The 69,886-nt window shown below is 40.4% G+C and overlaps 7 protein-coding genes across 8 annotated transcripts in view; 4 read left to right on the plus strand and 3 right to left on the minus strand.

Annotated features, from left to right (window-relative positions):
• foxn4 (forkhead box N4) overlaps positions 1-1,217 on the minus strand; it is a 5,792-nt gene extending 4,575 nt beyond the window's left edge. The window contains exon 1 of the mRNA XM_062417775.1: positions 1,123-1,217. Within this exon, the coding sequence (XP_062273759.1) occupies positions 1,123-1,202 (80 nt within the window). The 5' untranslated portion in view covers positions 1,203-1,217. The remainder of the gene's footprint in view (positions 1-1,122) is intronic.
• Positions 1,218-12,556: 11,339 nt separating this feature from the next.
• On the plus strand, positions 12,557-19,963 carry myo1ha (myosin IHa). Its single transcript, XM_062416762.1, has 31 exons — positions 12,557-12,691; positions 12,774-12,889; positions 13,155-13,353; positions 13,455-13,535; positions 13,917-14,096; positions 14,189-14,287; positions 14,374-14,487; positions 14,578-14,649; positions 14,730-14,849; positions 14,943-15,010; positions 15,147-15,252; positions 15,353-15,433; positions 15,527-15,618; positions 16,015-16,109; positions 16,223-16,269; positions 16,673-16,753; positions 16,998-17,103; positions 17,198-17,315; positions 17,428-17,541; positions 17,625-17,701; positions 17,788-17,856; positions 17,955-18,039; positions 18,136-18,298; positions 18,371-18,454; positions 18,549-18,642; positions 18,720-18,775; positions 18,857-18,992; positions 19,075-19,145; positions 19,418-19,515; positions 19,598-19,697; positions 19,818-19,963. The coding sequence occupies exons 1-31, from the start codon at positions 12,569-12,571 to the stop codon at positions 19,842-19,844; spliced, it is 3,072 nt and encodes a 1,023-aa protein (XP_062272746.1). The 5' UTR covers positions 12,557-12,568; the 3' UTR covers positions 19,845-19,963.
• A 317-nt stretch (positions 19,964-20,280) lies between these two features.
• kctd10 (potassium channel tetramerization domain containing 10) lies at positions 20,281-24,901 on the minus strand. Of its 2 annotated transcripts, none has more exons than XM_062417230.1 (7): positions 24,776-24,901; positions 23,064-23,277; positions 22,803-22,972; positions 22,132-22,218; positions 21,982-22,034; positions 21,677-21,872; positions 20,281-21,572 (listed from the first exon to the last, which is right to left on the minus strand). In XM_062417230.1, exons 1-7 carry the CDS (start codon positions 24,776-24,778, stop codon positions 21,354-21,356), a joined length of 942 nt encoding a protein of 313 aa, XP_062273214.1. In that variant the 5' UTR covers positions 24,779-24,901; the 3' UTR covers positions 20,281-21,353. The 2 variants fall into 2 exon arrangements, with proteins under 2 accessions (XP_062273214.1, XP_062273216.1); XM_062417232.1 differs by having other exon boundaries at positions 23,064-23,273; positions 24,776-24,805.
• A 243-nt stretch (positions 24,902-25,144) lies between these two features.
• Positions 25,145-34,044, plus strand: ube3b (ubiquitin protein ligase E3B). The gene is made up of 27 exons (XM_062417229.1): positions 25,145-25,637; positions 25,756-25,924; positions 26,064-26,181; positions 26,324-26,383; positions 26,475-26,579; positions 26,671-26,767; positions 26,881-26,966; positions 27,086-27,168; positions 27,294-27,399; positions 27,501-27,621; positions 27,724-27,901; positions 28,207-28,373; positions 28,506-28,673; positions 28,776-28,947; positions 29,043-29,161; positions 29,268-29,382; positions 29,494-29,593; positions 29,673-29,792; positions 29,902-30,078; positions 30,176-30,286; positions 30,388-30,525; positions 30,623-30,688; positions 30,772-30,830; positions 30,927-31,109; positions 31,255-31,366; positions 31,462-31,554; positions 31,671-34,044. Exons 2-27 carry the CDS (start codon positions 25,764-25,766, stop codon positions 31,860-31,862), a joined length of 3,207 nt encoding a protein of 1,068 aa, XP_062273213.1. The 5' UTR covers positions 25,145-25,637; positions 25,756-25,763; the 3' UTR covers positions 31,863-34,044.
• Positions 34,045-34,588: 544 nt separating this feature from the next.
• Positions 34,589-37,808, plus strand: aldh3b2 (aldehyde dehydrogenase 3 family, member B2). Its single transcript, XM_062417517.1, has 10 exons — positions 34,589-34,641; positions 35,144-35,339; positions 35,483-35,593; positions 35,894-36,014; positions 36,128-36,213; positions 36,489-36,570; positions 36,657-37,046; positions 37,138-37,304; positions 37,406-37,505; positions 37,584-37,808. Exons 1-10 carry the CDS (start codon positions 34,589-34,591, stop codon positions 37,781-37,783), a joined length of 1,506 nt encoding a protein of 501 aa, XP_062273501.1. The 3' UTR covers positions 37,784-37,808.
• A 256-nt stretch (positions 37,809-38,064) lies between these two features.
• Positions 38,065-39,781, minus strand: mmab (metabolism of cobalamin associated B). The gene is made up of 9 exons (XM_062417519.1): positions 39,656-39,781; positions 39,357-39,415; positions 39,152-39,245; positions 39,003-39,060; positions 38,847-38,919; positions 38,665-38,762; positions 38,511-38,575; positions 38,338-38,397; positions 38,065-38,255 (listed from the first exon to the last, which is right to left on the minus strand). Exons 1-9 carry the CDS (start codon positions 39,757-39,759, stop codon positions 38,171-38,173), a joined length of 696 nt encoding a protein of 231 aa, XP_062273503.1. The 5' UTR covers positions 39,760-39,781; the 3' UTR covers positions 38,065-38,170.
• A 273-nt stretch (positions 39,782-40,054) lies between these two features.
• Positions 40,055-49,880, plus strand: mvk (mevalonate kinase). Its single transcript, XM_062417518.1, has 10 exons — positions 40,055-40,389; positions 41,214-41,361; positions 41,665-41,809; positions 44,404-44,559; positions 45,883-45,986; positions 46,138-46,183; positions 46,372-46,462; positions 46,885-47,004; positions 47,214-47,367; positions 48,434-49,880. Exons 1-10 carry the CDS (start codon positions 40,312-40,314, stop codon positions 48,583-48,585), a joined length of 1,194 nt encoding a protein of 397 aa, XP_062273502.1. The 5' UTR covers positions 40,055-40,311; the 3' UTR covers positions 48,586-49,880.
• Positions 49,881-69,886: the final 20,006 nt, after the last annotated feature.

Consider the following 69,886-nt stretch of genomic DNA (forward strand, 5'->3'; position numbering starts at 1 on the left):
TGTAGTTTGAGGTCAGGGCTCTGTGTCTGCCGTCTGAATACATGACATCATTGCAGCCAAGAATCAGCACATATCCTCGAACACCTTGCATGCGCCAGCAAATGATTCAGGGTGATGGTCCTTTTTTAGGCGGACAGGTTGCATTGTTAAGTTGAACACCCTCCACAGTATCACAATATCTCAGCTGGAGCTTTGAAGTTGGTGAACCTTGTTATTGCTGTCTAGCAGCTGTGAGTTTTATTTCACTTTTCACAAGCTGAATAACCTATTTTGAAGCATCTACAAGTGAATGTCAAATGAAAACATTACAAAGGTACAATTGCAGACACTCTTCCTTTTTGTGTTGCATAAAACATTAAAGAATGGTTGATAGTTGATGTAGGTGTTCTTTTATACTTTTTCTTCCCATTTCTACTCAAGGTTGCACTTATCCATCATGAATGCCCAGTACATACTGATAAAAACATAAGAATAGATGACACATGGGGGGGTGTTCCCACCTCCCCTCCTTGTACTACCAGCAGCGTAGAAATTGCTCACTGATGCGAAACATGTTGAGCTGGTGTCTCCATGTATCATCCGAGCCTTCCCAGAGGTTCAACAACACTAAATATTGCACCTCCTCCCTCTGTCCCTTCAATCCCTCCCTCCCATCACTCCCTTCTTTTCTAATTGGGAGCCACTTGTGCATACTGGTGACCCAGAGAGCCCCGTCTCCCCCTGAGCCGGCAGGCCAAGAGGCTCAGGCTCTCCGTGTGCCGACAGCGGGAGTGTAAACAGAGCTGATGGTTTCTGACAGATCCATTCAGTCTGAAAATCATTTATTCTTCTGGATTTTTTTTCCTCTCTTCTTTTTCATGCAATCCCCCCCTCATGCACAAAAAGAGCTGTCCATCTACCTTTAGACGAAACATAGTGGAGTTGGATAATTTGTTCCATGACTCTTTTAAAAAACACGTGAAATGGTTTGATTAATAGAAATATGCACTTTATCTTTTAAGGCATCTCAGAAAGTGTTTTTTGACAATATGCAACAAAAAAAAGATAAATTGTTTAGCCCAAGATGAATCAATAACTGTTGGTCCTAATAAAGCTGAACATGGTTTGAATCAGGAGTCTTACCTGTAGTCTTGTGGAGACGGATGATGCCCAGCATTCTCAATTATTCCCGACATCCTGGATGTAATTCCACCTTCTATCATTTCCTGGGATTTGTGGTACCTCTGCATGGACATCAATAAATTAAACACACTTTAGATGATCTTGAAGCAGAAAAAAACAAGCTATGTAGAAGAACTTATTACAACGTGAATGAAATTACTTCGCCAAACCGTTTCTGAGTTAGTAAAAAAAACAATTGTTTTTTGTATAAAAGGCAAATATTTTAAACACAATTTTGAGGTTTCAGTGATGATTTCAGACGAGGATAAGCAGATGCAAAATTAATTATAATTTGATAATAATAGGCCTATAGATGCCTTTGTTGATGTCTGCAGCCTTTTCAACTATTTGAATGTTTTTTCCCCCTTTCACCCTAATTAAGCAAATTTCTTTTTTTTTCTTTTCTTTTTTTAAATACATGGAATTTTAAAAAAGAGATCATAGCTCATTTATAGACATACATTCAGTTCAAATGTTTACATAACAGTTAGGTCACATTAAGTTAGCCTGTAGGTGTAAATGGCTCATCATAATGTCTCCTGCACACAAAGAAATTAAGGATAAAGGCTTCAATCAATAAAATGTTACTGAGCTCACAAAAACTAACAATCGAAGAAAGACGCTGGAATAGAGAAATAAATAAATAAATAAATCACCTGTTTTTTGGAAGATATTGAAAGATGTACGAGCCGGTCGCAAGCCCCTGTACTGTATTTCACTGTGTTGCACTTGATTCTCCAAACCCCTTTTTTAAATTTCCCTCTCTGGAGCTGTCCAGCGCTCTGTCATGCGCAGTGGAGACCTCAGTAGAGCTCCCAGTCGCCCGGGGCGCAGGAGGAGGAGGAGGAGGAGGAGGAGGAGGAGGAGGATCCCATGAGTTTGACAGCTGCTGTTAATGCAGTGCCTGTTAACAGTCCCGGGGATATCCACACACTTTCCTACTGTAAGTGCAGCACCACAGAAGAAGCAGAGGTTTGAAATGTTTTCTCTAGGATTGTGGCTGCTTTGTGTCACAGCAGTGCGCTCCTCCAGTGGGTCCAAAAGCAGACAAACGCGAAGCTTGTTGGATTAAAAATCACACCATACTCCATCCAGACATTTCAGTCCTCTTATGGGTTTATTATTAAAGAGATGAGCTGTTATATCTGCACGTTTCTTATCTTTTATCTTCCTGTCTGTTAGTCCTATTGCGCTGGTGGCTCCAGGGGCACAGGTGTGTCTTAATAAAACACTAAATACATCAGCACAGGCCTAGGCCTATATTCTGTCCAATGAATTTGACTGGTGTGGCAAAAGAAAAAGTTAAGTATTTTAAAATAGTTAAACCAGGTCGTGCGAAACAGATCAAACAGAAAAAAACACCTAAATTAAACAAAAATGATGAAGAATAATAATGAAATATCCATTTTGCTCCAGTGTGCTCCTGTCAGGTTATTCCAAGTGAGCTCCTTCGTTCAGGTCTAAGACGATGTGAGTCGCTACTTGTGGTGGCATCTGTGTATGTGAGTGTGAACTTTTTTCTTTTCTTTTAGGGAAGTGCTTGTAGATAATTTGCTTCCCGCCGCTGTGGCCGCGTCCTGCTCCTCTCAGCAGTGGGAAAAAGAGCCGGGGAGGCGCGTAGGGAGGGCAGGGGGGCTGCAGCAGGAGGCGGCAAAAGCTCACAGTGGAGAGCAAGTCTACTCCAGGAAAAAAACAGAGAGAGGCGAGAAGACAGTAGGCTGGCAACGAATTTCAATACACTGATCAATTCAGAGAATAAGAAATGACTGTGACACCTCCTCACTCCAGCTTCACTTCATTTCCAACTTCTGGTTTACTTGATGTGCTCCATTCAGTTGCGCAATGATAAATAACCTTATGGGTGACATCTTTTTTTTTGCTTGTGTATATAGAGTCTAACTGGGTTTTTTGTTGTTGTTGTTGTTGTTTTTATATCTGTAGGTCTAAAAAGATTGATGCCCGCTTAAAGTTGTGAGGAAAAGCAGCTCTATGAATTCGAATTTGTTTGATGATTTACTTTTTCCTTAATTTACCTATTTGATTCTTGCATTCCTTGCGTCTTTTTATCCTTGTGGGAACTCATTGGGGGTCAAAGCAAAAGTTACATTTCACAATTATTTAAATGACTAAAAATTAAAGTGATGGTTCTCCAGGTGACATCCATGTCTCACTTTAAATTGTTTTACAATTTGATAAAACATCAGAAATGACAACAATCTTTCTATATAGAGGTCTTTGAAGGAAAACCTTTGTGCTCCAGTGATGAAGTGCTGTATTTCAGGAGTTAACATAAAGAGGTGAAGTCTTTAAGGTAAAACCTGTTGGAGATTAAATTTACAGCCGGATATTAAAGGGGAATTCCTTAAAGTCTGCAGGGAGGCTGCAGTGACAGCACTATCAGTCCCATGGGACCCTACAGATGGTAAATCGGCCTGTCACAATAGACACAATCAATGATTACATGCATGAGCGTAACGGACAAAAACAAGGCCGTCCTCACAGGGCAGATCCTCAAGGTCCTAAAGCCTGCAGGGTTACCAACTGTTGGTGAACATGGTCAAATACTGTTGGTCAGGTGTAGATGATGTTTGACTGACAGATGAATAATCTGCAACTATTTTGATTTGTGATTAATTATGTTTATGTTTTAACATTCCCTCTTACCCCCTTCTGTAGATACTGAATATCATTTAGTGATATCACTTTGGCTTTTAATTGTGATGACCATTTATTCACTCTCTCACACCAAACAATTAGTCGATTAAACAAAAGAAGAATCTGCAGTTTAATATACATTGAAATAATAGTTGCAGATTTACTGACTATTCAATGTAGCATCACTGCAGTAAATACTACATCTGAATTTTTTTAATGCTTTTTGATGTTTTTACTTCTGGTAAGTAATAATAATGTTACATGTCTTTTAATCAGCATTGGAGTCTTTTTGTGATTATTATTTACCTCTCTACATTTTCTTGGTTTAGTCTTCACTCCACACCATGTTCTGCTGTGTTTTCCAGCAGATGCACCAGCAGTTCAGGCAACAACTACCTGTCTGACGTTGTCTTGATTATATAAATGGTGGTTGTCAAACATCTTAAAAAACCACATTTACTTCTATAAGTTTTCAGCTTAATAGGACTTAGTTCACTGCATGAATTGCTGCCACATCAGTCCAGCAATTTTGCTATCTGACCATAGATAAATATCTTGATATTGAAATATTCACTCCAAGTGAAACCAAATTCTGAGTCCTCAATGATGACCTGTGCTTTAATGTTTGGCTGTCCAAGCGGTCCATATCCAGTCAACAAAAATAGCAATAAAACTCTTTACTTATGATTGATGCAGTCAACGTAATGTCCTCTGAAGTGATGGAAACACGTCTGTGTGAGCATGTTTGTGTGGCTCTGTTGAAAGAAGGAACTGATTAATGATAATATAACCATCATGCAGACATTTACTGAGTCATGCACAGCTGTTGTGACAAAATAAGACAAACCTCTCACAATAAAACAACAGAATAAAGACTTATTTGATTACATTTTACATTTTGCTTTTTTAAGCCTTAAATGAGAAAACAGTTCCAGAGGTGCAGTTTAGGCTGCTGGTAAGCAAAAAGTAGTGATAGGTGTCACCTGTCCCTCTATGCCAGTAGTTTTCTTGTGTTTTTCCGTTACTAAATTACATAACTATTGAGTATTGAAAACGCTTCTGCAAAGTGGGATCTGCTCTGTGGTTTTACTGTAGTGTGCATGTGAGCATTGCTTCAGTAAATGTCAGGAACACAGTGATATTATCAAGATATTTCTTCACAGCCAGGGAGTGAAATTATAGGAGTCTGGGGTTAATGGCAGTGACCCGAGGGGCCGCTCTGAGAGCTTGAGCTGGCTGTGTGTGATGCACTCAGAGAGATGGTCAGTGCCACTGATGCATCAGAGCACGAGGACTCCCTGCAATCCAGGAACACAGAGTGACGGCTCTCCTCTCTCATGCTTGTTGTAGAGTAATGGGGAAAAAATGGGATCACCGCCCAGAGTTGGCCTGTGTTTGTAGCCTGTGTTTTTGTCTTGCACCAATTGTTTACTCAAAACACACCAGCCCCTCTGAGAACGAGGTCAGCTCACCACTCTAATCTCCTCTGCAGGCAGAGAGACACAGTGTCCCCCAGAACGGCATGCCACCCAGAGTGACCCTCATGGCCACACAGAGGAAACTGCTGTCAGCCAAGTGTTTAGCCAAGATGCAGCATGAGGGTCCTGTGATAGACTCTGTTTTCCCAGAGACGCTTCAACCTGGACGGAGCAGTGTCCCCAGACTGTCAGGCCTCAGGGTGCCCTGTCAAAGGTCAGTCTGTGAGAGACGACTGACGTGCTTTCTTTGATGTAACTTCAGTTCACATTCACCTGGATAGAAGGAAGATGTGACACAGCAATGATAAAATGGCAACTCTTGTATTAAGCTTCACATATTTAGTGAAAGGTGAACTGAAAAGGTTTACTACGCAAGATTATAGTGTGCTTAACACTGTTGTAATAAACTTGGTGTGTTGCATAAAGACTTTCAGGAATGCAATAGTATTAAATGGTCACTTCATCCTGAACACAAATGAATAAATAAAATTACACTTGAACTTTTTACTATATGATCATTTTTAGGTTTATTTGATGAGATTTTCAGATCCCCACCACTCAGTTTCTTGTCACTAAATGCAATCCAGATTACACAATGCTATTTATGTACAAAGCTGCAGTAGATTCCTTATTCTTTGAGTTTTTTGGTAAGTGTTGGTCAAGCACACATCCAATCATGCCATTTTCCCTCCTGCAGGGCAGACGAGTTCTCTGGATAGACTGCTAGACTTCACAATCCCATTGTCCTGCAGGATCACAGAAAACCCAATCTTCAAGTTTTAGAAAGGTCAATGGGGTTGACCTCTGAGCGACCTGTGTCAACACCAAAGCTTCTGGTCTGAGGCGAGGTCAGTCCTTTTTAGTGCCCTAAAGGGTAACGATGGAGCAAAAGTCCTTAGTTTTCACAGCCGATTGAGTGTAAAAGAGCCTCATATTCCAAAAGAGCTCTCATTTACTTTTTATGTGGCACAGCAGGCACATGGTGGCCTCTAAGGATGGCACCCAGACACCGCTAAGTCAAGTTGTCTGAATTACTGTTCATTTAGTTTCAGCAATGACCTTGCAGAGGTTATCCAAGCTGACAAATATTTTACTCCTGGTGTTTAAATGGGTATTGTATCAAGAAAATTGTCTAATCAAGTGTAAAGCAATTAAAATGAGATATTTAAAGGTGCAGGTCCAAAACATCTGCCTTGCAGAAGAAAACACCAGTTGAAAGGGATATAACAACATCATATATCCTTCTTGTTTCTTAAGCAAGATAGAAATGATGTCTAAGTAAAAAATGTCCAGTGTGAAGTATGAAGTACCCCCATTGACCCAGCACTTCAGGACTAAAATGATGACGGGGCCCAGCCTTCGTTACGCTGCTCTGAAAAATTAGAATAATGGACTATGAAAGAAGGAGAGATCAAAAGAAAGGGACAGGGGAAGAAAGAGGGTCTTTGGGAAAAGAAGAATTAGATAGGAAGAGAGGGAGAAATAAAAGGAGGGAAACAGTGAAATGGAGACAAAATGAGGAGGAGAGAGGAGAGAGCGAGGGGGCAGTAGTGGTGTGATGTGAGTGTTATCATCAGCTCTCATTCTCAGCATGGAATCTATAATGGGAAAATCAACCTCTCTGACTCCTGTGTAATTGGATTTGCCGGGTCTCGTGCTGAATCAGAGCCCAGTGGGTAGCACAAAGCTTGTTAAGATTGGACAAGCATGGGCCGGGGGAGAGGTGGGGCGACGGTAGAGGTAACCTTGACAACTTTTCTGGAGTGGAGAGTGAATAATTATAATATGTTCAACGCTCAACTGGTCACCAATTATAGCAACTGACTGAGAGCTTTCCAATAATTAATCAATCAATTTCACACTTAAGTCACCAGAGCTTAGAAAATGGACACCTGTGTTAATGTGGAGGGTGTGTTTTTTGATGGCGGTTACCAGGTAACAGACGGAAACACATTATTATTACACAGCCTCTCCTCACAAGGTGAAGCTACTTTTAGGAGCGGCCATTTTTGTACACAAAAGAAAACACAATTGATCCTTTTAGGACATTGTGTCAAGAAATTATATTTCCAAATCCAATTACAATTTAATAATGGTATTTTTTTAATTTAAACTTTAATTAATCAGGTAGGCTCATTGAGATTGAGATATCTTTTTCAAGACAGATCTGAAAACAAGAAACAAACAGCATAGAGACAACACAGCTAATGCAGCAAAACCACAATGAACAAATAATGAATAAAAACAATTACAAAAATCATAAAAAAGACATCGGATAATAATATTTTCGATCTCTGAAGTGAATCAAAGGATCTAGTTTGTATGCAGATCAGTCCATTTAAGACATGCATTGTACCTGAAACCAGTTTCTTTGTCTCTGTACTTTCAAGAAATAAATAGGAGAAGAGATGTGAGGTAGTTTGGAAATTAGAGCTTTATTGATGAATATCATTATTTATCATGAATATCATTATTATTTCTGTCTGTAAAGAAGTCCATCCAGTCTTGTGAACCAGAGAGAAATGATGAGTATGAAAGTTGTCATTTAGTTGGTTTAGCTGCTGAAGCGATAATGAAATAAAGATGACTGCACAATAGTTTTAAAGTTTAAAAAAAGATCAAAATTGCGTGATATTGAGGATATGAACAGACTTAAATTTGAGTCCAGACAAATGATTAAGGGTCTAGTTCTAAGTAATAATGTAATTAATAATGTGTGTGTTTAAACGTAAAAGAAAGGTTTGTGCAGTTTTGTTCTTTTGTACCATTAAACTGGCTTTATATTTAACCATGCTATCATTGTGGCTCTGTGTGAAATTTGGTTAGAAACTTTTATTCTCTCCAGCAGATATATCTTACTGACTTTGGTGATAACCTCACTATTGCTTTAGCCACCGGCAGGTTGACATCTTCGACTTTTACTGAAATATCTTCACAACTGTAATCATTGACTGCCATTATATTTTGCACAGACTTTCATGGTGTCCAGACGATGAATCACAACTTTAAATTCAACTTTCAACTTAAACTCAATTGTGCCTGGTTGGAAATTTGTCTTTCAGTCAGGTAAAACATTGCACACAGAGAAAAGCACAGAGAAAAAGGTACTTGTATGTATTTATGTATGTATGTAAACATGTAAAAACAATACAATACAAAAAACATAAATATTTGATGTGAAGTGATGTGTCATCTGATCCTTAACAGTTACATGGGATGCTCATAAAAAGCTGAGTCGTCATGAATATTTAAACAGTCTGATGAGCTAAACACATACTGACTGTACTGTAGTGATCATTCGACTTTTTTCATCTAGTCATCATCAAATTATAAAATGAGTTTTATTTGATAAAAATACTGTAGGTAATGACCAAATATGTGATAAACTATTGACATTCCCATAAACAGTCTCAGCTGTCCTTTGTGTTTAATAGGCCAATTTAAGCCAATTTGCAAATGTTAGCATTATATGAAGCATGAAATTAAGATGTTGAACATGGTAAACGTTATCATATACGCATACATACATCATAACATCACCATGTTTGGTTGCATAGCACTGTTATTACCACATATACAGTACCAGTTTGGACACACTTTCTAATTGAAGTGAATGGAAAGTTGTGTCCCAACTTTTGAATGGTACTGTAGGTTATATATTCACACAATTATATTACATTTTTAATAATAATATTTTTCCCACTCAGCATAACACAATTAAAGTTGAAGCTGAAGGCCAACACTAGACTCTGGCATTTAATGCTGTCATAGGAGCTTGAATTAAGTGTGTTGTTCTCTGATAATTGTTCTCACCCAAGCAAAAAATGAGGTAATTGCATTCGGGCATGAACCCAGTAGCACTTTACACAAGGCCTGAAAATTGGCAGCTCAGGCTGAACAGCTCTGTTATGCTGAGTAATAAAGCAGTTGGGGAATGTGCTGTAATGTATCCATCTATTCAAAGATTAGTAACAAGACCTAGACTGTGTCAGTACGGAGAACAAGACTTTTTGCTGCTGGTGGAGATGTAATGGAGCTTAGAGCAAGAGAAGAAGAGACAGAGGAGAAGAAGCGAGGTAAAGGGGGATGGTTGGATTGGTGTGGTTTGGATCTTGTTTCTGTATCGTTATGTTACACTCAGTAGAGCAGTAGATACCCAGGTAAGAACTGAATAAGATCTCTTCGTCCCTCCACCTCCCACGACATGAATGATTAAGCACCTGGCCCACAGTGTCCTGAGTCTGGGTCAGGATGGTGTGGAGGAGCATATGTGTGCACAGGCCTCCACACAGCATCACCAACACCTGCGCTGCCACAGCACACTGGACTAATGAGCTGATTGACAAACATGGGGAGAGGACATTAAATGTGTTTTTTATTGCTATTACACAGGGTGGACTTTTTCCAACTAACTCTCAAGACTTCAGTGTTTACAGCTTCACTGATTGTCTCCATGCAAGCAGACACAGGTGGACACGCTAGTCCTGTCTAACTTTCCCGGAGAAGGAAACTTTTGCCAGTTTCAACAGACGAATACAACTTCAGAAATGCAGGTTTGAGATTTTCTTTTATTGTCCTGTGGTTCTCTTTGTGAACAGCCTTGTAGTTTTATTACACTTTGAAGCTATTGAAGCGGTTGCAGGTACAGCTTGGGTATTATAGATGTTGTCAAAGGGTTTTAAAGTTGATGGTACAAGCTTAACAATTCAGTGTGAATGTTCTGTTCCGTTTCCCAATTTTACCATTTTAAAGCTATAATGAGTCCTGTTGTAAGTCTACGGGCTAGGATTAGAAACTGTCTTATCCTTAAGATGCTTCGTGGAAATAGGGTTTTGGTCAGTAGAAACTACGCAGAACCATTAGTTTTTTGCACCATATGAAGACCTTTGGAGTCCAGATAATAAACCAGATAATCATGTAGAAACCCCCTATAGAGGGAATAAACTTTCCTGTTACTTGGTTGGTAAATTGCTGTCTCCCCCTCCCTCCCTGCCTCCCTCCTTCACTCCCTCCTTCTTCAACAGGCTACTTCTACTTCTCACACAGATGAGGTCACTGACACTCTAGACCAAGATGAGGGACCATCTCTTAATTAAAATGCAATTGGTTGTGACTCTGAGGTAGCGAGGCAATTCACCTGATCTGACAATGACTGACGTGGATTGATTACATAACCGCCATGCATCAAGTTGGGCTTTCGGGTGTTTAATTATAACTACAGTTACAATCTTGTTGTGTATATAAAGCTACAAGTAAAAGACATGAGGGGGAATTCTTTCTACATTCAGGCGCTTGCTCCAACTCAGACTTTCTTGTCCTTACCCCTTTTAGTGTTCAGCTTTTCTAACAGAGTGTCATTAGGGGGGGAAAAACCCTGCAGGACAACAAAGCAAACAACACTCAAAGCACAGCAACCCTTTAGATTGTGTTCTTGCTCTGGATGAAAACCTGAAACATTAGCATCATTATGACCACTTCAAAACACGAATCCTCCTCTTGACAGGAGCTTATCTGTCCGTGTTATTACTTGTAACACTGTATGGCAGATCCCTAAGTCACGCTGTCCCAGCATATTGTCTGCTTGCGCTGCCCTGAGAGAAGTTTGTTCCCATGAAGAAAGGGGGGTGTCACAGATACCCCACACCAGCACCACTACCATCACATTGCCAGATTGATTCTGACATCCCAAAAAGGGTTCCTTCATTGATATTGTTCACCTGTCTCATTGGCTTAAAGTGGGTGGGGGTGGGTGGGGTGGAGGGCGGCTATGGGAAGGGGGTCGGGTGAGGGTTATTGGTGGGGACACGGGGTGAGTGGTATTGTTGAAGGAAAGGGGTGAGAGCACATTCGGGGGTGTGGGGCTGACAGGTGGAAAAAAACACTCTCATCTGACTAGCCTCCTCTATCCGTCCATGGGGCCCCGTGTGAGCAAAGTAATGAAGTCCAAATTACAGCACAGGATTGCTTAGAACAAGCCTCTATTGTTCGTCCTCGGGGCACACTAAATGAGTGTCACAGCAAGCAGCGGGGCACAGACCGTTACTGCACTATTTAGTCTGTCCCGTTGTCTCAAGACGGCCCCGTTTCAGAGGTTCTCAGATCAGACAAATACTGCTCCCCTCCTCATCCCCCTCCTTCGCCTTCACCCTTCCTCTGTACAGCCAACCCCCCTACCCCCCAACTCCTCACCCCAAAATAGGCCAAATCTCCTCTATTGTGTTTCGACTGCCTAGTGTGAAATTCACTGTGACATTAAATGTTTTCTAATGAATAATTACTGAATGGATATGCAGGGGGAATATGTGTAATGGATTGTAGACTGCATTTTAAAGACGTCTTTTTTGTCTCTGCTCCGTGGTATTTACAGGACAAAAACACTTGGCCTTTCTCAGAAGAAATGAGGGCCATAGGCGGAGTATAGAGGCAGGGGAGGAGGAGGGACGGAGGGCTTTGTGTCAATTAGATCCAATGGATTATCTTTTTTTAATGTTTTTACAGCGAGAATTGAGAATCAAAGGACTTCTGCTTCCAAAGGAGAGGGGAGAAAAAATACAAAACCAACAAAAGCTGTGAAAACCTTTGGTCTAAGTGTTGGTGCTGAGAATGCAAAACAGATCGGTGGAATTTTTCCCACTATGCTTCTTAAATGTGCCGCTGTTTTGGGCTCCCCCAAGTCCATTTGCACAGTGTGTTGTGTTTGGTTGGTGCGTCAGCCTCTAGTGAACTATGGGCTGCCAGCCAAGGTCCCTGTGTGCTGTGTAGCGATCATTAGCTTCTGTCTGTTAGTCTGCACAATCACAGAGCTTTGCTTCAAAGCCACAGAGGACCTCTAGACCTCTTATTTCAATAGAATTAACAGGGACCATGTTTGTGCTTTTTTTGGTGCTTTTTTCAGCTCCTTCCACCCCAATGGAGCCATTTATTCAAACATTCATTCATCCAGCCGCATGTGTTAAAATACATGGCTGAGAAGTTTGAATATCATTGTTATACATGCATCATGTGTTACACTTGTCATTGTTATTTTTGGCAGATTTCGCCTCGTCAAAAGTTGAACTTGAATAAAATGCAATTGTTTTATAATTTCTGTTTTTGACTGCAAAGTACTACTTATTGTGTAATATGATTTCGAAATATAGATATATCTTGATTATGCTGTAGAGCTCCTGGAGTTTGGTATAACTTAACCTTATGGGAGTTTTCCCACTGCTCTTGATACTTTTAAGTATTTCCTTTATTGTGGTTGGTTGGCTTTTGCACAGGGTCAGCTGGACATGGAGGGCGCTCTGACAGCCAGGGACCGGGTTGGAATTCAGGACTTTGTCCTCCTGGATGAAACCACAGAGCCGGCCTTCATCAGCAACCTCAAGAAACGCTTCAGCAAGGATCTCATCTATGTGAGTCTGGCAATTTGAACCCTGCCATTAATGTGTGTGCTCCTTTCCAATGAATGTGATGTGTTTTAACTCACTGTTTTAGACCTACATTGGCACTTTGATAGTGTCTGTCAACCCCTATAAAGAGCTGGATATCTACAATAAGAAACAGATGGATCTATACATGGGTGTCAACTTTTTTGAGCTTCCACCACACATGTGAGTAAATTATCTGCGAGAGCACACACACACACACACACACACACACACACACACACACACACACACACACACACACACACACACACACACACACACACACACACACACACACACACACTAACACACACACACACACTAACACACACACACACACACACACACACACACCTGACTTTGACACTGAAAAAGTCCTGATAGTAACTTTGGGTGAGTCAGTCCAATGTTTTTAGGTTCACCTATGAAATGTTGTGCACCTCTACAGCTACGCCTTGGCAGACAACACCTACCACACCATGCTGTCAGAGTTAAACAATCACTTCATCCTCATCTCTGGTGAGAGCGGAGCAGGGAAGACAGAGGCCTCCAAGAAGATTCTGCAGTATTACGCCGTCAGCTGTCCAAGCACCACTCTACTTAACACTGTCAGGGACAAAATGCTCATGTCAAACCCTGTTCTAGAGGTATGATGGTTACTTAATGTTTTATGATTGTAATGACATAACAAAAACCAGGTCATGCTCAAATGAATTATTCTGTATGATGTGGTTGTGTTTCCCTGAAGGCTTTTGGGAATGCCAAAACACTGAAAAATGACAACTCGAGTCGATTTGGGAAGTATATGGACATTCAATTTAACAGTGAGGTAAGCATTAGGGGCCATATTCATAGACGTGCTCTTAAAATCTTTTAATCTTTAGTTTTTGCTTTAGAAAACAGTAAAGGGAATATATAAAAAAAGTGAAAAAATAATGCATAAAAAGGGCTAAATCTTCCCTGCAACAATTTTAATTCCTCAGTGTTAAAAAATAAGGACACATTTACAAACTTGACATGAAAGAAATAAAGAAAAAATCAAAAGAAATTACAGCAATAAATACCTTCTTTTTTTTTTACGCCTAAAAAATAACTTTCAAGAAGACATATTTTATCCTAAGAAGATTTTTAAATTCTGGCTAGTGGACCATAGGCTATGTTCTTTCTACAAGTTGTAGAGCTGTTGTCTTTAGGATCATGCTGCCCATAGGGGGATGCTGTTGGAGGACATATCCTGAACTACCTGTTGGAGAAATCGAGGGTTGTGCATCAGAATCACGGGGAGAGAAACTTCCACATTTTCTACCAGCTGGTGGAAGGAGGAGAGGAAGATCTGCTGCGTCAGTTGGGCTTGGAGAGAGACAGCCAGCATTACAACTATCTAACGCAAGTCTGTGCAACTCAGTAAGTGTGTTAGGAATTATATTTATTTCTCAACAGCTTTCACTTACAATCTGTCACTTTGTTTACTCTCTCCGACAGGGAGAGTGTGCCATCGTGCCTTACATTAATGACAAAAATGACTGGAAGACTGTCAAAAATGCTCTGCAAGTCATCAACATTGATGAAATCAACACTAATGTAAGTTGGATGTTGTTGCTGATACTTTGATTGAAAGCATTCACTCTCGTCTGCTGCTTTTGCTGACAGATGTTTATTCTGTGCAGCACTTGTTTGGGATCATTGCAAGCGTTCTCCACTTAGGAAATGTCCGGTTTGACTCTGACAGTAAAGGCCATGCCGCCCTGAACAACAATGCAGAGTTGCGCTGGGTCTCAAATGTAAGAAAATAATCTATAGAGTTCTTCAGATATTCAGTATTATTACAGGAAGTCAAAGAACAAACATATTAATGCTATTTTTCCTTGCAGCTGCTAGGGGTTGATGCTCCCAGTCTACAAAAGGGACTAACATACAGAAAGATTGAAGCCAAGAAAGATCAGGTGCAAGCATTTTTAAATGCTCTTAAGTTGTTTTTCTATTCAAACATGCCATGTAACTATCATTTTGTCTCACTGCAAAGGTCCTCACCCCATTCACAATTGATCACGCCATCTATGCCAGAGACGCCCTGGCCAAAGCCATGTATGGTTTCACCTTCACCTGGCTGGTCAAAAGGATCAATGAGTCCATGGAGAACACGGTGAGAAGGAGACTGTGTGACAAAATGACAGATATCAGGCGATAAGAGTGACTGTGTAAGGATTTTAAATTGTCATCTGTTTTTTTCTGCCAGGATCATTCAAGGAAGACTGTGATAGGGCTTTTGGACATTTATGGTTTTGAGGTTTTTTATGTAAACAGGTGGGCAGTCTAATCTTTGCTATTTCTTTCATTGTAGCACTGCTGAAGTTTTCCTTGATACTATTTGGGAAAACTTTTTAATTATTGTTACTGAGCTTCAGTTGTTGTTGTTCCGATCCCCTTTTTCCATCCTTAGTTTTGAGCAGTTCTGTATAAACTACTGCAATGAGAAACTGCAGCAGCTTTTTATCCAGCTGACACTTAAGGCCGAGCAGGAAGAGTATGAAGCGGAGGATATTGAGGTAATCCTCTCAACCTGAAACAAAAAGCTATAGTGCGTTTACACTGATTGGCGTAGAATATAGCCTCATTCACAGTCTGTTTCATCACGTTTTTCTCCAGTGGGAGCCTGTGCAGTTCTTCAACAACAAGATAATCTGTGACCTTGTTGAGGAGAAACACAGAGGAATCATATCAATACTGGTGTGTACTTGCTGAAATACGTATTAAAGTTAGGTAAGAAGTTTATGAAATGAACAACCAAAATATTATCATGTGCTGATGATTATCGTTCAGGATGAGGAGTGTCTTAGGCCAGGAGAAACCACAGATCTAACCTTCCTCGAGAGACTGGAAGACAAGATGGGAAATCACCCTCACTTTGTCACGTGAGCTGTACACACACTTTCAGAATACGTCATAAGTAGGGAGGTGTTGAAGCTCTCTTTAAAAAGATGTTTAGTAGGTTTAGAAGTTAAAAGTCAGGCCAGATATGGCAATGGCAACACTTTCACATCTGCATTTTCCAATAATTTTGAAATGTTAACATCATTAGTGTTTTGGAACAGCACAGGTAATTAACCAGCTGTTTCAATTAAATACAAACTCCATCTCAGTAATATGTTGCAATTCAAAGCTCTGAATATAACTCCATTCACAGACACTTGCTGACTGGAGGCTTTTGGGTGAGCCGACAGTGGGCCAATAGAGATGGAGGATTAGGGTCCGTCCATAAAGCCTCTCACTCTTCATCCCTCTGTCTCTCTCCACCTCTTTGACTGCAGGCACAAACTGGCTGACAAAATGACACGTAAGACTCTGGAGAGGGGAGATTTTCGCCTGCTGCATTACGCTGGGGAGGTCACCTACTGTGTTGTTGGTAAAAGAAACCACAATCTCAGGCTCTGTTACTCGGCCCCTTAAACATCTAAACATGGTCGTTTTTAACTGACAAACAGCTTCCTGATGTTTCTTTGTTTTTTCTCTCGCTAGGTTTTCTGGACAAAAATAATGACCTGATATATAGAAACTTGAAAGATGTAAGTCTACAAATACACACTTTACATTAGAAAGATAAGGAATGGTACTGTATAGAGGACTCTTTCAGTTATTACCATAATTATTTACAACGCCGACTTCCTGTTAATCAGTTTTTCCTCAAACTTGGTTTCCATAAATGTTCTTGATAGCCTTGATAGCATTATCTTCTTTCTTTATTTTATTTTTCTTTTTTTCCACATTTTAACTTGCCATAGCAGAGACAGCACCAATGACACTAATGACACTGATGATAAAAGAAAAAACAACCATTAAAAATGTATTTATGTAGCACAATTCATACAGTGGAAGTAATTCAAAGTGCTTCACATAAAAACAATACAATTAAATAGACACACCACAACGAGGTTAAGCATTAACTTGTTTTATCCCACCCTCTCATAGCTGATGTGTCAGTCTAAAAATGCCATAGTCAGAGAGTGTTTCTCCTTCGTGGATCCTGACAGCAGACGACGACCAGAAACAGTGAGTGTTTCATGTTTATCCTGTTCATATTCTTCAACTGAATCACCAACAAAATCGGATGTTACAAATTATCAGCAGTACTTATTACGGCTCAGAGTTATAAATCATTAGTGTCAGATCCTTCTTTTCTTTGGCCACTGAGATAAAGTCAAGTTTCCTCCTGTTGGTGGCGGTCTCATCATTAAGCCATATGTATCTGACAGGTGAACTATTGGGGATTATGACTCTCAAGTTGTGTCTGTAGGTGGCCACCCAGTTTAAGAGCAGCCTGCTGAAGCTGACAGAGATCCTCATGACTAAAGAGGCCTGGTACATACGCTGTCTTAAATCCAATGAGTCCAAGCAGCCAGGTACTTTAACAAATAGAAGGGTGTTTTGTTAACAGGGTGAAGATGTTTGAATTTCACTAAATGATCTTTCATTGTCTCTCTCGCACACACACAGGGCAATTTGATGAAGCACTGATCAGGCACCAGGTGAAGTACCTGGGCCTGATGGAGCACCTTAGAGTCAGACGTGCTGGTTTTGCCTACAGGCGCAAATATGAGGTCTTTTTAAAGAGGTGTGACGGGCCAAAGAGCTTAAACTTTATGCTTAACCATTTGAATTAAAAATCTCTGTTGAAGGGCTCCTTTTTAAAACATGCTGAGGGAATTGTTTGCTGCATCTTACAGATATAAACCCCTGTGCCCAGCCACCTGGCCACACTGGAGAGGAGGGCCTGCTGATGGAGTTGAAGTCCTGGTTCAACATCTGGGCTACTTTCCAGATGAGTACAAAATGGGACGGTGAGGACAGGTCTTCCTACTTTCAACTGAGCAAATCCACTATAAGCTGGGGGCACCTTTTTACTTTAATTTTTGTTATGTAGCACCAAAATATTCATCCGTCATCCGAGGACACTTTATGCCACAGAAGATGCTTATGAGAAATGTAAACATGAACTGGGTGAGTGCAAATCTACTGTAATCTTTTTTTTTTTTTTAGACATTACTAATTGCACAGTGATTTAACAGTATCTGTTGGAATTTCAGCAACAAGACTCCAGGCCAAATACAAAGGATACAAGGCGAAGGGAGAATTCAGAAAACAGAAAGAAGCTGGTAAATGTTATAATTCATGGTATAATGTAGATCAGTGCTTTTTGGGGGGTAGAAAAAGAAAAATTACACCACTTCTATGATATTTTTGACACCCACAGCCACTAAGATTGAAACCTGCTGGAGAGGAGTGCAGGCTAGGAAGGAGAGAGAAAGGAGAGCCTGGGCTGTGAAAGTAATCAAGAAGTAAGACAGAGGAGGAACATCATATTCGTCATTACTGAGCTTCTCTCAGTGTCACTGTTAACTCTTACTGATATAATATTTTACAACTCATTTCAGATTTATCAAAGGCTATATGACCAGAGGACAAGCAAAAAGTGCAGATAACTCAGAGTATCTGGTCTTTGTGAGACAGAATTACCTGAACAGGCTTAAAGGCAATCTTCCAAAAAGTGTTTTGGACAAAACCACCTGGCAATCTCCACCACATGTGCTGACAGAAGTAAGATCTATTGATTTCATTGCACAGCAGTTAAAATGAAAATATAATCTCATGGTTTTTGTTCTTCCCCAGACATCAGAGTTATTGCGTAAGCTTTACTACCGTCTCATGGTGCGGAAATATGTGAGAGGAATCACACCCCAGAGGAAAGCACAGGTAACATACGTCAAACACATTATATGAGAGTTTATCATCACATTTTCTTTTTTTGGTTTGGCCGTCTTCACATTTCCTTTTTTGCTTCTTTCAGCTTCAACTGAAGTTTGTTACCAGCTCCATCTTCAAGGGGAAAAAGGAAAGCTATCCACAAAGTGTCGCTCAACCTTTTGTGGACACCAGAATCAGTGAGCAATAGATACATTCACACACACACTCCTGATTTCTTTTGTACAACCTGTTTTACACTGTTTAATATATTTAGGTGAACAAGACATAAACATGAGGGTCCTGCAGCTGATTCGCAATGAGCAGATCAAGGTAATAAAGTCTCATTATAGACATTGAGGAAATCAGCATCACATTTAACAACTCACTGTGTTATATGCTGTGTTTCTGCAGTACAGCGTCCCAGTGATTAAATATAACAGGAATGGTTTCAAACCGAGGCCACGACAGCTCATCCTCACCCAGACAGCTGCCTACCTGATAGAGGAAGCCAAGATCAAACAGAGAGTGTTGTACACCTCGCTAAAGGGTCAGCACAGTGTGGTACTTCACCTGCCGTCATGGATGTTTTGATGTTGAGCTAAAAGTGTCTGTCATTTTAATCATTTCAGGTATTTCGGTCAGTAACTTGACAGATGGGATCATTGTGTTCCACATAACATGTGAAGACCCTAAACAGAAGGTACATGGATATACATTATCAGACTAATATTACTGTAGGAAAGGTTTTGTGGTGGAACAAATTAAACCTTTAATTAATTAGTTTGGTAGAATCACTGTAAAGAAAATATTGAGTGAATTGTCAAATTAAACCAAAAAGCTCATTTACACTCTTTTCAGCTACATGTTTCTTTGTGTAATAATAGAAAAGGGCACGAGTTCATCCAAATGTGAAATGTCATTTTTTAAAATAGTTCTATTTAACTGGTTTTATCCATTCTGTGGTTGTTTCAGGGTGATCTGGTGATGCAGTGTGACCACCTGTTTGAGTTTTTGACTAAACTCAGCATCATTGCGAACAAACAGAATATGATCAAAGTGGTTCAGGGCAGGTGAGTCTGCGACTGAGGAAGAACTGTAGACTTAAAATATGTCCTCTGATCTAAAAAACTGTATGTTTCCATCAATTCTTAGCATCAAGATTGAAATCCTGGCAGGGAAAGAGAGTGCTGTAGATTTCAGCAATGGCCAGGAGCCAATGGTATACAAGGCCAAGAATGGACACCTCATGGTGGTGAGTTGAGTGCTGTTATGATGAAGAGTGCACTTAATGACGTGCTATTTGATACTATAATCTCAAATGTGTCAGCAGACCATGTGATACAAGATGAATCAAACTGTTGTGTCGCTGCAGGTTGCCACTCGGGCTCGGACGCGGTAACGTGTGGGGTTGAGAAGACACTCAAGAAGCACCTGCATATTTCATCAGGGGACCCCTAAGTGGAGGATCAACATAGCCACAGGATCCACACCTGACTAGACACAAAGGGCTCTCTAGCAAGAATTAATGAGCTATTGTTGCACAGTTACTTTTTTCATCTGTACTAACTAGTCAATGATCAAATATGATGTTCCATCAGAATATATTAAAAATCCAATTGTAAAGTTTTACCATTCTACATATATCTGCTGTTTCCTGCTACAGTAAATGGCAAAACCTGATTAAAAAAAGCTGTTCCAACATATAAACACATCAAATGTTGCTTAAACTGCTTCAAAGAAAGTGTAAATCTGATTTCTGAACAAAGAAGCCATATGTTTCATAATATTGTAAAGTTAAATGACAATTACAATACATGAAATAAAAACAGAAGGGAAGTGTTTGTAGAAATTTATTTGTGATAAAGTATGTATAAATATAAAACATACATATATGTTCACTTCTGTACAACAGACCTACAAATACTGTGATTGTTAGACGTATCAACTCAAACCTATTGTGTGCAAACAGTACATTCTTTGATGAATGTAGCGATGAAGGACAGGTCTAATTTCTCTCCCTGTTAAAAGCTTGTAGACAGGATTCCCTTCCTGCCAGGGGAGATCTCCAGTTACAGTCTTTCACTTCAACCTCGGCATCATTCAATCACCCGAGTACATTTAACACCTCAGGTCACAGCTCAAGTTCTCTCCATTGATAATGATTATTTTGTGGAGTGAAGGGAAACTGAATAAATGTTAAAACTAAATAAGGCAGAAGCACTACTTTGAAATGTTGCAACCACCTGTGAAGTGTATCAAAAATGGTTAAATTTAAAAAAAGTTTAAGTTCTATTATTTGCCGGCTTCACAATAGCCTTGGTAGCATCTTCTAAGAATAAAACAGTGCCACTGTGTGGCCCAACCGTGTATAACATCTGGTTCATCCACTGATAACCTAACAATGGACCCATCAGAGCCACAGTAAGGAGAAACAAAAATTATATACAGGAATTTTTAGCTGCTTAGGTCGTATAACTCTTGCTCTCCTGAATGTGATGTAGTTAGGACTGCAAACGACAAACTCATACAGACAATATTCTTTTCTTCTTCACACACTCAGATTAGACTGCGGTCACCTGCACTGCTGAGCGCAAACATCCATGATTATAGGCTCCTGCACACCAGCAGAAAACAGTGGTAGAAGTTAATAAGACAAACAAATATTGAACAAAACACTACAGCCTGTCATACCTCACAACAGAGATGACAAGTGCACACACAAAACACACAAAATCACTTCACCACTACACACTGTTGTATGACACTCGTCTCATAGTAGTCTCCTGGAGAAAGCTGGTAAAGTAAGAGTGGAAGTGAGACGGAGAGGCGCTGGGTATCGTAAGGCACAAGCGTGGTGCAAAGACTGTCTGGGGTCAGAGACACAGGCTGACGGGTCGAGGGAGAAAGGTCACTGGTGGTGGTGTGTGCGGTCATCGGGGCGTTTGATATGAATCCTACGAACTCGTTCAATTCGTTCTCGCTCCTCATCCTCATCCAGATGATGGGATCTTCCTGCAGCGCCCCCTGTTGCCTCCAGCAGGGCATTGTCTGGACCCCTCCCATCGTGGGACTCATAAAGGAGGATGTTCAGGGTCTCCTCATAGATCCTTGCCTCAGGGAACTCCACCTAGTAGAACGGTTCACAAGATATTAAGAGACATTTTAACAATATAGCTCTACATGCATGTTTATACATCAGGAAAGAACTCTGTACAGTGGAGTCATATTTACCTTTGTCTGCTTCTTTTCAGTGGCATAAACAATGGAGGTGCAGCATACTTCAGCGATTTTACGCCCCTGGCCATAAAATGACCAACAACAGATCTCGTCTCCAATCACATCTTTGATGAACAGTACACGGCCGTTGAACCGCAGAGAGAGCTTGTCAAACAGCTCTATATTTTTCAGCATGTTGTCATCAGAATTGCTGAAGGAGACAAACAGGAAGGTAATTTATTAAGACAACTAGTATGATTTCACCACATTTTGTTCCATGTGTAAATTGACATGGTAGCCGCTGATTAAAAAGGACTTACCTGGTATACGAATACTTATTGTTGCTTCTGTTATACAGCAGCTTGACAGTAGGCTGTGAGGATAACAGATTTTTAAGATAAAAAGAAAAATCTCCAAATTTCTCTTGATATTGAACACTGAAATGTAACATGTTAAAAAACATAACAAACCTTATTTGAGGTTGCAATAAGCTTCTGCTCTTCCTTAGACGATGTCATCAGAGGCACTTTACAAAGGGGTTCATACGTCTCTTTGTTCTGAAGGACAAAGGAGTTTTTTCCCCATTAAAAAAATTTCACCTAAAACAACTAAAACATGTATAAGAGAGAGGATGCCACCTGGTAGAACACAGGAGTAAAGATGATACGGAACGTGCAACTCTCACCCCTTCAATGAGTAAGGGCTCATTGTTTTTGTTACCAACTGTCAACCAAAAACGGTAAAAGGAGCAGTTTATTTTCCCACAGACTTTATTATAGTCATAGTAGTTCAAAAAGAACAATAAACTGTATCTGATTTTACCCATACTTTTGTCCATTGGATTTTCCTATCCAATAATTGTTTAAATATTCAAAATGTAAAAGATAAAAAGATTTTTTAAGTAAAAAAAAAAGAAAGAAAAATAATGAAACCTCAAAACAAAAAAACAAAAAACAAAAAAATCTGATGTACTTGGAGGTGAAATGCTTCAATTATTTCTGAATTTATTTAAACATATATAAAGAAATCTGACGTGGTAATAGTTATGTAAAGTTAATTTAACAACTGATGATATGGTAGATATATCCTTTCTATATAATCTGCCTTTTCGACAGCCCTTTGATTATGATGATGATAGTACCTGCAAGGCAGCGGTGCATTCATCAGCTAGGCCTTGGACAAGGTAATACTTGGCCTCAGCAAGCAGCTCCTCTGTTTCTCGTCGGCTGTCTGGCAGCGGCACTGCGCCATCTCTAAGGTAGTTCAGGATTGTTCCAAAATGTTTCCCACAGCGATCAATCAAAATCCAGCCTACAGACATTTACATTCATTAGTTAGTGATAACTGACACTCACAGCTAGTACAGGAAAGGTGAGGACAAAAGTTTTCATCAGCAGCTTACCTTCACTGTCTGTAAGGACTTCCATCCTGCCACTGAACATGGCTTTGAGCATCGTGTCCTGTTTGGTTAGTGTCTGCATTGTAGTGTAGTACAGAGCCCCGCCCACATTTAACTTGACGTATTTAGAGCTGGGACTGGAACCCTTGAAGGATGTGGTCCGGGTTGAAGCTGCCGGCACTGCCGAGCTCACAACACTCTCTCCTGACATCTCTTCCTGTGACAGAAGAGAAGATGGATCTAGTGACTTTAAGGCTTTTTTACTTAATGAAAAGAACAGTTAATCAATTATTAAAATTGTTAAGAAAACTTTGAGGTATTTGTACTTTACTTTACTACTTCCATTTCATGCCGCTTATATTGTACTCTATAATCCACTATTTAACAGCCTTTTCAGATGAATATTGGACACAACGGGTAATATAACAAGCTATTAAATTAGGATTTGAATCTGTTTATTGGACAAAACACTGTTAAAGAGTAAACAGTGGTTTCCAACGGTTTTGTCTTTTGACATCTTACAAAAAGCAGTGCGTAGTCAGGGTCACATTTCAGATGTCTATGGGTTGTTAACAGCTCCACCAAATAGTGATTTTTCCCTCTGAACTTCTCACATGCTTTCAGTTCAATAAATGTTCTAAGGAACCAATATTTCCAAAAATCAAGGAAAATGGAGAAACATTCCAAAAACTGAAAACAGATTTGTGTATCAGAATTTTTATTTTCTTCTTTCCTCTCCCATTAATCATTTAACACCCCCTTAGATTCATCTGGTGACCCTTTGGAGAGGCCCAACCCTTAGGTTGTGAACTATTGGACTAAACTAGCTAAACTATTGGACTAACTAACTGTATATAAAGTAGTGTAAACTAGCTTAACCTCCAGCAGCTACAACAGTAACATGCTGCTCTAACACTGATGCTTCAGTATTAATAACCTAATGATGTCATGTATAACACTATATGAGTCAGAGGGATGAAACAAGTATTTTACTTAATATTTTAAGTACTTTTTTCTATAATTACTTATGTACTTATACTTAAGTAGGACTTTAAATTGTTGATGAGTCCTTTTTCATTGCTGTATTGGTACCTCTGTAAAGAAACAGAAGACTTCTTCCGCAACTGTTTTAATAAATATAAATATATACATATAATTAATCTGTTACATGTTAATACATGTAATAAGACACAAAACCTGAAAACATGAGAAACTAAAAATCGTCTACTCTGTCTGTTCAGGTTCATCACTCATTTGTTTCATTGAATATTTTAGTCGTTGGCTATCTTTTACTTTTTGTTCAGTTTTAAGTGTGAATGATTTGATTCTCTGAGTATTTTCTTTTCACATTATCTCGATATAATCATTTACAGCGATAAATTAGTTAAATTCACATACAGTGCCACACGGCATCCTTTTCCAAATAGCTGTTAACGAGACATATTAAACGTATACGACTGATCACTATAGTCACTGTTCTTTTCTCCGTTTAAGATGAAAGGTTGAACTTGATCCCTCAATCCAATAAAGTAGCTGGTAATTTGATTTTAGCTGGAAAGGCTAACTATCTGGTTAGCATTTACTAAAGTGACTTATATTATCATACATCAGACAAAGGATGAACATATTATGACATTAACTATTGGACCATCTTTCTCTACATAACGATAGTAAGTGTTAGTAATAAGCCTTTAATAAAACATAAACATACTCACCATAGAAAACGCAGCAGACTTCGTAGTTGTAGCTTGCTAACGCCCGTCAGCTAACACCCACTTCCTTCCGGTGCCACTGCTGCGCACTTATAAAGATTACGTCATTTTCCTTTAAAGGGACAGTAAACATTATTTTGTTTAAATGTTGAAAGGTGAGTGTTGGAAGTCAACGAAATTGGGCATATGTATCAATAAAGCAACAATATCCACCCCACTCTCTGCGAGTCTGCGTTTGATCAACATATTGTAGAAAATAGCTTTAATTACATTAGCCTTTAGCCTGTACATTTCCGCTGCTGGAGGAGTAACAGCGATAACAGCCCCCTCCCCTCCACCCACCCAACACACAGGACGAAAGCACAATCCACCACCACATACACAAAGTTGTTTCCTTTATAACCCGATCATAGATGTTTTTTTAGGATAGTAGAGAAATTCTAACGGCAAATATTTTCTTATGACGATTTCTTCAGGAAGACAAACACTACCCGGACTCATTGAATGCGACACAGGGGATTAATGGCTGCAGTCTGTGTGCGGATCTGCTCTCATTGTTTACATTTCCAAACGGTATGTTCCCCCTGTTTTTGAGGCTGTCATTGGCAGAGGATCAAACCTAACCCCGCAATGATGATACATGTCGCTGAATCAACGTGAGAAGATCCTTCCCGAGACAGTTTTCAGCCGAGTTGCGGTGAACTAGCCCTGTGTGCTAACTACCCCAGCTCCATCTTTATTGTGATCGCCCGCTGATACACAGAGATGGCAAGTTAGTCTTTACCCTGAAGAAATGACTGCGGAGGTATAGCGTCAAGCGAGCCTCCAGGCCCAGACTAAATCTTTCACTCGAGGAATATCGCAGGTAAATTGCTGTGTTATCATTGCAATGATCTCTCATAAAGTCCAACATAATTGCTCTAATTTGAACCCTGTCAAAATGTTTATATTCAGAAAAGTGGTTTAAATTCTTCTTTTCCTAGGGTGCACAATGTTTAGTGTAACTCAAAGCTCCAAATCAGAGTTCCTGGACAAAGCCAGGCAGGCCAGGGAGGAGAGGAGGGGGCAGAAGGAGAAGGAGAGAGCAGCAATCAACATCCAAGCCCTGGTCAGGAGATTTCTCTGTCGCTGCAGACTCCAGAAACAAATAAGGTGGTCTCCAGTTCTTTTTTTCCCCCCTTGCACAATCTCTAGTCACTTTTGATTTTTGCAAAGGGCTTTAGATCACTTAACAACTCAGTTTTATGATTCTGTAACTGTGGCTAAATGTTTTCTTTCTGTCACTCACCAGGAAAGAGGTCGATGAATATTTTCAAGCCTCTGAAACTGGGACGTCAAAAAGAAATGCCCTTTCAATTTTCAAAATTGCTCGGAAATTACTGTTCATCTATTGCAAGGAGGATAAGATGGTGAGTCACCAGTTTTGCACATTTATTAGTTGAGAAATAGTACAATTAAATCGTTTTTCCTACTTTCTCTCATTGGAGATGATGTAAAGAACTTTTCTTGGGCTGTCAGACTCAAGTGACTTTCATTTTGTATATCACACAGAGGTTTGAGAAGCTCTGTCGGGCTATTCTTGCCAGCATGGAGGTTGAAAATGAGCCCAAAGTGAGTACATATATTTATGCCCTCTAACATATCAAATATTTTTTAGTGTGTGATCTGTGTCTCAGTGACTGTCCTCACATGTGGCTCTCAGGTCTGGTACGTGTCTTTGGCTCTCTCCAAAGACCTCACCATTCCCTGGCTCAAACAGATAAAAGATGTGCTGTGGACCTGCTGTCAGTTACTGAAAAATTTAAAGGTCAGTATTGATTTGAAGCTAGGAAAATGTGTCCTGATTTTCATTGCGTTAGCTAAATTGTACATATCACCGTCTATCTGATGATTTTCAGCCTGACATCCTTCAGGACAACAAATTGGTAACGCTGTACCTCACCATGCTGGTGACTTTCACAGACACATCCACATGGCGGATAGTCAGAGGGAAGGGTGAGTCTCTGGCCAAGCGGAGGTTGTTATTGTATACAAATCTTTTGTTTTTGCAGCACACAATTTTTGCAAAGAAAAGCACAACATTTTTGCCTTGTTATTTTCTATTTTAGGAGAAGCTCTCAGACCTGCTTTGATGAGGATTTGTGAAAATATCATGGGTCATCTCAATCAAAAGGGATTCTATTCCATACTGCAGGTTCTGTGTTACAACTCATACTTTCTGGACTGTAGATGTAATAATTTATGGTGACACCTATTTTCTTCTTCGCTGCCAGATGTTATTAAAACTGAACATTGTTTCTCATTTTTGTTTAGATCTTGCTGACCAATGGCTTGGCTCGTTCTAAACCGTCTCTCTCCAAAGGCACTCTAACAGCTATCTTCACTTTGTCTTTAAGGTGATTGCAGTTAACTTCTGTCTGAAACAAAATGAATTATATCAGTTATACTGGTATTGTTCTAAACTGTATATTTATATTTGCTCATTCACCATCCCTTTAACTCAGTCTAATATGTTTCTCAGGCCAGTCCTTGCTGCTCACTTCTCTGATAACCTGCTAAGATCATTCCTCATTCACATCATGTCAGTCCCAGCAGTTGTATCCCACCTCAACGTGCTTACTCCAGAGGTAAAAACTCAGTCAAGTACAACTTGTTATTTAAGCACAGTTACATATTTTGCTTTGAAGTTTTAGAGACTGAATTTTAACATCTGCTTTGTTTTGGACAGTGTATGGCATCGATTCAGACTCATGGCCTGCTCCGGAAGTTTATTCTGTTTCTCAGTCGTGAGGAGCAGTGTTTAGATATCTGTGTGTGTCTTGAGGGAAGCCACACACTGTGCTTACTTGGTATAGTATTTTACATGAATACGAGGATACTCTAATAGTGCCGATGCAGGTTTGCATGGCCGAGTGAGTCATTGTGTCTTCCGTCTTTCTTGTGTGTTTAAGGTAACCTGATTCAATTGGGCTACCTCAATGAGAAAGTCCTAGAAGAGGAGGCCAATCATTTTGTAAAGGACCTGACTGACATGCTGTCCTACTGCCAGAGATATGTATCCCAAAAGAAGTCCAACCTCACCCACTGGCACCCTGTCCTGGGCTGGTTCTCTCAGACTGTAGACTATGGGTGAGTGAAAGAGATGTGTTTTACTTGAATGGATTCCCCCTGAAAATGTAACATATAATAGCAGAGGAAATGTGGGAGCCCTTGTTGTTAATTCTCAGAGCACACTCATAAAACACTTATTAAGAACATGAAACACATCACCGGTGTAAACTGTATATTACGTTTTCTTTGTGTTTTATGCTTTTTAAAGCCCATTAGTGTATCCTGTCTGGACAAGTAAATACATTTACAGTTGTAGCATAGTGCAGTTTCTCAATTTGCCTTTGTCTGACTTTATCTCCCCCATTTCTCCTCTTGCTCTGTAGTCTGAATGAATCCATGCCGCTGGTCACTAAACAACTTCAATACCTGTGGGGTGTTTCCATCATTCGGACGCTCTTCAGTGACGTCCTCTCTAAAAAGCTGGAGAGTCAGGAGCCGACTCCCTCACCCCCACAACCCAGCACATCCCAAAACAATCTACCAGTTAAAAGTGAGTAATAAACCCTTTCCTCTATTTAATGAATGAATATAATGTGTTACATTAAAAATCTGTAAAATTGTCGAAGGTTCCTAAACAGCTCTTTACCTGAAACAATAAAACTTTGTGTTTGGGTTTTGACAGACCTCTTTAAGCGAGCGTTTCAGAAGTCTGCTTCTGTTCGTAACATCTTAAAGCCAGTTGGGGGAAAGCGAGTTGACTCAGCTGAGGTTCAGAAGGTGTGCAGCATCTGTGTGCTCTACCAGAGCGCTCTGTCTACACTGACACAAATACGACTCCAGATACTGACCGGTCAGTGCCAAAGTCTGCCAGTCTCGTGTAAACATATGCTGGAAACAAATCCTGGAAAATTCACAATGGAGTTTGATGCTATATGTTCTCATTTGTCTGCAGGTCTGACACATCTGGATGACCTCCTGCCCAAGCTGTGGGCCTTTATCTGTGAGCTCGGTCCTCAGGGAGGCCTCAAACTTTTCATGGAGTGTCTCAACAACGACACAGAAGAGTCCAAACAGCTCCTGGCTATGCTCATGCTCTTCTGTGACTGTTCACGGCACCTCATCACGTAACTGCAGCGCTTTTTTAACGTGTTGTGCAGAAGTTATACAATGTGCATGCAGCAGCGGCACTTTCTCACGACACACTGTTGATGTATTGCAGAATTCTGGATGACATCGAAGTGTATGAAGAGCAGACGTCTTTCAAAATAGAGGAGCTCCTCACTATCTCCTCGTTCCTGAACACATTTGTGTTCAAAATGGTATGGGATGGCATCTTAGGTGAGTGTGACAGCACTGAACTCATAATACACAAATGTTTTTGCCCTGCATGTCACAGAAATTGTATTGTGTCCCATTTCATTTTGTAAATATTTGTGTCTGATAGAAAATGCAAAGGGAGAGAAACTGGAGTTATTCCACAGCGTTCATGGCTGGCTGATGGTGCTTTACGAACGGGACTGCAGGCGAAAATTCACCCCTGATGACCACTGGTTACGCAAGTAAATCCAAACACTGAGTAGTTGTTGTTATCCTAAATATATCAGCTCTCTGACTGTGTTTGTAATGAATTAGTAAAACTCTCCTTTAAATCTTCCTGTTGTTGTGTTCAGGGACTTGAAGCCCAGCTTGTTGTTTCAAGAACTGGAGAAAGGCAAGAGAAGAGCCCAGCTGTTACTGCAGTACATCCCGCATGTCATTCCACATAAAAACGTGAGCTAAGAATCCTTTCATCGAAACCGCCAAATTACTTTTATTTTCAGTCGTACAAGTATTTTCCTGCTCATTTCAGAGGGTGCTGCTGTTCAGGAACATTGTCACTAAGGAAAAAGAGAATCTAGGATTGGTAGAAACGAGCTCTGCCTCGCCACACGTCACCCATATTACCATTCGTCGCTCACGGATGTTAGAGGTAAGGAGACAAATGCCCAGGTGGATTTTTTTATTTATGATAGTAAAATATTAATGTATACTTTGTGAGTTGTTCTACAATAATGCTTGTTTCTCCCTCTTTTTTTAAGGATGGATATGACCAGCTGCGGCGCTTACCAGTGAATTCTATAAAAGGCGTCATTCGTGTGAAGTTTGTCAACGACCTGGGAGTGGACGAGGCCGGTATTGATCAGGATGGTGTCTTTAAAGAGTTTCTGGAGGAGATCATTAAGAAAGTGTTCAATCCTGCTCTCAACCTGTTCAAGGTAAATCAGGATGATGGTGTGCTATTTTTTAAAAACTGCCACACCCTCGCTGTTTACACTGACAATACTTTGTGTGTCATATTTGTATTTTCAACAGACTACAAGTGGAAATGAAAGGCTGTATCCTTCACCTACATCCTACATCCATGAGAACCATTTGCAGCTTTTTGAGTTTGTGGGGAAGATGCTCGGGAAAGCTATATATGAGGTATTGTTCGCATTTTTTGAAGAAATGCTCTCAATGGTAGCTCTCACTCTTTTCACAGTGTTAAAGGAAATCTCTTGTCTTTGTGACGTCTGTGTGTTCAGGGCATTGTTGTGGACGTTCCTTTTGCCTCCTTCTTCCTCAGTCAAGTTTTGGGTCACCACCACAGCACTTTCTACAGCTCCATAGATGAGCTGCCCTCGCTGGACTCTGAGTTTTACAAAAACCTCACTTCCATTAAGGTTGCCAAAAATTAACCTTGGACTGTTTCATCTTATTTTTCTCTCGTTGCAGCTCAATTTCTGATATCTCATAGATGTTTTTATATTTGTTTTTCAGCGATATGATGGCGATGTAGGGGATCTAGGACTGACATTATCCTATGATGAAGATGTTATGGGGCAGGTAAGGATGGAAAACATGGAAAATATGATGCAGTGCTTGAAATGTCTCTGCAATTTTAAACTACTTTCTTTGTTCCCTTACAGCTAGTCTGTCATGAGTTGATACCTGGAGGGAAGACCATGCCTGTCACTAATGAAAACAAGTATGTAAATTTATATCCAGTATCCAAAACAAAAAAGGGTAGTTGTTGATTGTATCTTAAATCATCCTGTGACCTTGTCTCCACTAATCCCTGCAGGATCAGCTACATCCACCTCATGGCTCACTTCCGGATGCACACACAGATTAAGGAGCAGACCGCAGCCTTCATCCGGGGCTTCCGCAGCATCATCAACCCAGAGTGGTTGCACATGTTTTCCACACCTGAGGTCCAGCGTCTTGTCTCAGGAGACAATGCTGAGATTGACTTAGATGACCTCAAGTATGTGCAACATCTTCTATCATGTCTCTAAAACTGATTTTTGGCATTTAAAATACTGTTTCTAAAATGGTTTGGTGACATTTTCAGGAAATTTCACTGTCTTTAAGATGCTCATTATTGTTGCCTCTCTCTCTCTTTTTCTCAGGAAACACACAGTCTACTATGGAGGTTTTCACAGCAGCCATCGTGTCATCATCTGGCTGTGGGACATCTTGTCCAGTGACTTCAATGCTGAGGAGAGGGCTATGTTCCTTAAAGTAAGCTTTCTCACATGTGTTGCTCTCACTCCCCAAAACTTGTGATTTCTAACCATCTTTAACCATCTTTTATTCTTTTTCATGTTCCTCTGCAGTTTGTTACCAGCTGCTCAAGGCCTCCTCTTCTAGGTTTCGCCTACCTCAAACCACCTTTCTCCATCCGTTGTGTGGAAGTTTCAGATGATCAGGTAAGAATATAAAGGGGAGAAAACTGATGCTGCGTACATGTTTGTGTGTGCAGACGCCTCCTGTGTGTTTTGCTCACACTGATGATCTGTTTTAATTTTCCATCTCTTGTTACTAGGACACTGGAGACACCCTTGGCAGTGTCCTCAGGGGCTTTTTCACTATCCGCAAGAAGGAGCCTGGCGGTCGACTTCCCACTTCATCTACGTGCTTCAACTTGCTCAAGCTGCCCAACTACAGCAAGAAGAGCATCTTGCGTGACAAGCTGCGCTATGCTATCAGTATGAACACAGGCTTTGAGCTCTCCTAACGCAGTTGCAAATGGACAATCTGCACAGCAGGAGCCTATGTGTACTTGGACTGCCATGTCTGAAGGGCATCAACAAAACATAAGAGGAACGTACAAACTCTCCTTTTGTCTCTTTTTAAAACTAGATGCTCTACTGCAGCCCACTCCCTCACATCAAAGGGGATGCTGTTTTTGCATCACAATCTAATTTTTAGCATCTCTCTTTGGCCACTCCCAAAATCCAATATGTTATGTATTTAACTTGATGAAATACAGATACACAGTGGCTAGATCTCTGTTTCTCAGGCTTAACAGAATCATTCTTGGATCTAACACTCCTGTTTTAAGTGAACTGGAAAGCAATACAGATGCAATGCAAGCCATTAGACACATGGGTTGACTCACTCGAGTGAAACCAAGCGATGCGTTGTTAATATACTAAGTTTGGACTCCATTATCCAAGCAACTTTCAGCTGATATTGGATGGGTCTTAAAATGTTTTGCTGAACATAATGCATCTTTTCTAAATGGAAGACAAATCAATGTCTTGTGTTCAGCCTCCATGAAGGAGGTGTTGATTACATTATGTCCCATTTCGAGGAGAATCCTGTCGACTTCTTTCCATTTCTCCCCCACTTAAAGACACTGCAGTCACCCGAGAGACACCTTCTGGTTTTTATGGTATATCTGAAACATTTAAGCTCTGCCTCACTTGTAGTGAAGCAGCAAAGAATTTCTTGACACGAACAAAAAAAATCTGGTCATGCTGTTGTTTGATCTAGAAAAGATGTCATTGCTCTAGCATCTTTTACCTTTTGAGGAACTGGAAATGTTTTGTCACTACTTGTGTCTGCACAGTGGAGCAGACATGGGTATTCATGTCACAAGTCTGTTTGACCTCCATTTCTAAAAAAAAAAGAAAAGTAAATCAATCAATGATGTTAATCTTTGTATTTAATACTAGTAAAACTCTCACTACACCTTTTAAATAACGCTGAGTGCCTCATGCATCCCTCCCCCCGCCCTCCCTGCTACCACATGTCTGACTGTATATCAACTGTAACAACCACGTATATTGGAAACAAGCCATAGAAGTGGGAGCTGGACTTATTCTCTGCTCCTGCCAAGAAGACAGAAACCCAACCACTGTACTACCACTACATCAACCAAGGAGGGTTTTTACAAAGATACTCTCTGATCTCTGTAGACTTTTTAAGCCATGTGGAAAAGAATGAGTTTTTTTGTTTGTTTTTAAAAAATCCTCTCAACATGATGTCATGGACTGGTTCGTCAACCAAATTTGACTGCTTGATTTGAAGTTCCCCTTGGATGGAAATTTTGCACACGTTTCTGCTGTTAAGGGGGAAAGGGACATGAGGGTGAATGTTACCTTATAAGCCTAAGTATTACTTTACACAGGGTTCAATTCTGTCATGGAGTAACTGAAGAGACATTTTAGTCATTTAACAAAGACTACAACTTTCAAAGAAAGGGTTAAAATAAATCTTTATCAAGTTCTTTATTATGCAAAAAAATGTTTTCTCTCATGAATGAGTACGGATAATTGTATTATTATGTACCACCGGCGATAGGACACGCAGGTCATTAATACCATGTTTCTAACCAGTATTACCATTGGCCACTAACTTGTGTGAAAACAACAAAATACATGATTATAATTTAAATGCAACAGTTCTATATAAATAACACTGGTTGTATTGAATTTACCCACAGTCTACTAATGAGGTTAAACTACTATTCTTTGACAAATCAGTCAGGAGTTGCTTCAGCTCTCCTTTTTAATCAGAGACTCTGCAGGATGGATTTTAGCGTCGTGTGCAGGGAGAGATGAATGATACCTCACAAGATTGTCTGTCTCCTGCGTGTGATGAGGTCCCTCATCAGTTTTAAATGATGTCAGAGTATAGGCTAAATGTACCAGTTGACTGCTGATGCTGACTTTGAAAATAAACTCTTTTAGTATAAAAATAAAATAAAATAAAAATGATCCTGCAGATGTTGTCACCCTTCATGTGAACCTTCTGTCATTTATCTCTTTTTTAAGTGTTATCAAAGTGGTTCTCAAACTGACAGACACCATCTCATAAGAGTTTGGCTTTTAGATGTTTTATTACATTAAGTGTTTGAAACCCATGACCAAAATAGTCATAGATTCTGTCATTGTGTTACTTATGGATTGTATTAATTATTCCCCTTTTTTCTGGAGTCCCCCTGTATCCCCCTCAAGGACCACTGGGGGCCCCGGACCCAGCTTTGTGAACCACTGCACTATGAAGCGTGCTGTAAAAAACAAAAAGAAAGACATTTGTCTATGTGTAAGATATTTTTCCTGTCATGTTAAATCATGTACATCAGTATTATATAAATAATTTACTTTCAATCATTTACAATATAATGAGTTATTCATTTTCTTGTCACGCAGCGGGATAACGATTCCTAACAATTTATTCATTAGTTTATCACTAACACCTGCTGAGTCTTGTGTGGAAGGCCAAGCATGATGATTGTTGCACTATGACAGCAAACACGGGGCAAAGCTGAGCAGGACTGTGGGATTGAGAATGGCTCACAACACTTTTTCTGGTTTTCCTGAATAACGTGCATGGCGGATTATGGTGTAAATGCGCAGGCCTGAGTCATTTTCCATCGTGCCCGATCCCTGTGACTCTTAAATGAAACGTGAACAGCGCTGTAAGGATTTCTGAGCCTAAACCTGGACAAACACCATGAGCAGTCCACCGAGTCCTTCTCCAGCCCGATGGTTCAAAGCGCTGCGGAGGTAAATGATAGATTTACTTCTTTTTTTTTTTTTAAATTCATTTATTTTTTGAAGAGTAGGTGATCTGAACGTGGAAGTCGATCAATCACGTTTCATGTAAAGTTAATGTACATGTGTGTTTATGTGTATGCACAGTGAAAGAGTGAGATGTTTTCTTCTAAAAGATTATATACCTTCTCACAGACAGATTTGCTATGTTATGTGCATCACCTGATTGGCTGGAGTTATTAGGATTTTCACTATGCCTGCCTGCCTGCCTGTATGTTGGAGCTTTTACTGACCTGGTGCATAGGCTTAACTAGCACATTAACTCCATTTAGAGAAGCCAACACTGGAGAATTCTTGACTCGAATAAACATGAGTGGTAAAGTAAGGGCGTGCTATGCTTGTCAGAGGAATGGCCGGTTAACATGCAGAAGGTTAGACCATACAGCCTAGATAGAATAAACTGTATATAATTGACCTGTACGGTTAAACTAAGTGATGTTGGCTGATGTTCTAGGACCAGGCTGGGGGAGCCGTGTTTGAAGACGTACCCTCAGGAGTGTGTGGATCTGCTGCAGAGGGCTAGAGTTGCTTTTCAGGCTGGACGCACCATCAAAGAGGGCTTCAGACTAGCTCAGCTGGAGGCTGTGGTGCGGATGCTGGAGGAACATGAGTGTGACTTTGTGGATGCTCTTGGGAGGGACCTTCATAAGGTGAGAGCTGAAGCAGTAGTCTACATTTTATGTGTTTGCTGTAACTGGTAAAAAGATTAGACTAGTACAATATTGACATAATGGTCCAGGTTTTTGTGTCTATTGGCATTTTTGTCATTTGCCTTTTTTTTTTTTTTAACCAGCCACGTTTTGAGACAGTTGTGTCAGAGTTGATTCTTGTCAAAAATGAGGCTCTTCATGCCATCAACAACCTGAAGAAGTGGATGCAGCCGCTGCACGTGGAGAGAAACCTGGTGAACCCTTTTTCTGAAAACATCTTCATATTATTGTTGGGATTATTTATGATTTACAGAACCTTTTTGGAAGGAACATTCCATCTCGTTGCTACAAAGAAATGTATTGTGCTGAGCATGCTAAAGCAGATTAAATCTTAAATTGCCTTGCCCTTTTTGAAGGATTAAAGTGGGCTGATGTCTTTTCCTTTCTGCTAGTCGACCTGTGATGAACTCTGATAAACTCTGCCCACATTCACTCAAGAGAGTTCCTGTTTTAGCTGTTTGAAAATTTATTTTGAGTTTGTCTAACTGGTTTAGTCCACCACACTGGATGAGTGTCTGGTCGTCAGTGAGCCGCTGGGGGTGGCATTAATCATGGGGACCTGGTGCAGTCCAGTTCAAACATGCTTGGTGCCAATGGTTGGGGCCATTGCTGCAGGTGAAGACACTCAGGACACTAATTTAATCAGTTGAATTATTGCACGATTTTTTCCTCTCGTCTGCTTATTGAAGGTCCGACAGACATTAATGATGTTTTGCTCGATGATGTAGGTAACTGTGCAATCATCAGCCCCTCTGAGTGCACCGCTCACACAGCAGAGCTTCTCCATCGTCTCATGCCCTTCTACTTGGACAATGTGAGTAATTACATGCTAGCAGGGAGGATGGGATACTTGACTGAGTGGTTACAGTATGTGTCCTGAAGTCTCACCAACATTTTTTTCTTTTTGCTCAAATATTGGACTAGGTAGCATTGGATTCGTATTCCATTTATCACGGCTAATATGTCTCTCCCATGTTTCCTGTCTGTCTACTGATAAATAAAGGTGTCTATGCCAACAAAATCTTTTTAAAAAATAAAAAAATAAATAAAAAAGCAACAATCTGATCTACAATTCTTGTTTTCTTCAAGGAATGCTTCCATGTGATTCTTGCAGGCACGAATGACTTGCCTCAAGTTGTGGAACTCCATTTTGATCATGTTTTCTTTACAGGTAAAGATAAAATTTGTTTCAAAATATCTTTTTGGGATCATTTATTGAACTTTCTAAATGTATTAAAGATGTCTGTAAATCCCCAGGAAACAGGGAGGAGGGAATCAGAATTGCTCAGTCTGCAGCTCACACTCTCACACCTGTCACCCTGATTTTGGGTGGCAAGAACCCATGTTATGTGGACCAAAACTGTGACATTTCCACCACCGCACAGCGCATTGCCTGGGCACGCTTCCACAATGCTGGACAGAGCTTGGTGGCTCCAGATTACATCCTGTGCCATAAGGATGTCAAAGCTCGGCTGGTCCAGGCCCTGAAGTGCTGTCTGATGCAGTTCTATGGTTCTGATCCCCGAGAGTCCCGCAGCTTCGGCCGCATGGTTAATCTGGAGATCTTTAACCGCACGAGAGACATACTGTGGAGATCTGGCAAGGTGGCTGTGGGTGGACAGGTGATAGAAGCAGAGAAATATATTGGTAAGACTCCTCACTGTGAGACTCTTAGAAACAAGGCCAACTGTAGCATATGCAATATATTTCACTAAATTGTTTTTGGTTCTGTCTAAAGCCCCAACAATTTTGACAGAAGTGGCAGAATCGGACCCTATCATGCAACAGGACATTTTTGGCCCAGTTCTTCCCCTTTTGCCTGTAAACAATGTGGATGAGGCCATTGCTTTCATTAATAAGCAAGAGAAATCCCTCTGTGTATATGCATATTCGAACAACAGCACGGTACTGGGCACCAATTGAAATGAGACATTTTGTATTTATCATACAAGCCTTGGGCAGCTAATGTGCATTCTGATGAAATGTTGGCCTTTCTGACAACACAGGTCATCTCAAGAGTGATGAGTGAAACCTCCAGTGGAAGCTTTTGCTCCAATGACAGTGTCGTGCAGAGTCTCATGGTAGCTCTGCCTTTCAGTGGAGTTGGTAAGTTTAATTATGTAAAATTTGTCTGTGGAATAATCTACAATATACATGTTCTCAACCAACTTTTTGTTTGGACAGGTGCCAGTGGAATGGGTTCCTACCATGGGCGCTACAGCTTTGATACTTTCTCTCACAGGAAATCATGCCTGCTAAGAGGCACGCGGTTTGAGTGTGTCACCTATCTGCGTTATCCGCCCTATGAGGACCGCAATCTGTCTCTAATGACATGGGCCAGTACTCTGTCCCAGAGGAGCCAGGGCTGGTGCCAGATCCTGTGACTGTGTGGGAGGGTGATGACAGAGCCCAGTCCTTAACAGCCCCATGTATTGTTGCTGTAATAATACAACAACAAAAGGAACAAAATCCATTGGAACAAGAGTTTCTCTAAGGACATACCACCATAACTGTATGCCAACTCAAATGAATGTATGTTTGACGAAACAATACCTGTATGAAATTAAATAAGATGCCAGTATTGTGGATGTTCCTGCTGTATGTGCTCACTGGCTAATATTCTCATAATATGATGAAAAAAGATGCATTAGAGTATGAATTTGGACCTCATTCATATTTATTAATATTTACAATATATGTGATATAAAAACATGATCACACCTCCCAAAAACAAATTAAGTCTTTCTCTTGTACTTCATGTTAGGATCTGATCATTCTGGTCTTCTGTAGATCTTTTCCTCTTTGTTTTCTTTCAAGGCTGCATATCTGGCCAGAGTGAAGAGGTAGTCGCTCAATCTGTGTGAAAATGTTAGGACATTAATCCAATGTATGGTAGAGAAAACATGCTCTTAGATGAATTTGAAAGCACTAGACAGACCTGTTCAAAAACTTGGCAACATCTGGATCTGCCTCCCCTGACCGCACAATTGGAGCAACACTGTAATAAGAACAAAGTGCTTTCAGATTCAGCTTTGTTGGTAAATCAAGACAAATAGGCACAAATAGGTTGTTAAAGACAATGTCACACTCAGGGGAAACATTGAGACTTGCCTGCGCTCTGCTCTCCGACAGACCGTCCGAGCTACATGCAAGGCTGCGCTGCTCTTTCCTCCAGACTGTGGCACATAATGCATTCATGTTTAATACATCTGGAATACAGGACTTTTAAAAATTCAGTGTCTTACAGATGCATAAATTGGCTTACAGGTAAAATGAAGTTGGTCAGTGGAGGGAGTTCCTCTGTAAAAGTATCAATCCAGCTTTCCAGGTCTGCAATTGGCTGAACAGCAAATTTTGTTCTCTCTTGCGTAAAGAGAGCAGAAACAAATTCATGAATCCACACACCAAACATTTTGCTGCGTTAAACCAGAAGATATCTGTACATACTTATGTGACTTTCTCTTGCTGATGATTGAGGGGTGGCAATGTTGGAGCCTACGTCTTGCAAAACACATTGTATCTGTAATGAAAATATCAAAATACTGTCAGCTTAACTATAACCTAATGTAAAATAAAACAATAAATTCTTCATATAAATCAAACCTTGTCCAGTTGATATGTAAATGTGTGACCTTTGTCGAGACAAAATTCTCTGGCCAAGCTGCAAAATACAATTTAGCATAGTCAGTATAGGTGAGGAAGATTTTTTTTTTTTTTTAAATGGACTGACTTTTGAATAGTAGAATGTTTACCCTATAGCTGATGACAACTCGTCTGTATTTCCTAAAGCTTTAAAAATATGATCTTCCTTTGGCCTCCTTTCCCCTGTAAATGTGCTTGAGAAACCTGTTAGGAGAAAGAAAGAGTGACAGTCATCTCAACCTTTGTAAGAACCATTTACAGTGACTGTACTGTAGTAACTCATTTTTTCCTGATAACTTAAGTTGACAAAACAACCTTTGTCTCCAGTTTTGGTGTAAATTTTGGGTATCCTGCTGTCTCCTTCAGTGGAATAACTGTCAGTGAAAAAAACAGGAGACAGGATACAAAGATGAGATAATACGTATGTGTATAAATATGTTGACATAACTGTCTAACAGATAACAATTAACGAGGGGACACAAAATAATAACTTGGATATACAATGTTTACGTTTCAAACCATGCTTTTTTTGTGTAGCAGCTACCTAGCCAGCATTCTGTTATGTTACAGCTACATGAATGATATGAGCAAGGACAAACATGCACTGCCACTACCTTCGCTCTGAAAATAAGGTTTTCCTGGTCCGGTACTCGCTTATGAGTCGGCCTGTCCTCACAACACAGCGGAGGTGAGTAGGTTTTATAACGAACGAAGCCATTGTTTGCTTTACAAGTTGGCTGCTAAAGCTGAAAGAGTGACTAATACCTTTTTGCCCCTCTGATGTAACCTTAGTTTAAGGGGCGTTTCGTTTTTAATCGCACGATTGGTCAACTCACCGGCTGTTCGGACATCACGGGATGGTGATTGGTCAAATCACCGAGTGTTGAACGGTGATTGGACAAAAGAATATATGTATAACTAGCCGCGTCGCTGATTGGATACGGGTAGTCAACTTTATCTCAGTCCCTCCCTCTGTGTATCAGCTGTGTTTTTTAACATGGTTTCCACCTTCATCACGCCTCCGTAGTGGAGTCAGTGGTCAGGGCTTCAACCCATCCGGCGACCATGAAAAGGCTTTGTTAAAGTCCATATATTCGTAGAGCCTTCATGAAAAGCGCAGAGCTGTGGAGTTATTGACTGTAGGTTCAGGGGATTAACACTAGCCAAACGTGGCTAAGCTAGCTAATAATAACACTGTGTCAGCGACAAGTTGAACAGGTTAACTTTTACTGTGCATTGACACCGTTGTAGTCTGGAAACTGCTACAGATATGCAAGTCAAGGACTGCATCGTGTCTGCTCCGGGGAAGGCGATCCTGCACGGGGAGCATGCAGTTGTTCACGGAAAGGTAAAGTGTTAATGAGAGTCCAACTAACACATATGATAATGCATGTGTGTGAAAGATTAGGATGAAGCATACAATACACAACCAAAACTTGGCAGGTTTAGTCCGTTTTTTCACAATTCACTTAACACTTAAATATCCCATTCAGACTTGTTTTAAGATGTGTATATATAATACTTTGAATAATTAGTGTCTCATTAAAACTTCTAGAAATATACAATTATCGTTCATCTCAAAAGTTTTCCTGCTGGACACAATATGTCCCCTGCTTCACTGTTAAGTCAGTCCTCAGTGTTTGTGCACTAGATGCTTCAAGTTTCCCCATCACACTTCCTTAAGTTGGATATTGGACCAGAACTGGCCAATATCAAAAACCAAACTAGTTGTGATGTCATAAATCCTGCTCATAGGTCCACCATTTAAAATTGGATTTTCAGTGTGCTCACAGACACTTTCTACTTTCAGCAGATACATGTGAAAACAGTCTTCAAGTGTCAAACTCTGCACAAACATCATTCTACACAATGATGCTCAAACATTAACTGAAGGACTTTTTTTCTTTTTCAAAACATTGTTTTAAAAATGCAATTAGATCACCCAGAGATAGTTTTCTCGTACTATGTGTCAGCTGACTTTCATATTGTATTATATATGATGGGGAAACTACTGATTGTCTTCAATATTTGCTTTAATAATCACAAAGCCATGGTATCCTTTGAAAAAAAGACATGCTTAGAAATAGACAGGAATTGCGGACAATGAGTTAAAACTTAAAACAATGTGATCCCTGTATGATCCTTATACTTGTCGCTGTATGTCCATCACAGGTGGCGCTTGCTGTGTGTTTGAACCTGAGAACGTATTTACGGCTGAAAGCCACCACTACTGGTAAAGTTTGCATCAACCTCCCAAATATTGACACATTCCTCTGCTGGGATCTGTCTGAGCTGAAGAGGCTTATTCCATACTCCTATGGTAAGGATGATACAGAGCTGGACATTGCATTTACTGTAGTGTTACTGTTGTACCATGCATCCAATAATTCAGCACATACAGAAATACTTCAGCAGAGGAGACCATGAGAGCCCAGAGAGGTTTATTTTTTAAGATATATGGAAAAATTCTGGATTAGATGAGTTACCACAGTTTGAAAGTAACACATGTCTGCGGACATTATTATGGCATCAATATTCTGTTACTTATGTATCTTTTGCAAACATCACTGTCTTATTAATACAGTGATTAACCATTGCTGTGTCTTTTCACTTATTTTATCAGGTAAGCGGGAGGAGGTGAAACTTCTGGATGCTGAACTTGTGAGGAGACTACGTGACTTTTTTGGTGTAACAAATGGAAACTTGGATACTTGCAACATGGCCACTTTATCTTTCCTCTACATCTACCTCTCCCTGTTTGGACCAGGGTGAGATAATATGATTCTTTCTCTCAGCATGTGTTCATATTATTATTGCAGTTAGTTAGCACAGGTGACTATTAAAAAATGATATGTTTTGATACAAATCAAATACCTTAAACCAGACCCAGAAAATGTCACAAAATAAGCACCCGCAGTTTAAAATCCAGATGTAAACACATCGATGTGCCCCACAGGCAAGGAAATAATAGCTTCTTTTAATGTTTTTGCCACCTTAATTTTTTTAATTAAAAAAAAAAAAAATGTTGTCAACTGGAGATGATGAAAAATGTATTTATATTACATAAATCCAATAAGCTAACGTGTGGTATTTCTACAAGCTGTCAGGAAACTTTCTATTTCAGTATTTAATGCACACCAGAGGATAGTGTGATACCGTGATTTTCAACTTATATCAGTTTTTTTATTGTGGCCTACCAATGAAAAACGTCAAAAATAAAAATTTGGCATACACAAAGAAATTCAGCTTTAATACTCATTGTCTGCAGGTGGTGCAATTGTTGTTGTTTTTTAAAGATTTTTTTCGGTACAGATGCCTTTATTTAACAGTAGACAGACAGGAAACAGGAGAGAGAGAGGGGTGTGACATGCAGCAAAGGACCTCCGATCGGGATTCGAACTAGGGTCAGCTGCGTATGTGGCATGCGCTCTAACCGCTCGACCACCCAGGTGGTGCAATTGTTAAAATTGCAGCAGCATTACTTTCTCATCCTGTGGAAGGTGACATCAACATGTCAACATCTGCAGGTTTGAAATGCTGCTTTGCAGTGTGTTTGACTCTTTTGTCAATGACTACACTCCTCTACCTTGTAGGAAATCTGAAGCATAAATTATTGAGTTTTTGTGAAAGCTACGAGCCAATTCCAATTTAGATTAAAGTGACTGATTTGTGTTATCAGATTGACCAGACAGTTTGTCTTGAAGTGAGTTGTTAAAAAACAATCTTAGTTCATTTTAATCCCTATCAGTCACTAAAATACTGTGATTTGCCTCTTATGTTTTTTAAAATCTTTATTATTTATTCAGGGAAGTTTCGCTGAAAGGAAGCCTCTCTTTTGCAGATCACAATTACACACAATCACACCTGGAAGCTGCCTAGTACAACTACAGTATCAACTACTAACCACTGAGTAGCTCCACTGGAGCAGCTCGGGTTATGGGCCTTGCTCAAAGGCATCTTAGTGGTGGCAATGAGGAGGGGGAAGCTCTGCCTCTCCACTTACCCCACCCAGATTTATCCTGCCAGCCAGGGGTTGAACCACTTCTCTAACCTTTAGGCCACCTTTAGGCACCACTCCCACATTATTTGGACTGTGTTCACTGCACATGTCTTTGTCAAAATGACACTTTATTGATCATCTCTTGTGGCGACTGAATGCTGTAAATGACACCAGAAGAATACAGCAAAGGTCAAAAGTACTTGTCACTATCTGTTGTCTTGGAGGCCTATTACACCTGTGCTGTCATGTAGTCACATTCGCATTCATTTCTTTATGTCTTTACTCTTTAAAAACAGGCACTGGAGTAGCAGAGCCTTTCAAGCTCTCTTGGAGATGCCCTATTTGGAGAAAAAAAAACACTTATTATTGATATAAATGCATACAGGCAGTTAGAGGCCATTTTCACTGCATCTGAAGAAAAAAATCACTCCTCCTTGAGATGTAGACGGTAAAGAGAGGCAGACAGAGACGCAGGATGTTAGTTTTAGCGACTCCAACAGCTGTGAACAGGGAAGATGCTCAGGAACATTAGAGCTGCAGGTTGTTGTGTGGTTTAATCGGCGTTGACACGTTGCTGGCGTGTCTGAGAGAGGTGATGGGTTCTGACAGGATGGCTACTAATGAGAGTCTGGCACTAGGCCACAGTGCAGCTTTTAAAAAGTCTGGATGTGTTTTTCCCTCGAGAAGAGCCGGACAATTAGTTTGGAGTATACTCCTGTCTGTCCAAAAACAGCTTCCCTGACAAGTTTCTGTTGTGTATATAGTACTGTATACATTACTGAACATTGCACACTGTATATGCTGTGAGTGCTGTACCAGATAATGTGATTTTTATATAGCTAGTTACTCAATTTATTTTTGAAAAAAGTCACCAGGGGTCATCGCAAACGAAGGATCACTATTTTTAAACGTTGCAAATTAACTCAGGTTTTTTGGCACCTCTCTTGCCTTTTTAATTTCATTATTTTTTATCTAGTTTAATTTGATTCTTCTTACTCTTTTTTAATCTTTTTTAAAAATTCTAATACATTATTGTTGTGTGCATCTTTTTGTCATGTTTGTTGAGTGTATGTATTACTGTTGTGTGTAAGGAGAGCAGCAAAGTAAGAATATCATCGCATTGTCTGAACCTCTGTGTTTCTACTATGCATATGACAATAAACTTCTTGAATCTTGAATTCTAAATAGTAATGCACATTGTTTGTGGAGTTTTTCGAAGTTTTGGGATCTGTGGAGTAAATACTTTTATACTGTCATTCTTAATTATTTGCAATAATCTCATAATAACAATAATAAGTCACATCTAAGATATTTAAGTGTGTATGTCAAACCAAGACTCAGTCTTTATGTTTATTTTCTTAGGGAGCTGCCCAGCCTGACGGTGTCTGTGTGGTCGGAGCTGCCGACGGGAGCAGGACTGGGATCAAGTGCTGCCTACTCTGTGTGTTTAGCTGCAGCTCTGCTCTGCGCTAGTGGAGCAATTCCTACTCCTCTCAAAGAGTGGGATCACACTGCCAAGTAATGATATCATATCGAGGGAAAGTCTCCATCATCATGAGCTCTGGGCATGATGAAAATGCTATAAAAAGGCATCTTGGCAAACATTTTTTTACAACCATATGAAATCACAGAAGTGATTTTACTTCACACATTCTGTGTAATTAAATACTTTGAATCACAACATTATATTCACAAGAATAAACATTGATTCAAGGTTGAAGGTCAATATATTAACATACATACCAGTACAGTACAATATAATGTAATTCAACACAATAGCCCACAATACAGTGATTACGGTCTTTAAGAGGCTTAGATGCTCTATTTAAGATGACTGCGCCAACTTTGGGCCTATTATTATTTTCAATTGCCAAAAGTGGTTATAGGGTGCATAAAGAAAAATGGAAAAACCTAAAAACATTGTAAAATATTCAATTTTCATCAAGATAATTTACTTTCCCATTCCCAAGTAACTTTAAATGGTTAGATTTTTTTATTTCAAGTATAGCACATGGGGCTCCGCCATCAATGCTCTTTTACCAAGATTTGTATGAACCACTGAAACACCTCCGCCAGGGGATTTATTCTTCTCGTATGATGCTTATCTTAAGTGGATCATAACATATTGGGTATGGAATTAATCTGCAGTTCAAGATCAGATCAAACTTTTCTGTGAATGTTAGTTTTTGAGCCACGACAAAGGCCAAAATGTGGCCTGCAACAGACTAGGTTAGCCTTGTTTTTAATCAGCCTATTGCCAGAAATGCTTTCTGCTATGTCGTAACTCGTATCGTTAAACGGTGAGGCCTTCCAAAAAGATGAAAGTCTAAGCTTTACGATAGGCTCATAAAGAATGTTATCAATATTTATTTGAATTCACAACACAACCAGTGCTCAAGGTACCAAAATTTGGCACTGGCTAATATAACGTGGCAACAAGGCATGATTGGTTGTCTCCAGTGGAAGCAAGATTCCAAACTGAAGCAGCTGTTGATTGAAGAGCGAGGAGTCAGCAGTTAATGGCCTTATAAAATTGAGCAGTCAATGGCGTTATAAAATAGGTTTTTCAAAAACTGTAAATCACTGCAACCATGAGTCGTCCTTGAGCATACAGTCATAAATGAGCACAAAAAATATTAGGTTGATAGGTCCAGTAGTACACATCCAAACGCATGATCCCGCCGGCGGAGATAATAATAATTTATTGAACATAGAATAGTATATCCCTCCTATACACAGTACCAGTGTTTGGTTAGTAAATGGAGAGTTAAGTAGGTGGCAGGTCAAATAGGGTGTGTCAAGCCACAAAAGTTCTTCTGTTCATTTTTACATGATTTGCAGGTGGTGTCAGGAGGACTTGGAGCAGATCAACAGCTGGGCCTTCCAAGGGGAGATGATCATCCATGGTAACCCTTCTGGAGTCGACAACGCTGTCGGGACGTGGGGTGAGGCCTGAAATTATTGGGCATACGGCACAGTACATATGGTGTTATACCTCCCTTTGTCTCTGTGTTCACACACCAGAGTATTGAAGCTCCGCTGTTCATTATCTTCTGATGATTATCTATTTAATGATTTTGATTTCCCTGTATGTAGGCGGCATGTTGAGGTTCTTGGCTGGGAAGATTATTCCACTCAGCAGGTACTGACAGTGATTAACAGCTTTTTATTTGATGTCATTTAAAAAGTGTACAGAGCGTTTTAATAAAATCATAGCATATATTTTTTCTCACAGAAAACAATCATTGTCCCGGGTAAAATTATTGCATCAGTGGAGCACTTGAATAATAAAGCTGGTTAAACTCTTTGATCTTTCTGCTTTACTTCCAGGGTGCCGTTATTAAGAATCCTCCTCACTAACACCAAAGTACCACGTAGCACCAAGGTACTTGTTGCCAGGGTGAAGGACAAAATTAACAAGGTACTAAATGGTTTCTTCCTCCCCCGTGTGTTACTTGCCGACACTGTAATTAATATAATAGGCGGTGCTTTTGCATGGCAGATACTCCAGAGCCCGGTGTTGAGTGCCTTCATAAAATATTGAAATTAAACTCTTAGCCAGAACCCCTGTGTGCTGTTGCCTTGGTGACACCAGCAGGTGTGCAGATTTCTGCCTCAGAAATAGATAGGCCTGTGTGGTGTTGTGGCAGTGTTATGATCAGTCTAAAACAAAATCAAAGTCAAACCTGCCATTTTATAATCCCTATTTGTGTACGACTTATCCATCATGAAATAGGACTTTTAAAAAACACATACACATTTGTTAGACATGTTGTTTTGCACATAATCTGCTGTGATATTGGAGATGCTGATTTCCACTGTTTTTGTTTACCCCTCCTGTAGTTTCCCTCCATCATGACCCCCGTGCTTGACTCGGTTGATGCTGTTTCCTGCACTTGTGAGAAAGTCCTCTCAGAGATGACCAGCAAGCCCATCACAGGAGAGCACTACAATATTTTAGAGGTACAAAATTTTAATAGATATTGTAGAGAACCTTGCGCTATAATGCTGAGACAACATAAAAAGTTAATGTCATACTTAAAAATCTAACTACCATTTTCATTTTTTAAATCAAAAATTTAAAAAGCAGAGAGCCCATTTTCACATCAACGTGATTAATACCCTGCTGGAAGCAACAGGTCTTAACTGTAGCTGTGTCACATCACTTCCAGGAGCTCATTGACATCAACCAGCACCATCTGAATGTGATGGGTGTGGGACACCCTGCCTTGGACACACTGTGCCAGGTCACACTGGCCAGAGGGCTCCACAGTAAGCTAACAGGCGCTGGGGGAGGGGGCTGCGGCATCACTCTTCTGAGACCAGGTACTACAGGCCTTGTTTATGTTTTCCAGCCTTTTAAACAGACAGTTTATCAAAGTCTTTGTATCTCATAGCAGTGTAATGTTTGCAATAAAGGGTAAAGTCAAAGGTTTGTCTTTTTCAAAGAAAAATAGCTGTTTATGTGCTTTAGTGTGTTTTTTAATTACCTCTTTCTAAGTTTAAATGATGTATATAATTAAAATGAAACTCTTTTTTGATGAGGCTAAATTCCATCCTCCCATGAATTTGTCTTATAATGAATTCAATTTGATGAGTTAAGTTGATGAGCCGAGATGTCAAGACTCCTGCTGACATCAAATGTTGTGTTTTCCTCAAAACGTATCCTCACTCTTCTACTCTGAAACGACAGTTTGAGTGGCAGGAAATGATGAGAAAGCTGAACAAGAAGGGTCCTTGGTGCGCGGGTACTACTGTGCAATTGGTTATAAAGAGAGTTTGTATCATTCTCTTTGACAAAACAAACAAGCAAAGAACCTGCGAATTTGGGCTTTGTTTATGCCTGCAGCCTGTAGCATTATGAATTTTAATGCGTTTAAAGTCCTTTGAATATATTTTCAAATACTCTTTATTTGTTTTGTTGGCAAACATTTCCATCTGTGTGAATTACAGCTATTTTCAGATAGGTGGTCTAGTGTCTGTCTCCTCAAATGCTCTCAGAAAGTCTTTTATCATTGCACTAAATGCTTCTCTTGTATCTTAAGCTTGAGTTTTCTTCTTTTGAATTTTTAACCACTTCCTCTGTAACAAACAGCAGGGAAGTGCCAGACATTTTGTAGGATCACACTGGGTACAGAATAATCTAATATTGATTTAAGTGATTATATGTTGGTGTTGCTACAGTGTAGTGTCACCTTTTTGCTGTTGGTGACGCAGACTTGACACATTCTTTCCATACATTCTTCTACTGTATCCCTATAACATAATTTGGTCATATCCACTTAATTTCAATTTTAACATGCAGCAGGTGTTGCCCCACCAAATTGCAATACAGTTTTCCTTTTTATTGTATAACTCCCTCTCACCCTGACATGACTTGCTTTTTTTGTAGAAACGGACTCCTTCGTTGTCCAGGGTACAATTCAGGACTTGCAAGACCGCGGCTTTGACTGCTGGGAAACAAGTATTGGTGGCCCAGGTGTCCAGCAGCACTCTCCTCTCTCTATTAAGGAGGATATTCTGGAGATTTTAAATCATTACTGAGACCCACCTGCGACTGTGGATGAACATTTTTTTGTACCTCAAGACCCGGGGTAGCCGAACTGCTGCAGTGGATCGAGGGACATTTTCTCACTGACCAGAACTGGACAGAACTTCCTGAAGTATTAATTATAGCTTCTTACTGAAGTTTTGAAGCTAACAAGTCAGCTGTGTCTTCTGATGATTACTGATATCTCTTAACCACAATGACTGAAATCATTTTTGGTTTTCGGTGCAGCTTCCCAAACACAGTACTAAAAGGTGTAATTGTATATAATAAACTATTTGTCCAGTAGATGGCACCAGAATCGCACCAATGCCTTTTAGTGGAAAGGGATTTATGGCATATGGCTCTGATAAATTGATTAATGTGTAAGGTAGGTGCTGACAGAATAAAGGTTTAAAGGTTTGTAAGGGGGGAAAAAAGGAAAACACAGAAAGAAAGAAGTTTTGAAATTATTTGTTTGGTTCATCAACAAAACACAACTAATAAGATATTTTTTTTGCTTTAGACTTCACAATTCAACAAAGAGCCTTTTGAAAGTAGTAATAAAAATACTGTTCAGACTATTTACATGAGATGTAAAGCTTCAGTCTTTTTAATTATTATGAGGATGGATGTTTGCTGCTTTGAATCAACACCTCCCTGTATAATGCTGCAATGCTCTTTTATTGTGCTTTACTTTTAATGTAAATGCTGACATGTAAAAGACCAAAGACTACTAAGCAATTTTCTCCAATCTATTTTAAAACTATCAGAAATAGTTTGTGATAGTATACAATAGTAAAGTTAAATATTATTCTCAGATGTTAATTTCCTCTGTTGGAGAGTAACTGGCTGTGTTGTTTTGCTAATAGAGGATGGGGAAGGGGCACAGCAGGAGTGTGTAGCCTCTCTGGAGCCTCTGGATTAGTGCCATTATAATGTGAATCAACAACAACCAGCGTCCTTCTGTGAGTCACACATTTGTACTGACACATATGCGTACACACACACACACACACACACACACACACACACACACACACACACACACACACACACACACACACACACACACACACACACACACACACACACACCAGCTTCCCCAAATTCTTCTCCACCTAATCTCTCATCCTCCTAAGCATTACAAAATATTCTGTAAATGCCGTAGATAGAGAGGACTGATATGTTTAGAATATCCCTGATTTGGGAAAAGGTCACTGTGGGATTCGTAAGGTTTGAATATCCATTTCATTTTCTATTTTTTAAATGTCATGAAGATTGAGTGGTACGAATGTGGCAGTGTACGTGAATAAACGACATTTGTCACCCTCCCTCCTTTTCCGCCTGGCGCCCCCTCTGTCCTCTTGAATTGTGTCATCTTTATGTCAGGGCTGCCCCCCGTCAGCGCACCGCGCAGTTGCCCCTAACCCCTGCTGGAATTTAATTACCACTGCGCTTTTCAATTGAAATGGCATTGACGAGGGGGAACAAGAGGGAGACAACATAGCCTGTTTCATTTGAAGCCCCTCTCTTTCTTTTCTGTTTCATTCTCTCTCTCACTCCTTTTTACCCCTGCAAGGCACAGATGTTTTTTTTTTTTTTTTTATCAATGTCAGCGCCTGCTTCTTTCTGCTCTGATGAATAGAATCTAAGGAGGCCCTGAGATTATTTCAGATAACAGAGGGAGTAAGGAAAGAGGGTCAAGGATAGAGCGAGAATGTCAGAATTAAAGAGGTGGTGAAAACAGAGTGCTGTCCTGGGAGTGAGGAGGGAGATGTACAAATCATTTAACATTTAACGTTTAGGGAGTTCCTTTGGATAGATCAATGTGGCAGAATCAAGGATGTATAATTCATTTTGTCCAAGCAGGAGGAATGAAATGTTAAATATGAATTTGCTGATTGGTCATGCTCACTGTGGCACATTCCCTCTGGTCTCTCAGTTGACTGGTGAAAAGCTTGTCAGGAGCCATTAAGTTTGAATACAGAATTAGTCCTGACTGACAAGATATCATGTTGCTGATGGCCACTGGTTTTACTAAAAGGGCTTCAGTGTGTGTATGGCTTCCTACAGAGGATATATGCATTTACATATAAGGTAAAGGTCTCTGCATCACAATATGATGTCAGCTTTCATTATCTAAAAATAAATAAATCACTGGTGATGATATAATATATCACAGTATCTGTGTCAGGAGGGGAAATTAAAATGGGCTCAGCCGGGCAGACTTGTGCAACCATCATCTCCCAGCATTCATATAGACACACTGACAGAGGCAACATCAACATCATGAGCTCCTCTCAGTCATGATGGGCTGTATGATCCTCCTGGGGGTGTTTGCCCTTTTGGTAAATGGGAGGTGGTGGACGATGTTAGTAGCAGGGGTCCGATAAAGACAGCAGGGTGCAAGGACACTGTTAAAGAACTCAGCAGAATTAGTTTTATTGGGAAATATTGTTTTGTTCTTTTAGCTCCTCGTGATAGATTTGTTTATCCACTGTAAGGGATAAGCTTTTCTTTAAATACCCAGTTGGAATAGAGATTTCAGCTTTTACCATCTAAGGCGGATTTAACGTCTTTACCCCTGGGGTTCCCAGGCTTTTTGGCTCATGACCCCTCAAAACAAAGCAATGTCTACTTGTGACCTCTTGTCACTGGTTGTATATATCTACCAGTTGTGAATAATTCATTGTCCCCTTGTTTTATTTTAAGAATAGTTAAAGGCCTTAAGAAGTAAAAGCTTTTTGTTTTACAATCCCATACCGGTAATTCATAAATTTACAAGAAACAAGACTTGAGTCTGTAGCCACACTGTGACCACAGCAAAAGAAAAATGTGAACCTCATGATGGCGTTAGAGGAAAAGTCAAGGGACCACCCAAGACTAGGAGGATTCATCCCCTAGGAGCCATACATTTCAAAATTTTGTGGAAGGCAAGTAGATACTAAAGTCTAAGTGAAATCACATTTAATCATTAATTTTGCTATGTGTTGTTAATCATTTTGTTTTATTAGAATGACGAAAAAAGGTCTTTGAAAAAATATCAGAAATGATTGTTTTAGTCATTGGCATTGACATTAGCTGGCAGTGTGGTGGCTACCAGTGTTACACCTTACCGAACTGATACAGTAAACAAACTGCCATAGTTACAAGTCATAGATAGACAGCAAGTCGAATAACAGGGATTTTGAAGAGCACTGACCAAAGCAGCATCTGAGTGGCTGTGATATTTTTAGGTATGTTTATATGCTGTTCAATGTGCTGCAGCTGAGCAGCTAGCTGTTAATTAGCTACCCTGCTTGCTAACATACATTAGCGTTGCAATTTTCCCCAGTGAATATTTGTTTGGTTGCTATTTTGCAAGCCAAGGAACAGGATAAGACGTGTTCATGTTTGTAAGTTAGATAAGAAGATTTTAGCAGGAAAGCTATGTGGGTTGTTGTTCAGAGTCTGTCTCAATTGTATTATGTGCAGCAGGATGCAATCAGGCTCAGTGAGACCAGCTGCTTTGCATATGATAGAATGCCATGTTAATATTTGATTTGCTTTATCGAAGTAAGGTCTCAGTTGCTTTTTAATCAAAATAATGTAAAACTAGGGGGCACTACCATTAAATCAAGAATCTGAAATATAGATTTGTCCCTTTCTGGTTTCAGTTTTTTTTCTCAAAGGATAACACGTGACAAGTGATTTACAGAGCCAATGTGTATACTGTAATTGATTAATTCCAGTTGGACATTAAATATTGTGAGAACTTGAGGGTGGAAGTAGGGAAAAGTCAGAAGATCACCAAGGTCATTAGAATCTTCCTCTAGGGACTGTAAATATATGTAGTAAATTTAAAACATGTCCAAGATGTATCAACCTGGTCAAGAAATGTAATTATGAATCTCTGTACAAAATTTCATGCCAATCCATCTAATAGTTGTAGCCTATATCAGTCTGGACCAAAGTAGTCAACCGACCAATGTTGCCAACCCTGCATGTGTGACTGAAAAGAAAACTTTAAAGACTTCTTTCCTATCATATTAATCAACATGTGATTCATTTTACAACCCCTGTCTGGTAGGGGCCTCAACCCTGAAACTGGTTTATCCTCAAACTCAGACAAAATATTTCATTTGAGTTTTCCAGCTGCTGGATCTGTTTGGTCTAGAACTGGGCCTCACTCATATTTATGAAAAAGCCCTTAGTGTATACACCTGCTTGAGCTGTATTATTGTAAACATCTGAAACACATGGCACATTGCAACTCCCGGTCCACGTTCCATTTTCCATCATGGAATTGTATCATGTCATTGTATCGATCCTGTAATTGATTCTGTGAAGATGGCACCTGCAACATACTCTGTCATCCCTCAGTGCCAATAGCGCTCTTGTTTAATTGCAGGCTAAGGCGCTGTTTTTTCTTGTTGCCTTTGAAAAGCCTCATTGATTTTTATACCACCCTTCATCCTCGCTGTGCTCCATTTTAAGAGCAAATCCCTTGTGTCGAAGTTGCCCAGAATGTAGAAGTATGAAATCTGTCAGCGCTTTTCACAAGGCTTCCAGGTGCAATCCAGACACGTTAACACCAAAGTTAAAAAGTCAGGCTTCTGTGTTTTAAAAAAACAAAAAAGTTTAAACAGAAGAAGAAAGAGAAGCTGTGCTATATTTTGGCACTCTATGTCTCACATGGGACCAGTTGAATGTGAGGTTGAGTTGGAAACACCCTGATCAGACTGGGAAGGTCAAAGTTTATCCTTTCAACTCTGGCTGTTTGAATTTTTGTCTTAAAATGAACTGATTATTTCCAGTATTTTTGGTTTAGTATTGTTGTTTTGAGTAGACATTTTTTTTATGATTAATTCTGCCTTTGTGTTTATGATTTGTACTGTATGCATTTATGGCTCTTGTACCAGAAATACATTATACTCAGATAATACATTGCCTTTAATAATCTGAAGCAAGTAATCCAAACAGGAATGGATTTTTTTAGTCAGGCTTTAAACTGCAGTTTAGAAACTGGCACATAAATATATTCAGTGCATTAAGGGTCTATATAGAACAAAAATATCCTAAATGAAATTTGATTTGCATTAATTTGAGAAGCAGCTTATCTAACATTCATACTCTGAACTTGCTTTGAATTAGAAATAGGTTCTCATCATTTCCCTGGGATTGCAGCCAATTCATTGGATTCAGTTTTTTTTCTCTCTCTCTCAGAGGCTCGGGGAGGGGGATGATCTCAAAATGTTATCACATGACACCAAGTGATTGATGGACCATTAAAATGTCAGCCAGATGTACTTAAAACCACAGCTTTTAGGTTGATAAATCATGGCACAAATGGATACATAAAGCTGTTAGAAACAAATATTCCCATCCAGAGCTATCTGCAGTTAGATAGTAATGGATGTTATATCTGCTTGTTTGTCTGTCTGTATGTTTCTTTCCTCACATTTTTGCATCTCCGAGTGTATCTCAAGTCCTCTGCAGTCATGTAATTACAATGGGACAGGTAGGAGTGTTCATATTTCATCTGCAGCATTCACGATAACATCTAATAATCCGAAAGCGTTGCAAAATTGGTATCTCGTTGCTCATGCATTATGAATGAGTCACTGATTGCTTTTTTGCATAGATTAGCAATCATTTCACAGAAATCTTTCATATAAAAATGTGCTAGGAGGGTTCTATCTCTTTTTCTGAAGAGTTGAGGTGACACATCCCGCCGCTTTTTAAGATAAGACAGATCAGGTGATACCACTTCTCCCCCTTGCCCCTCTGCTCCTTCTCTTGCTCTCTGATTTATTTCTCTATGCATATCATCATGGGGGGGATAAGTGTAATTTTCAGCCCACTTTGCAACTGATTGCTCACTTAGTGAATATATTCAGCATCTGCAGTGTTATTGTGTTTGGAGCCAAGTGGCTAAGTACCACTGAGATTCTTTGGCATCAAAGTAAACATTTGCAGACTCCCAAAGTGCATCATGAGAATCAAATCGTCTTCTTCAGAGCTTGGAGATTGTGTGCCCGACATATGGATTTCACTGACCTCTGGTTGTCCTGACTTATAGCCTCAGATTGGCATGACACACAAGGGGCTTGTATGGTCTAGTGGTTAGGAAAATAGGCTGGTGACCAGGTCCCTGTGTACAGTCCCAGGTGAGGTTTACATACTACTTTTGTTTCCTGTCAGGCAAATAACCTGTTTCACAGATGCAACGATCAACATCATCCAGTGAAACGTCAAGTCAAATTTATTTCACAAAGCACTTCAAGATATTTTTTATAAACAGTGAGAACAGTGTAACTCTTTGTTTGTCCTTTGTTTTAATGTAGACTCAACATGAAACAGCTGGTTGTTTACTTAAAACGTTTCATACATTCATAGAGCTTGACTATCACTTTTTATCACAAGATGCTGTTTGATGTACTTTGAATTTTAGATCTGCTTGGTTGTTGATTGAATTAGGAGGGGAAAGTGTCAAGAGTATGAGTTTGCAGGAGGTGTGTGCATGTATGGATGCCTGCCCTGTGTCTCCTATTGTAACCCCTGGCCTTTGCCCCCTCCCCCAGATGGGCAGACTCTCAGCCAAGGCCCTGTGGAGGTTGGTGCCCTCTGCCTGACAGCCTGTCACTGTGCTATGGTGGTGATTTTTTTTTCTGCAGGAGATGGTGTCTGATTGGGAGCAGTGTGTGAATAGCCCTGTCACACTCGATAAGCCAGCAAGACGACCTGTGACGGGGACATATGGCATGTTTGACAGGGAGAGAGGGTGCGAATCGCACTGAATGATAAAATGGTGTTTTTCCCCCTTCGGCAATGTCATGCTTTCAGGCAAGCGTGTGGACCATCGCTCACTCAAGCGGCTGACTCCGGCCTCCTTGTGACATCTCCTTCAAGGTTCTGGGTTACTCTGCCTCGCGCCTGGCCAATTCTGACACTGCAAGACTATGCTACTCACAGCTGCGCTGTTAGCTTGTCGATGTAGGGAACATAATTGGATATCAGTTTAGTTTAGCGATGCAGACTGGGAAATTCATCTTAAGAGTCTGTTCTTCAGAGCTCCCGCTAAAGCTCTTTGACACAGCAGCCCTTCACACTGTCTCTTCTCAGCCTGTCACACACCTCACACTGTTGATTAATACACAACCAGAGTCTCATCAGACGACTAATTGATGGGTTCAGCCTCCACAGGGCCCTGATTTATTTAAAGGGCCATGGACACAGAGTAAAGGAGAGGAAAGAGGAAGAAGACAAACAGGCTTGGTTTTAAATTGTGTCGTGGAAATCATTGAGTTTGCCTCTCATGCCTCTCATCCCTACTGTCAGCCGGGTCTTGACTTCTGCTGTTGCAGTCTCAACTCCTATCCTGTCAAGTGTCACATTGTCTGTGTTTGTGGCTGTGACAGACAGCCCAGGTGTCACACTCAGGCTTCAGTGCACCATCAGGCACCTCTGCTCTGGTCCCCAGTGGCTCACAGTCAGAGAGACAGCACAGTCCAATAACCCCTCTCAAACCCAGCATGTCGCTCCCCGGGGACTCCCCTGTGGAGTTTACTCTCTGTCCATTGGGCCAGAACTTAGAAACTCTGCCAATGGTCACATGATCCTACAGTCACTCTGACTGCTAATTGGATAAAGACTTTGAGATTGTGTGGTTTAAAGCCTTCTCAGTAAAGGAATTTAAACATTTGATCAGCTGTTAAGCTTTTTTAGATGTCTGCAGTACTAATTAGAGCCTTAAAAGACAGAGTCAAATTTTTCGAAGCAAAAAATCTCTTACCAATAATTCAATATCCTTTGCTGACTTTTAACACAATTATATTGTAGAATATAATGTCTCTTGTCATACAACATTCCCAGTACTGCAAACTTCACATCAAGGCATACATATAAATTTAAAAAACAGTATAAAAACAGTATAAACAAATTGTGTGTTAGAAAAGATGCCTATATGAAAATGGAATTTTTTCATTTTCTGATATGTTGTAATGTACTTCACTGCATATATTTTAACAGCTATAGTTACTAGTTGTTTTGCATGTTTTCTGCATATAAAACAAATTGTCAACATATAATATATGATACACTGTTCTTGATAAAACAATAAATAAATTAGTTAAAATTCTTCCTCAACTTGCTATAACATTAAAATACTCAATAACTCTCCAATAAAATAGACAATACAATAATAACAAGGTAAAAAGCAGCTGATACATTTGTGTGTTTTTCCTTTGATACGATCAATATTACTCAAACTTCTTCGTCACTGATAGAGAAATGCAATTCATTATTTGGAATCAGCTTGATTATTTTACATGTGGTATTGCATACATTTACCATATTTTGATTTTTAAAAATGAAATAGTCAAAAATAGTCAAATTAACATACATTTATAATTATTTTTTCCTACTTCCTAATGTTATCCATTAGGTAAAAATAGCACATTGTTAGAACTAATAATTTTCACACATTTTTATTGTGACATCATGTGATCATATTTTTATTTAAAATGACTGCTTCCAAGTTTGATCAGTCTGTCTTCTTTGTGTTTACATGTGTTTAGAGGGTGTTAGACAATTGTGTCACAGTTCAGCCTTCAGTTCTTGCTTATCCTTAAATTGTGTTGACATTTTCCCATTTCTCAGAAGTGCCGTCCATGCCTGTGTGAGCACTTTGTGACAGCTGCTGTTCCACTGGACACAGTTTCAAGCTGAGCAGAGATAGGCCAGGACCTTCACTCATTGACCCCACATCAGATTTTTTTGTTCTGGATTCCATCAATAAGGCTTGAGTGGCAGGCCGTCCTCTCATACAGCTCGTCTGTTGAATGCAAAAGGGGAATCGGCCTTGCAGCAAGTGATGACCTCAGTGTCGTGATGTTCCTGCTGCAGTGCTATCAGCAGACACGAAGAGGTCTTTAGCATCCGCTGCACATTAGTTATGAGCACTCTCACTGTTTGTTGACCGTTTTTTAGTCAGCTGTCAGGGTCCTTGGTCACCGCTGAAACTTTAGTTACGTAGCCATTTTAAGGATTTTTCCATGTTGGATATAATGCATTTTCCTAGAAGATGAGAAGAATAGCTGGCTCTACAAAAACATTCATAAATATGCATCAGGCTTTTTTAAACACTAGAAACACAAAAGTGGCCATTTTGCATGATTGCATTCACTTACGGGAGGATTGTTGTGTGAAGCAATTTTAAAGAATTGTGAAGTAAATCAACTCTTTGATTAGCAGACAAAATCTCTGACTATTAGGCACAAACACATTTCTTCAGGACAGAAAAGAAAAGGAAGACAACAAGACGTTTTGTGATCCAGCAAATATAACTATAACTAAAGGAGGCTGTTTATCAGTGTGGGGGTTAAATGGTTGCAATAAAAAAAAATACATCAAAATAACTGACCACATTTTCCTGACAGCAAGAAGGTATTTTGATTCTGATCATATTAAATATGTAAAGTTGTATCAATACATTTTAAATATCAAATACTGAATTTGTTGTCACCTTATTAAAAATAATATTAAATACTTCATAGTTATATATTAAAATGTTTTAAAATAAATACATTTAATCAAATATATGCATAAATTGATGTTTCCTTCACTTCCTTTCAATGCTGGATGTTCTGCAGTTTAACATATGCATTTTTAAGGAAGTGATAATAAATTCAAAACAGTTCAAGATTACTGCGTATTTCTATTTTAAGCAGAAAATGATTCAATGCTTATTGAATACAGTTTAAAGTATCTTGTCTTTACCAATCATGCATTACATCCGTACCAGAAATCCAGTGATTACTTTTTTCTTTCTGGGCTGCATTTCATGTACTTGTGTTTTTTCCATTAGATGTGTAGCGAGAAGAAAAAAAGAGGATGAACACTAAAGTATTTAGTCCTCATTTGTAGTCATGAGGGCATCGGCACTGATGAGCGTGGTCAGGGTCACAGCACTTAACTCTCCAAAGGAGGACTAGTGCTTGTAATCACATAATATGTATGATCTCTCATTCAAGTGGAGCTGACATTCGGCAAATGCAAATGGTTTTGTGGACTATGTAGCTGTGAGAGTTTTGCTCTCTGTTTGCTTTGTATGAAGCATATAGTCACTATATAAAGCATGTCAAATGCACAGTTATGCTCAGGTTGGAAGAATGATTGACAAAATATTGACTATTATTTTTAGCACAGCAGGTGGACTGTCATGCCGCAGTAGAAGCTCAATTTGCCTGCGTTCTGCAGTTTAGAAATTGAACCCAAGTGGATCATGTAGGAGCTGCAGCCCCTCTCTGCACTGTCTTTCCCCCTCTGTAATTAAGAACAACATTTTGTGCTAGATTATACGGAGACCCATCGTGCCATTGAACTAGTCTGCCTGATTAATAAAAGGCAGCTAATTTCAGTGGAGGAAGGCAGTGCTCCAAAATGTCTCCTAATTACACATTAGGAGTGTGAAAGGCTCCTGCCGCTCCGGCCTCAATCCTCCACCCAACCCGCAACCCCTCCTCTGCCGGGGTGCATGTGCTGGCCCACCAGCACATTAACGACGCTCCCAGGAGTGGCTAATTCCAGCCAACCCGACAGCACAATCAGTGGCAGATGTCAGAAATCGAAGATGATGAATTATGAATATCCCGGAGATGTGGATAGGATACCGGCTTTAGGGGGGGAAAGTTTCCTTTTTTTCTGTGCCATTTTGGGCAGCCAAATAAGCAGACAGATTTAGGAGGAGTGTGCAGTGGTTGGAGTGATTGATTTCTATTCGTCATTATAAATGGGGTCCGACTGAAATTGGATGTTTTAGTGAAGTCGTCAAGGACTTTATGAGTTGGAGGGGCTTTCTGGCAGTATAGGGACTGTGCCTGACTGTGATAGCAGTAATGACTTCCTCTTCTCCCTCCCCTGGGTGGTCAACTCGAGGGCTCCAGCAGCTGGGAATGATGTCCCGGAGAGGGCAACATGAACCTCTCAGTGCACAGCATTTGCATGTCTACATGATTACAGCCAAAATGGAGGAGGTGTGGTGAAGGGTCGGGCTGGGGGTGAAAGGTGGTGACAGTAACAGCTGCAGAGAAGAGGACAGGAAATGGAAAGCAGTTGTTTTTGTTGCCATTGAGCCACATACACAGAGGCATGATGGGAATGTTTTGATGAGAATGAACTGATACTTCAGCACCAGAGTATAATAAAACAGTGCTTGATGTAATTGCATTTCCATAACTTGCAGCCTTTATTCTCGTTATTAAGAGCGAGTTTCAATAAAGACTGAGTTGAGCTGAGCTTACTTTTAATAGATTGTTATCTGCCGCGAGATCAAATGCATCACTTTTAAGCTGCAGGCAGGTGCAGGTGCTTAAACTATGCCTGACCTTTAAACATACCCTTTTCATATGAATGAAGGAGAGGCCGTGGACACTATCTGCTGCACCAAAGGACCTTGAGACACGCTGATGGAATCGGATTCCCTGTCAAAACAGATGTCAAACTGACGCCGTGGCCTATTACTGACTGACCAGCCAACTGATGAGCTGGCTGCCGATATGCGAACGTACACCTGGACATCTGTGGGGGGTCACAATCATGGTGTGGGGAAGGGATAGTAAGGTGAGATGCAAGCCTGGGGCAGGCTGCCAGGCCAGACTTCACCTTGCCACCTCCAATGAGCCCACAGTACATTTCCTCAGCCTTCCTGCCATTCATCACTACACCATGACAGGGAAATTCATCTGAGCAGGAAAGAGGAGCTAATCCTCTATATCTGAGACAGTGATGGACTTGCTGCTCCACAGGACTGCTGCAGGACCAGTGAAATTAGGCTAAAACTGCTGTGGGGGTTCACAGGAAATTGGCCTTGCCAATCATACACAGCAACCCAGTGTTGTACTCACAAGCTTCAAGTTTAATGTCAATCTAGCCTGCATCTGTTCATGTATGCCACCCTATTTCCATAATGCGAATGTATCCATCTCTGACTTTGATTGCCCTCCCACTGCAAAGATGTTACTTTCTTTAATGTGATGTAGAGGTTAATGCAAAGACTGTTTTGAATCCTTGATTTGGGACATCAGAGGTAAACAGCAGCCCTACAGTATGTCCATAGTAGAAGATCAGGTAATATATTATTTATGATCTCTCTAACTCTCTACAGTTTGTGGCTGTATTGATGTAATTTCAACCCATTTTCCTGATGAGTGCCTCAGTTCTGACGCCCACACAGCTTTTCATAATCGCAGCGGTCAGCATATAAGTGGGCTCTCCACCAGCAACTCAGCAGTATTGAAAAGTGAAAATCTATTCATCAACATGTTTTTCCGTTAACTACATCTGAATGCGGAGTGGAATCCCCAATTGGGTTGAGTCATTACTTTCAGTGAAATAACTCCATTAAATAACAGCGAACACAAAGCTGTCCCCCACACGCAGCCTCTACTTTTCCCCAAGCTGCAGTCCCTCCTGCTGTCTCCCAGAGCTCGGGGTTCAGAAACACTAATACTGTCTGCCAGTTCAGTTCTACATAGATTTGTGAGGAGACCAGGGGTGATCATTTCTTCCCCCTTTTTTTTCCCCCTCAGGTGACACTCTGAAATATATTTTGTGTGCCCTTTCACTTCAGACGAGCTCAGTGTGGAGGAAGCCCAAAGGAGACTAATGAGAGAGCGCAGGGGTATGGCTCCGTCTGCCTCCATGCCTCATTTTTCTTGATTTCAGTCGCTCCAGTGTCGGCATGGGCTCCTGCTGGTCAGGTGATGGCGGTGCCAGCTGGTGCATCCAGCTCGGACGGACAGCGATTCATTTCCCCCAGCTGGTGATTTATAGCACGGCAAAGCAGAGAGAAGCTGGTGTGCATGGCACCAGGCCGCCTGAGTTAGTGCACTGTCCGGCCCCGTCATGCTTTACCACACAGCGGGCTGGACTGCCTAATTTACGCTGGCAGACAGTCACATATATCACACCCCGTCTGGCCAATGAAGATTGGTGGTGTTTGAAAGGGTCTGTATACACAGTCGATTTTACCCACGTGTTACTCTCTGTCCAGCATTGCACCAAGAATATTGTTTTTCTTTTTCCTCTCCTTCTTTGTCTATTTGATCTTCCATGCTTAATTTCTGCACCTCTTTTTGTTCTCTCTCATCTGTATCTTTCTCTGTCGCCCCCTCTCTCAGTGTGTGGACATAATGTGAAGTGACTGTGTTGGAGGGAGGCCCTCTCTGGCTCCTGAGGACTGTGCCCTTCTGTTCAGAGAAACTGGGGGAGGTCACAGTAGGTAGCTCCCTTGAGCCATGGCGTATTAATGCCTAGGCTGACCTCGGTGATAAGAAGGAAGCTTCAGGCGCATGTTTGATTCATGAGTCCATCCTCAGTGGGCCCTGGGGGGCTTTTTCCACTGCTGTCCTTTTACTGGCAGGGTGGAGGGTTGCTGCAGGGGAGATCAGTCCTGTCTGTCACAGAGAGGTTGGGGTGTGATAAAGGCACAGGGCTGGGAGTGGGCCAGAGCACACAGATCGGCCCCTGTGTCGGACACAAGCGATGACTCAATGGTGGGTGGTGACGAGACAGACAAGTGTTGAGGGATATTAGAACGGATATCAGCGATGGGGCCTGACATCATGAGCAATCCACCTGCCTAGAGGAGGGTTTGTTCAGGAGCGGGATGAGAAAGTGAGTTGAAGGGCACTTGGCAGTTCCACTTCTTGTTCCCCCCCCCCCATATTCTACTATTTCAAAATATTGGACATGTCTGAGGGCTAGCAAAAAGGAGTTAGATGGCTCAGATGGGGTGGAAGATGGGGTTTGTGGGGGTAAGCTGACACACTTTCAGTTCCAGCGCATACAGTATCTGCAAATTACATCCTCTGGAGTTTGGTTAGGGATTACTCCTGTGTAATCCTGACAAATGCTGCAGAGTGAGACACATCTCTGACAACAGAGCAACCACACAGCCTGCAATGACCATGGTGATCAGTTTAAATGAGTGCAGGGTACAGGACATACTCTTGTTTTCCTCCAACCTGAAAAGATTAATGTGCAGTGATGAAATTTTGTCTGCCTTGATTGATAAAAGGAAAATGGCCAAAAACAGAAGCACAAAGTTTACTTGACTTTCTTTTATGGGGGGACACATTTTGAGGATTTTTGGCTCAGTAAAGGTGATGTAGAATATAAGTATTCAGGCCATGGTTGCATGCCTTCAAATGAAATGGTTCTCTAAAAGCCCAGATCTGGGTAATTAGAGTGTACATGAGAGAGAGAGAGATAGAGAGACAGAGAGAGAGGGCACATCCTTGAACACCAGCTGTTTGAATATGGCTATGTAATACATAATCCTGATTTGTGTTCCTTTCAGTCACCGAAAGATCTGTACATGCCTCAAAGAAACTTGTCAAGGCTTTTCAGTGCACATTGCCTTCTCACAATCAAGTCGATGCTTGTCAACGCCACTGCTATCAAAATAGTCACAGTGGGGAGGGGCAATCCACTTTTCACATATCCCATTGCTGTCACCTCCTTCTGCCCGTCACTAATCTTTAAAAGCTATTTGCAGTTTAATACAGATTTCAAATCCTGTTTCCCTTTCTCCCTTCCACTTTTACACACACACACACACACACACACACACACACACACACACACACACACACACACACACACACACACACACACACACACACACACACACACACATACACATACACATACACACACGCACACACATACACACATGCACATACACACACATGCATTGTTCTTCTTTTGTGGTTTTGCTGGAAAACTGGGTTTGGTGGGTAGAGCGAGTCTCCTCATTCCTCCATGCGTTCCCATGGCCATGCTTTTGTTTTAGCTAAGCTGGTGCCCCCGGATTAAAGGGAAAATAATCCTTCTTTCATTGTTGTTTTTTGTTTTGAGAACCTTCTGAAAAGCGATCTGTTGATTTTTCTCTCATCTTTCACAGATTAAGTTTAAATTGAACGATGAAAAGAGAATTCAATGGTAATGTCTGTTTATGTTTGTGTGTGCTAAGGCAGAAGTAATGTCGACGTTGTTTTTTCCTGTGATTTCGTTTGAGTGGAGGAGCTCTAAAACCTTTTCCAATTTTACAATGTGTAATTCACATTTGCTGGGAAATGTGCTGTATGTTTAATTCATTCAATCTCTGATTCATATCCACTTGAGTTATTGTCTTGCCCAGCAGCCAAGCTACCCATTTGTGTCAGATGGTAGACTAATGGTGATATTAATGAAGTCATTGCTTTCGTCAGAAAATCAATAGTCACTCGAAACAGTCAATGCAAGCGAGTGGGCTTGAATAGTGACCTAGTTCCCATGTAATGACAACTCCTAACCCATTCTGTATTGTTTGATGCTCACAACATCTGCTCCCATACCGCCATACAATCATATTTATGCAACAAAACACGGTAGACTACAATGCACAGCAGCGCAGAGTATATGAGGAGGAATTGGGGCAGCTGTAATTTCTTTGTTTGTATGTGGCAATCAACACCGCAGAGCAAAAATGAATTTGCTGATGCTTCACACGACAAGTAATACCAATATTATTCCACATCATTAGCTGTGAAAAACGGCTCCATGAAACATCAACCTCAGTCTTCCTTTGGCCACAGAAGGCAGGGGCCAAGTGGGGCCACGAGGTTAACCTGGATTTGGCATTAAACAGCCTGGCTGTTATTGTTGGGTCTTCTGAGTCTATAAAAGACCCAGCAGTGTTAGAGTTGGAGTGGGGCCACATCGAGGTCAGTGGGCCTCGGTGGTCAACTGAGCCATGAGGAGAAGGTGAGGGGAGCCTGTATGCCAGCACTGATTCCTGCATACAGAGGCAGCCCCGCGCCTCACTGACATCAGTCAAAACTCATGACTGTGTTATTACTGTGCTCTGTTGTGCGCTCTGAGATGAATAGGCTCTGCATTCAGCCTAACAAAGAGCCTTGGCATGCATACAGGAGCAGGAAGTGGGAATTCTAATACTGCTTTATCATGGGCAGTAAAAGAATACAATACGAGCTGTCCCCTCTGAACTGGTTTAGTGAACACTCAAATCCCTATCTTCTGTAGAGACACTCCCTGCAAGTTATTGTAGAAAAGTGGCTTACAGTGGTAGGAGTGCATACTTGCTTCAGCCCTGATAGCTGCAGCAGCAATCAGTCTCATTAGCTGTAGCAGTGTCATGTCTTATCTTATCCCTGGAGTTACCATACAACAGTCACTTTTCTTAACAAGAGGGTTATACTGTGTTCTATGTCAACTTTGATTTCAGATTTTTCTCTGATCACATGCAAAGCTTAGATGAAACCAGTAGTTAATATATTTAGACACAATATCTTCAGCGCTCATCTTTCACTAACCTTTTTGGGACTCCACTGTCAGTACGTGACTTATTTCAGTTGACTATGTGCTACTCAATATCATCTACATGTCTTCCTGAATGTCACCAAGTCCCATGAGCAGTCATGCTAGCCACATTGCACCCATGAAACATCATTCTCTCAAAACATATTCCCTCATTTGGTGTCTTGATGATGGTGTAGCAAGTGCCCTCTAGCACATCAGTCCAACATCTTTTAAAGGTGTACAGCTGGGTTAAGATCTGTTCACTGTGGAGGTACTCATCTCTATAGCTGTATAGTAGCATCTGCATTTGTTATGTTTACTCCACTTTTTTAGCTTTTTATGGCTGTGTTTTTCATTTAATTTCACAGTAGGTACTGCATAGTGTGCATCATGGGAAATACGCATGGAGCCGCACACAGACCGCAGCACATTAACTGCCACCCTTTGCATAACCAGTAGCTCTGTGTGTATCTAATATATGTGTATAAGGCAGCAATGCAAATGTGTTAGAATAAATAAGGATGAGGGATTCGGTATACAGTCAACTCTGAGCAGACAGAAGAATGAGACATCATGCGGAGTGATGAGGTCAGGCGCAGGTTCTGTAAGGTACAACAAAATAATGTTTTGACATTGCTTTATCAGAAGTCATGCCTTATGTCTCATGTCAAATGTTTATGCCTTATGTTGTAAAAAATACTTACTGTATGTATGTCCTTACTTGCAATACTTGTCCTCTCACTAACAGTGGACAATTTGATACAAACTGAAAGTGATATTCTGCCTAAAATGTATGCTTTGAGTATCTAGCGCTCTTCCCCTGGAGTCTTGCAAAGTGGCAGTAATCTGTGAAGGAGCAAATTCATTTTTTTTTTACAGTCACCTTTCAAACACAGAGGGGGATCAATTCAATTTTGACAGTGAGTAGTAACCTTGACTCAACTGTAAAACTTGCTGATAGTTGATGATGAGGTCATGTGGATATTCATATTAAACTTACTGTGTATCTATTCGACTGCACCATCCTGCATTTCCAACTTTCAGCTATAAGCAAGCCAAGAGATATTGAGGCTTCTCTGCTTTGACCTTTTATGCCAAGTACTGCCTCATCTTACCTGTCTTTTCTTGCAAATATACTTTATATAAACTATATAACTGTATTATATAAATTCATATATACAGCCATGTTGGTCACACTGAGTGAAAAACAGTAAACTGTGATCCTCATGACTGAAACTGCGCTGTAACAAACTGAGGTTAAAATGTGAAGAGCTTAATAATAATGATTGTTTGCGCACAAAGGGCTATAATCTGTGTCTGTGGGGCTAACTGAGGAACAGTGACGCAAGTCAGCGTCTCCTCTGTGGGCTACAGAGCAGATGCAACTAAAATGCTGTTACCAGAGACAGCCTGGTCCTCAGGCTAAGCTCAAATACCCAAATACCAACCCCCCCCATCCCCACCCCCTCACCCCCTTCAGCAAAACTTCCACATTTTAATCCAATAGTGTGCATAGAGCTCAGGGAAATGATATTTAGGAGACAATGAGTGCCCTGCAGAGAAAAAGAAGGGAGGGGGGATTAGAGTGTGTCTCTGAAGTGGCTTTGACTCTCCTACTGATGGAGAGTAATTAAAGCAGCCTACTGTGTTGTCGATGTAGCTAAAGGGGAATAATAATGAAACATCACAGTTCATAGAGCTTGGGCCTGCAGCACCTTCCTTTGGCCTAGAGCCCTGATTAGAAGCACACTCACTATGTAGGTTGTTCCTAGACTCGATACTTAACAGTCAAACGCACTAACGTACTGCCGCTTTCAGATGTTACAAATTTACAGTTAGAAAGTAAACAAAATCTCAGTAAATTACATTTAAACAAATGTAGATGAATTTATCACATGCTCTTGTTCTGTGTTCTCATTAAATTTACATTTTTGATCAGGAATGCAGACTGTCTGGTCCTTCCAATTGCAACCAAACTGAGGAGATATTAGAAAAAAATGAATTATTGCAGTTATCTAAGGTCACTACTTCCTCACAGACCAATTACACATAAAGTCTGTGACTCATCAGCGTTGCCTGACTCGTCTTATCTTCCTTTAAGATAATCTGGCACGCCCTAAATGCCACTGCTTGCATCTTGAAACATGTCAGTGGGCTCAGCAAAGTGTGTCTTTGATACAGCATGGAATAAAATGGATGACTGACTTACACATAAGGCCCAGGCTCTGAGCTGAAGTGTCAACCAAACACCTGCGCTCTTCTGCCTCCCCTCTGCAGGTTATTGAAGGTCACATCAACTGTGGTTCCTTTGAAATTTGGAATGAACCCCACATACACATTAAAGCCATCACAGAGCTGACCGCTGAAGTGACCTTGTCAAAATGTATTAGTAGTAGTTTTGGGGGGGGGGGTTAAATTCAATTAAGAAATTGAGTCAACTTCATTGTCAGCCTAAAGTAGGTTGTACATTATAAGATGATTTTCACACACAACACAGCATTTAGTTAATCATATTGGAAATACATTTTAAATGTACTTCAACATTTTATATAAACAAGCATTAACCTCACAACAAGAAGATAAACAAACTGATTAAATTGGACTTAAAAAAAAAAAAAAAAAAAAAATTTCAATGGGTAATTTGACATTGCAGCAACAAAGAACAAGCTGTATATAAAACGTCAATACAATATACACAAGGGTCAGAAGCTGGTGTAAGCTTGAATGTGTTGTTTTCTTCTTTATGAATAAATAATAAAACTGTGAAGAGCTATTGTGAAACACATTGGAGTCATATCTGCTATCTATGTTAAAACATGGATAGATTGCTTTAATTTGAATGAATTGAGCACAGTTTTACAATTCCAAGTTTGGAATCCACATACAATTTATTCAATACATGTATTCAAATGTATTCAGCCTTAGTAGTGTTTTTTGCATTTTGGCTGGTCCCAGGGAAGAAATCCTGATATTCCATATTCATCAGGACCAAACACTGATTATGTGTGTACTTTTGATTCTTTTTTTCTAAATGTAAATCACAAAGCAACATGGGCCTCTATTACTTGTAGTACTGAATGTGTCACAAAAAAAGGGAGTAAAAACTAAAAGAAATATGCATTTGTTTCAAGATGAAAGCAGATACTCAGGGTTGTCCTTAATTAGCTAATTTTGGACATTGTTTCCTATTTGTCCATGACAGCACTTTTTGTGGTGTAACATTACTTCACATTAGTCTTTCCCTTTCTGTGCCCTCTAACTTGTTTCTCAATCGAAGACCATTCCTGGGGCTCAAGGTAAACAGTTAAATACAATATATGTGGAAGAGGGGACTCTTGTTGCTGTTTCTTCAGTCTGTATAAAACAACTTGATGAATATGATACCACACTTTATTGCACATATTTACTCGTTCCCTAAAGACATCTATTGAATGGTTTGGTAAAAGGTTGGAAGAGGGGATTGCAGGTGAGAGACAATAGTAGGTTTCACGTAGTCTATTTCTGTCAAGATCAACAGTTGCCTTCTCATCATGAGTGGTTTGGTTTTGGAGACAGTTCAGTGTTTTAAAGGAGAGATCACAGCTTCAGAGAGAAACAGCTGGGATAGAGCTCACTCTGCCCGGACACATGTGGATAATGGATCATTTTCATTCCAACTCCCAATGCGTTTGCGCAAGTTATGGGGTATAGAGCAAGGGTGGAGGAGTCAGCAGATGTTAAATTAAGCATGGAGTGAATACATAATGAGCTGTTAAGGCAGGAAAACATGTCCTAAATACGATGGTATTTTGCACACAGATCCCAAATGGTCAAAGGAGTCTATCTCAAAGCCTCACCCCCTGCAGTGGTCCTGGCAGGGAAGAGGATATTGGGAGGATGGGAGGGGCTTCTTTTTTTTTTTTTTGAGAAGGGCAATTCTGGCGCTTTCTGAATTTTCAATTTCAGCATTTAGGTCAAACTTTTCCTCAGGTCTTGCAACCATCTGCTCCTGGGATGCGGGCCAAGGCCACAGGGCAGGGTTCTGGTAGCAAGGAGGAAGCTGGCGTCATCTCAGGCTCTATAAAGAGGCCTTGTAGAACATAGAACATATCCCTTTATTGTGCCCTCTCCCTACCCTGTGTTTTCAGGTGTTTTCCCTTTTTAGCTGCTTCCTCCAGGGAGCCAGCTTTAAAATGGATGATTGCCTGCGACCGTCGCATTAAAAGCATTAATCCCGCTCTTATCAAGCAGGGAATGATGAATTAGGAGCATCAGCTCTGGGCTCACCTTTGTTGTCATTTGAACAGAATCAAAGCTTTAAATCACAGGGCTGCACCTGGTAACAGGAGGGGGGATGGCGTTCTAATACTGTGTGTGACAGAGCCGCGCTGCTTCCAGCTGATTTAATAACTCCAGAAGGAGGGGGTGGCACTGGGCTAAATGAAAATTTGAGCAAGGTTTTAAAATATATGATTGCAGGATGAAATGGCAGGTGCCCTCATTTCTCTATGGTAAGTGTTCCTTTTCCTTGCTGTGTAATACAAGTCAGCTGAATTTGAGCTGTCATTCAATCATTGTCAGGCCAGTTTTGATAAGGTTTGTAACAATGCATTATATGTGCTCAATGTATCACACTTGTTCTCCCTTTTCCTGCTGGGATCAATGGGAGTTCAGCTCCTCTTTGACTGACTTGCTGATGTTTTCCACAGGGTCTGGTTATAATCAAGGTTGATTTGTTTAGATGTAGACAATGCGTCAGTATAGGAGCAGAGAATATGCTCTACCAGCGGCTGCTCACAATAGCAGGTCATATTGCTCTTAAAACACACAATGTTCATGTGATACAAAATGTTCATTTGATGTACATTTCACTAACTGCGTGGTGAATTTTAGTCTTTTAAAGTCTTTTCACATCATTTTGATACTGAAGTGGGAGTGCAGCAATTGAACATGACAAAACAAATCAACCCTAGCTTTTTATGTGTACATGTT

The sequence above is a fragment of the Scomber scombrus genome, chromosome 4 (assembly GCF_963691925.1).
Source record: "Scomber scombrus chromosome 4, fScoSco1.1, whole genome shotgun sequence".
Lineage (NCBI taxonomy): Eukaryota > Metazoa > Chordata > Actinopteri > Scombriformes > Scombridae > Scomber > Scomber scombrus.

Coding starts and splice junctions, on each gene's coding strand:
- aldh3b2 (XM_062417517.1), top strand. CDS start 34,589: ATGAGCAGTCCACCGAGTCCTTCTCCAGCCCGATGGTTCAAAGCGCTG. Junction 36,214..36,488: donor TGCCCTTCTACTTGGACAAT/GTGAGTAATTAC, acceptor GTTTTCTTCAAG/GAATGCTTCCATGTGATTCT. Junction 36,571..36,656: donor TGATCATGTTTTCTTTACAG/GTAAAGATAAAA, acceptor GTAAATCCCCAG/GAAACAGGGAGGAGGGAATC.
- ube3b (XM_062417229.1), top strand. CDS start 25,764: ATGTTTAGTGTAACTCAAAGCTCCAAATCAGAGTTCCTGGACAAAGCC. Junction 27,400..27,500: donor TCAACGTGCTTACTCCAGAG/GTAAAAACTCAG, acceptor TGTTTTGGACAG/TGTATGGCATCGATTCAGAC. Junction 29,594..29,672: donor ATGTCATTCCACATAAAAAC/GTGAGCTAAGAA, acceptor TGCTCATTTCAG/AGGGTGCTGCTGTTCAGGAA.
- myo1ha (XM_062416762.1), top strand. CDS start 12,569: ATGGAGGGCGCTCTGACAGCCAGGGACCGGGTTGGAATTCAGGACTTT. Junction 15,011..15,146: donor GAGGTTTTTTATGTAAACAG/GTGGGCAGTCTA, acceptor TTCCATCCTTAG/TTTTGAGCAGTTCTGTATAA. Junction 17,857..17,954: donor CAGAAAACAGAAAGAAGCTG/GTAAATGTTATA, acceptor TGACACCCACAG/CCACTAAGATTGAAACCTGC.
- mvk (XM_062417518.1), top strand. CDS start 40,312: ATGCAAGTCAAGGACTGCATCGTGTCTGCTCCGGGGAAGGCGATCCTG. Junction 41,362..41,664: donor GCTTATTCCATACTCCTATG/GTAAGGATGATA, acceptor TTATTTTATCAG/GTAAGCGGGAGGAGGTGAAA. Junction 41,810..44,403: donor CTCTCCCTGTTTGGACCAGG/GTGAGATAATAT, acceptor TTATTTTCTTAG/GGAGCTGCCCAGCCTGACGG.
- kctd10 (XM_062417230.1), bottom strand. Junction 21,873..21,981: donor AATAAGTATTCGTATACCAG/GTAAGTCCTTTT, acceptor TGTCTCCTTCAG/CAATTCTGATGACAACATGC. Junction 21,573..21,676: donor CTGAAAAGAAGCAGACAAAG/GTAAATATGACT, acceptor CCGTTCTACTAG/GTGGAGTTCCCTGAGGCAAG.
- mmab (XM_062417519.1), bottom strand. CDS start 39,759: ATGGCTTCGTTCGTTATAAAACCTACTCACCTCCGCTGTGTTGTGAGG. Junction 39,061..39,151: donor GAGTTGTCATCAGCTATAGG/GTAAACATTCTA, acceptor TGTATTTTGCAG/CTTGGCCAGAGAATTTTGTC. Junction 38,763..38,846: donor AGCAAGAGAAAGTCACATAA/GTATGTACAGAT, acceptor TCTTTACGCAAG/AGAGAACAAAATTTGCTGTT.